This window comes from Sorex fumeus, unplaced genomic scaffold (genome assembly GCF_029834395.1).
Source record: "Sorex fumeus unplaced genomic scaffold, SorFum_2.1 ptg000063l, whole genome shotgun sequence".
Taxonomy (NCBI): Eukaryota; Metazoa; Chordata; class Mammalia; order Eulipotyphla; family Soricidae; genus Sorex; species Sorex fumeus.
In genome coordinates, this window is record NW_026606120.1 from 7,746,845 (window position 1) to 7,810,803 (window position 63,959).

At 44.3% G+C, this 63,959-nt stretch overlaps 1 protein-coding gene across 1 annotated transcript; it reads right to left on the reverse strand.

Moving 5' to 3' along the window:
- Positions 1-6,097: 6,097 nt before the first annotated feature.
- Positions 6,098-52,980, reverse strand: DPP8 (dipeptidyl peptidase 8). The gene is made up of 20 exons (XM_056127950.1): positions 52,815-52,980; positions 49,641-49,910; positions 44,338-44,450; positions 41,423-41,596; positions 38,985-39,153; positions 35,210-35,320; positions 31,065-31,193; positions 30,266-30,327; positions 29,084-29,184; positions 27,990-28,167; positions 26,746-26,905; positions 23,076-23,155; positions 20,048-20,200; positions 18,189-18,324; positions 16,720-16,865; positions 15,050-15,196; positions 13,645-13,797; positions 10,509-10,651; positions 8,835-8,946; positions 6,098-7,039 (listed from the first exon to the last, which is right to left on the reverse strand). Exons 1-20 carry the CDS (start codon positions 52,828-52,830, stop codon positions 6,917-6,919), a joined length of 2,676 nt encoding a protein of 891 aa, XP_055983925.1. The 5' UTR covers positions 52,831-52,980; the 3' UTR covers positions 6,098-6,916.
- Between the last annotated feature and the right edge of the window lie 10,979 nt (positions 52,981-63,959).

Genomic DNA, 63,959 nt, shown 5'->3' on the forward strand with positions numbered 1-63,959 from the left:
AGGAGGGAGCCTACTGCGGGCAGAGGCTGTGGCCTTCATCTGTTTCCTCGCTAACAGTTTTGCTTTTTATTTATTTTTTATTTTTTTTTTTTTTGCTTTTTGGGTCACACCCGGAAATGCACAGGGGTTGCTCCTGGCTCTGCACTCAAGAGTTACTCCTGGCAGTGCTCAGGGGACCACATGGGATGCTGGGAATCAAACCTGAGTTGGCTGCGTGCAAGGCAAACGCCCTACCCGCTACGCTATCTCTCCAGCTCCAGCTTTTTATTTTTTAATTTTATATAAAAAATTGACTTCCTAAATTAATGATGCCAGTTTACAGTGTCCATATACAAATTACTGCATCCATTGAAGTACATGAACGCTTCACCACAGCATCTAGTCTGGTCTTCTCCAACCCTTCAATCCCCACCCCACTAAAATCTGGTAACTGTTTTTGTATTTCAGTGCTGATTGTCAGTGTTTCAACCTGCTATTCTCATTTTGACATAATTGTTACTTTAAATGTTTGGGAATTGGGGCTGGAGTGATAGTACAGCAGGTAGGGTGTTTGCCTTGCACGCAGTCGACCCGGGTTCAATTCCCAGCACCCCATATGGTCCCCTGAGCACCGCCAGGACTAATTCCTGAGTGCAGAGCCAGAAGTAACCCCTGTACACCGCCAGGTGTGACCCAAAAAGTAAAAAAAAAAGTTTGGGAATGGAATTTGATAACCCCTTTTTTGAAGTCACTTTGGAGCTTCACCTGAACCTCCTTCCCTAGGTTAGAAAGCTGCAAGACTAGGGTGGAGCCATCCTACAGTAAGGAGGGCACTTGCCTTGCACATAGCTGACCCGGGTTTGATCCCCAACACCCCTTATGATCCCCTGAGCCTCGCCAGGACTGATCCTTGAGCGCAGAGTCAGGAGTCAGTGCTGGGCATCACCAGGTGTTTCCTCCAAACCAACAACTAAGCAGCAGGAAGCGGCCATGTGCTAGTTCCCCTGCTCAACAGCACAGGCCTCAACTGCAGTGAGAAAGGGACAGCTGAGACGATTCAGAACAATCAGGCAGCACATCTCCAAGTGCCCAAAAGTGGAGCTGCAGGCAGCAGTGATCACACAGTGCTGGGGGCACAGTTGTCCATCATTGTGCCCAGAAGCTGAGCCAAAAGAGAGAGTTCCTTTCAGAGAAGAGCAGGGTGGCAGTGTGACTTCTAGAACCTACCTAGCTAGTGGATTTTTCTGCAGAGAAAGGTCACCTTTGAGTAGGATGGTAGAATAAATCAGACGCCGCTTCCGCAGGTATATGGGAGGGAATACCTAGAACAGGGTAACGGCAACTGTTTCCTCAAACTTCCCCTTCAATAACTCATCTGAAGGCTGGAGCGACAGTACAACGGGTAGGTGCTTACCTAGATTCAATCCCAGCACCTGAGTCCCCCGGGAGGAAACAAGAATGATCTGAGTGCAGAGTCAGGAGTAGCCCTGAGCACTGTCAGGTGTGACCCCCAGACGAAGACAAAACTCAAGTCTGGGAGCTGAAAACTTTCAGAAAGGAGCACACAGCCACCCAGCTGTCTCCAAACCTGTGTCAAGTCCCATATAAGCCACTTCAATGGAGACAAATGTCCTCCAGTGTGGCAGGGGCACGGTGACAGGTCAATGGACAGAACTGGGCTGATGGACCTTGAAGTCCGGGAGACTCCAAAAGTTACAAGCTGATGACTCTCATACAGCAACTGTTTTCATGCTCACTCTCCACGAGGCAGCAAAGGACTAGCACCCCCGGCACCCCACGGCAGGGACCATAGGGTTCCCTGCATATCTCCTCTTGTGGCACTCATGGGTCACTCCTTGGGGTGTTCAGAAAACTATGTATGGTTCTAGGGAACTAGGATCAGTCATGCACAAAGCAAGTGCCTAACCCTCAGCATCATCTTTTTAGCCCTTTCCTCTGGGTTCAGATGCATTTTTCTTTTTGAGTCACACCTGGAGATGCTCAGGGGTTACTTCTGGCTCTGCACTCAAGAATTACTCCTGGCAGTATTCGGGAGACCATATGGAATGCCAGGTAGGCCATGTGCAAGGCAAACCCTCTCCTTGCTGTATTCTTGCTCCAGCCCCTTGGATGCGTTTTCTGGTGTTTATACTAGAAACTCCACATAATCACCTCTTGCCTCCCTATACTGTAAGCTCCCAACCCTTTTTGTTTGGTGCCAAAACTAGTGATGCTCACAGGTTACTCCTGGCTCTACAGTCAAGAATTACTCTGGTGGTGCTCGAGGATGGGGGTCATATGGGATTCCAAGGACTGAACCACGGCCAGCCATGTGCAAAGCAAACAGCCTCCCACTGTACCCTGGACCCAACAAGTACACAACCTTGTTCATATGTACTGATCACTCCAGTTGACACTAATCAAGGCAAGATTGCATAAATGGGGAGTGGAGGAAAAAGAAACATTTACGTCAACTAATTTTAGCAGCATCTTTATTGAAACAAAGAACTTGTAATAAAATGCAACAAAACTAATGTTCCACTTTACATGATTAAAAGCCATGTAACTGAAAATGAGAAACCCATAAACTTACTGGAGTGAGACATGCAATTCTCTTTTTTTATACAAGTCAGTGCTTCAAACAGCAGGCACTTTATGTTCTAAAATTAAAGACCTGAACTCCAATTGCGCTGAATACAACATAAATTTGCATTTAGGTTATTTAAAAACAAACATACAAACACTACTTCACTCTCTCTGTGAGGGACTTCTGAAATGATTACCTAGAGCCGTCTCTCCACAAAATAAGAAAAGTCAGAGCGAGCACTTGGCACTAACACGTCTCCACATTTCGGCCGCCATTGGACAGGTGAGGCTAGATGGGGTTGAGGAGGAGTGAGAAAAGGGTCCTTGATTCTGTTAGGTAGCTGGGACTGGACACTCAGTCTAGAGTCATGGGTCTTTTCTTTCTTCAAATAGCTTTACGCTGGGATTCCAGACTTCAGCACTCAATACCCCAACCCCCAAATCTCTCACCTCACCAGGGAAGACATACTTAGTGTAATAATTAACTTCAGAATGTCATATACTAATTAGAAGTTCTGCTTCATTCATAAGCATGCTTAGCATTTACTTTAGAATGGAAAAATTAACCATTTTGTTATCTTTAAAATGTTTTATAGGAATATATTAATAAATACTTCTTAAAAATTTGCCTTTTCTACATTAACATTTAACTACCAAGAGTTAGAACATCTGGATGGAGTTTCGTACCCAATGAACGCCCAACTGGCTATGTGGCCATAGATATATTTTTTGTTCTCTATACACAGGTTCCCCCTCTAATAAAAGTGAACATTAGGTTATATCAGATACAATAACTTGAATTGTTATGATGCTATAATAATGAAATCTTGCAGGACTCATTCCACCTAAAGAGAGAACAATGTGATGTGAGATGGGATACACCTTCTATACAAACAGAACAGGCAGTCAAGAAAACTAAGCCTTGACACCTAAGTTGGAGTCTCTCAGAAGGTCATAAACGCACCATGACTTCATCCTCATGGATGAGGCATTCCATTCCCATACACAAACCAGGAAGAGCACGGAGTGGGGAAAAAGTTCTCCAAAGCCAAGCTCCAGCAACAGGGACACACAGAGGAGATTCCTCTCTTGAAGGAGCAGCAGACAGAGGTTGGAGATGAGCAGCTTACCTGACGTTGGTTTAGCTTCTTATAAATCAGTTCAACGTTAAAACAAAATAAAAATCATTTATGATCTTCTTAAACCAAGTCATTCCCCACAGAAGTTTCAAGTCTACAAGGACTTGCTTTAGAAACTCCAGGAAGGCCAGTTAGAAATGCAGATTTCTGGTGTCCAACCGAATCAATCAAATGCAAATTTCCAAAAGTGAGGATCTGACTGTGTTTGAGTTAGCAGACTGAATGCCAGGTCAACTGCCTGCAAGATAACCGTGTTATCTCTCCAGCCCGGTGTTGACAATGAATTTTAAAAGAGTTTTGGACCCCTTGTTCAAGACACAAGCAGCTCTTGGGGATGCTGGTGTCCACGCGCACTTGTCTCTCAGGCTTGCACAAAATTCATCTGATGTTTAAACTGGCACTTTCTCGCATTTCATTCATCAAAACTGGTGCTAATTTTAAATATTCTTTACTTTAAAAATATTGCTACCCTCAGACAAGGTATACACAGTCTGGGTGATATTTCTACCAATTATTTGAATTGATGATTTTTTTCACCTTGGTTTTAAAACTTCCATTCGGTGAAATCTTTCTGCAAGTGAATCTGGTCAAGTGCCTTGGGAGGGCGTCACTGAAGGGATAGGTGTGTGTGGGGGTGGGGAGACGACAAGCTTTCCTCGGGAGGGGCAAGGAGAAAGCAAGATTCAGAAGGAAAACTACCTGTGGATTCAAGAGCACATGAGGTTCCTTAAGGTTGTTTTGGTAAAATAAGAAATGCCATTTGGAAGAGACAGTCTTCCTGGATAAGAGGTTTCAAGTGTGCAGCTGAAAGCCACTGCATACCATTTCTACAACTTTAAGATAGGTCCTTGGAGGCCAACTCTAGTTCACAAAAAAAAAAAAAAACAACAACCCACCTTCAATAAGAAAGATAAACACTTAAGTCATGGGAGAAAACACCTTCCTGGGGAAGGAAAACTACTCAAATGAATTGCAAAAACAAAAAAACAAAAAAAAAACCAAAAAAAACAAACCCCACAAAACAAACAAACAAACCCAAACAAACAAAACCAAAAATCTAAACCAAACCAAAACAAAACCCCAAACCTTCCCCACCACTCCCCCACAGTAAATGAGTCTCTGCTGGGGCAAATGCCACAAACAAGAAAATCAATACACACACAGCCAATAAAGAGTGAGGTACTCATACAGTATCAATGTTCAGACACTGACATTCCATTCCCGCCCCAGGACCGAGAGCCGGTCACTCTGCCATTTCTGGACTTTGCCCACTTCTGTCTGGCCCCAAGGATGAAGCTCCCCTCAGATGCAGTCACAGCCTCACTAATGGAAGCTACTTGTTCTATGGGACAATTTATGCCCCTGAGGTGGTGGGAAAGAAAAAGAATACTTTTGAAAACACTTTTTAAAGGCGACGGCAGCTTTTCCAAAGAGGCCTGAGAGCTCCTAGTGCTGTCTGCCACTGTCTCCGCCATGCTCCTCTTGCACCCCAAGGTTGCAGACGACAGTAAACCACAGCCTAGGAGCTGCCTTGTAGGAGACTAACGTGAGGACGGGGAGTCAAAAAACTCCTGACGGTCTGAGCACCAAGAGTCATGACTTGCCAGAGACCAGCTCACGGTGAAACCTTTTTCTTTTAAACTCATAATACCTAAAATTATGCCCATATTGTTTATTTTATTATTTTGCTTTTTGGGTCACACCCAGTGATGCTTAGGGGTTACTCCTGGCTCTACACTCAGGAATGACTCCTGGAGGTGCTGGGGGGACCGTATGGGATGCTGGGGATTGAACCTGGGTGGTCGCATGCAAGGCAAACGCCCTACCCGCTGTACTATCTCCGGCTCCACCTATATTGTTTTAAAAGGATGTAAAAAGCTTAAATTAAGATTTTCAGCTTGAGAAAAAAATTTAAAAAAATAAAGAAGAAAATAGCATATACATTAGAATGAAAATTACAAAATCAACTCTAAGGAATACTCCCCTGAAAAAGTTTGTAACTGTGATGGTAAGAATTCTTAATTCTGGTTTTATTAGTCTAGATTTTTTTTTTTTTGCCACACCCAGCGGTGCTCAGGACTTACTCCCGGGTCTACTCGAGGATCACTCCTGGCAGGGCTGGGGTGGGGACCATATAGAGTGCTGGGGATTGAATTTAGGTCCAACTGTGTGCAAGGAAAGCATCTCCCCTGCTGTATTCTCTCTCCAGCCCCATACTCTAGAAACTTAAAGTTTCAATTTTATTTCCAAACTTTTTGGTAACATTAGATCTATTTCTGCTTAGGTCTGTACAGCCTCTCAATTTCTCCCCATTTTTCTCCATGCCCTGGTCTCCCCACTTCACAATTTTCTTCCAGCGCTCTCAAATTCTGTCTGCAACATTTCATTATGGAAATACCCAATGAAACTGGAACCACTATTTTCTGAAAAATACAAGTGAATTTTATCCTTTTCCTAAGGAAAATAAATTGCCTGCAAATATTTAAGCTCTAGTCATTTGATTAAAAAGTTTCTGCCTGTAATTATCGATAGTATAAGACTAATTAAATCCATGCTACTCATACAGTTACTCGCTTTTATGCAGAAAGGTAAAACCCAATCATCAAAGAGAACTATTTATACTAGATACAGTTTAAACTGGCTAAAAACTGGCCAGAGCTTGAATGAAACAAAGTAAGTCTTTAGGAGGCCACTATGTTATTCTTAAAAAATCATGAATGACTGGTTAAATCATAGATGGAATAGTGATTAGTTCAGAACATGCTGGATACACCCCAAAAAGAAGCATAAGTTATTCAATTACATTTAAGTGCTCTCAAATCCATAACTAGTCATAAATTCTGGAATCGAACCAAACCAATCAATAATTTCATATATGAACAAACTTATAACTGTAAAAATACACTAATGAAGTTCATGAGGTTTATAATGCTCTAAGAAGTGAAACAAGGTAGTACGGGCGCATGGTGCTGCTGTCCTCCTGCCAGTGTCCGCACGGCACTGCATCCAACACAAGCGTGTCACTCGCTTTCGTGCGCTCTGGTGAAGGTGTCAGATTACTGCCCACAAGCTGTAGAGAGCTGCATGGCACCAAATGGATCTTTAGAAGTTATGTGCCAGATACCAAAAGGCGATGATCTCTATGTCCTTTATTAAGAGTCCTCATTTGGTTAAAAAGCCAGTGTACAACCAGAGTTCTACACGGGTCAAAATTATATCACTTTCAGAGCAGCAATACGTGACCCCAGGTTCTCTTGAAGGTAGTGCAAAAGATGCAGTTCATAATGTTCTCCAGACTCAGGGACTCTTATGCTGTGTCTCTCCTGAGGGTAGATCTTGACAAACAAACAAATCAAAAAGCAAAAGCAAACATGAATTTCATGACACATCTTGTTCCTACGCTTTTCAGAGTTTCAACAGAATGAATAATATGGAATATAACCTCTCAAAAATATCACACACACATTTACACACACACACACACACACACATATAACCTCTCAAAGATATCTCACACACACACACACACACACACACACACACACACACACACACAGTCTAAAGGTCTTCTAAAATATAATTCCTGATACTACACTAAACTTAAAAGATTTTAGGGATAGGCCACAGGATCTCCGAGTCAGGTCTGGTCTATAGACTTCTGGGGTCCTCAGAAAAACTTTTAAGTTACACCCAAGGTCAAAACTACTTTAAGGACCAGTATAGGGCTCAAGGCTCTTTTTGTGCATGTGGCCAACCACTGTTCTATCCCAGCTCTGAGCTGGGAGTGACAGCAGAACACTGCCAGGTGTGGCCCAAACCCACTCTCCACCACCCAAAACAGTTCCCTCAAACTACAAACCAACCAACCAAAACCAAAATCAAAATCAAAGAAAAACAAAACCAACTTTGATAAGAGCAAAGCAGGCCATAGTGAGGAGTGTGGCCCAAAGACAAAATAAAAACTTTTCTTAGGGTTGGAGTGATAATATACTAGGTAGGGCGTTTGCCTTGCACTTAGCCTTCCCGAGTTCAATCCCCGACATCCCACATGGTCCCCTGAGCACCGTCAGGACTTATTCTGAGAACAGAGCCAGGAGTAACCCCTGAGCATTTCTGGGTGTGAGCCAAAAAAGCGAAAATCAAAAAAACACAAAACACAACAACAAAAACCTTTTCTTAGTGTGAGGCAAGTGCCTTACCCACTGTACTAAATCTCTGGTGCGAGGAACAGTTTTTTGCAAACATTTTTTGTATGAAGTTTTGTGCCACATCTGACGGTGCTCGGGTTTACTTCTGCTTCTGCACTCAAGGACTACTCCTGGTAGACTTGATAGGCAAGATGGGGTGCTGGAGAATGAACCTGGGTTGGTGCATGCAAGATAAGCATTCCAGCCTCTGTAAATCTCTCTGGCCTTAAAAAATCTTTTTCTATTATGATGCAAAGGAGTAACTTGTTGGTTTCTGTTTCAATATTAAAAGAAACTGTCCTCCCGTTGTTCATCGATTTGCTCATTTGCTCGAGCGGGCCAAGTAACATCTCCATTGGAGACTTTGTTGTTACTGTGTTTGGCATATCAAATACATCACGAGCAGCTTGCCAGGAAAAAAAAATTAAAAGATCACATAATCAGGTTTGAAGAATACTCTTACAAGAGGAAATCAAGCAGCATACTCCAACTTTCCAAGGAGAATAAGAAAAGCAAAAAGAGAGGTGGGAGTGATAGTATAGTGGTGGGCCTCTGAGCAATGCCAGGAGTTATGCCTAACTAAAGAGCCAGGAGTAAGCCCTGAGCACCTCTGGATGTGGTCCAAAATCAAAACAAACAAACCCCAACAACAACAATTAAAAGCCCATCATCTTTTCTATGCTTACAAACTGGTCTCATACTGAGATGGCAAATACAGATACAGGAGTCACATACTCAAGTCAGCTTCCAGCCCGACTTTAGCAGAGTCTGAATTTTTATCCAACTACAGGTATTACTACCTGTGTTTATTACTTAAGTTTTCTTAAGCAGAGAGCCGCCACAGCTAAAAATTTATTTGTCTTCGCTCCATAGTCTATCAGATTTCAAACTAATCAAACCCTGATCACTACTTAATTTGATTAGAAAAGATAGAATAACTCACCTGCAAATCATATGGCTTTCCAGCCCTCACTAAAAAACTCAGTAATATACTGGTGTGTGCAAAATGGACATTCTCATCCAAAAACCCATGTAAGAGTAGTAAACGATTTGGTCTGGTGGAGAAATCAGAGAATTAGTCAAGACAGTAGAACACTTGGGGGAGTCACCCAACTCCTCTAAACAAATGACAACAATGTTAACTTCCTAAAACTATAGCATTAAAATAAGGATATAAAACAGTACAGCATCTTCATATTAAGTTTATATAAACCATGATACTACATGATATGAAAGATTAAACAAAAAGTTCATATGTTCCTATCAAAATATTCCTATAAAAGGTCCAGAATCATAGTACAGTGGGTAGGTAGGGAGCTTGCCTTGCACAGAGCTGACCCAGGTTCAATCCCCAGCATCCTATATGGTCCCCAGAGTCCTGGAAGGAGTCATCCCTAAGTGCAGAGGCAGGAGTAAGCCTTGAGCACTGCGGTAGGCCCGAAAACATAAATAAAAAAATAAATAAAATATTTCTGATTAAGAAGGTCAGAGCAATAGTACAGCAGGTAAGGCATTTGCTCTGCACATGGTCTCTCTGGGTTTGATCCCTGGCACCCTATATGGTCCCTAAGCTTGCCAAGAGTGACCCTTGAGCGTAGAGCCAGGAGTAAGCCATGAGCACAGTTGGGTGTATCATGGGGGTAGGGTAGAGTGCAGGGGTAGTAAGGGCCCTACACACACACACACACACACACACACACACACACACACACACAAGACACAGGGGCCCGGAGAGATAGTATAGTATAGTATAGTATAGTGGGTAGGACACACATGCGTGTGTGCACGCACACACAGACACACACACACATGGGCCTGGAAACATAGTATAGTGGGTAGGGCACTTGCCTTGGTGGGTAGCACACACATGGCCACACACACACACACACACACACACACACACACACACACACACGGGCCCGGAGACATAGTATAGTGGGTAGGGCACTTGCCTTGTTCCCTGAGCTTGCCAGGAGTGATCCTTGAGTACAGAACCAGGACTAACTAAGCCCTGAACACCGCTGGGCATGGCCCAAAAACCAACTAAATAGACAAATAACATACTTAAAAAATTAGTGAAATCACATAATCACGTATGTACTTAAGGGGCTGTGATGTGGGCTCAGTAGTACCGCATATGCTCCTCATGGCCTTGGCTCTATCTCCTGCAGCACAAAAAAAACTAGAAAAAAAATCTACTTACACATAAATATGTGTATAGAAGTTTTTTTTCTACTTAAAAATAATTGTATTTTTCAGTACAAAGAAAAATTTCAAATACTACTTGTAAATATAACCCAATTATTTGAAGTTGCCTGTAATTCAGCTTTGAGAAATAGTCACTCCAGTATTCTATAAAATACTTGGGTCGGAATGACAGTACGATGGCCAGGGCATTTGCTTTGCACATGGCCGACCCAGATTCTACCCCTGGTACCCCATATGGTTTCTAAGCCCCACCAGTGGTTAACCCTGAGCACCACTGGGTGAGGCCCCCAGAACAAAACAACCAAACATCAGTCCTGGTTGTCACAGTATATACAACTTTCATTATTAGTAAAGACAATTTAAAAATACAATTATACATTTATAACCTTAATTTGAAGGTCGAACTTACTCAGAGGGAAACTTTTCTGCTTGCATGGCCACTGATCCTAAGTAATAGCCCTGTTCATTCTGGTCAGGGTGGCCCATATAACGTTCAGTGTAGCCTGTGTCATAGAAGATCCACAGCGTGACCGGGGCTCCAGCAATAGCCACCTGCAGCAGACGGCAATGACAATCAAGTGTAGCTCAGAACGACAATGGCGAGCAGTGACGATCTAACTGCACATTTACAGGCTAAAATTATTATTTCTATAACTGGGGCATTTGCTGTCTCAGACAATGCTGGAAACGACAGTGGTAAAGGTCAAGAATTTGATACAAATGCTGGAGCCATAGTACAGTGGGTAGGGTGTTTGCCTTGCACACGGCTGGCCCGGGTTCGATTCCCGGCATCCCTGAGTACTGCCAGGAGTAATTCCTGAGTGCAGAGACAGGAATAACTTCTGAGCATCTCCAGGTGTAACCCAAAAGCCAAAAAAACTCCCAAAGACCCCAAAACAGAATTTGATGCTGAGGGTGGGGATATAATTGAGTGTGTAGGACACCTGCCTTGCATACAGCTGGCCAACCCAGGTTTGATCCCCAACACCTTATACAGTCCCCTCAGCACAGATCCAGGAGTAAGTCCTGAGCATTGTCCAATGTAGGATTGTCCAAAGACCAAGAACTGAAAAAGTAAAAGAATCTGACCCGAGTTTGATTCCTCCGCCCCTCTTGGAGAGCCCGGCAAGCTACCGAGAGTATCTCACCCTCATGGCAAAGCCTGGCAAGCTCCCTGTGATGTATTCGATATGCCAAACACAGTTACAAGTCTCATAATGTTACTGGGCCTGCTCAAGCAAATCGATGAACAATGGGAGGATAGTGACAATAACAGTGTGACATTGTGAGTTAGTTTCCTGCCTCACAGACATGTCAAAACTCAACCTTCATTTGGTAGAGCACAAATATAAACATGGATCTTTTGTTAAAGGGGAAGAAAAACGGGTCAGACCGATAGTACAGCAGGGAGAGCGCTTGCCTTGCACACAGCCAACTGGCGTTCAATCCCTAGCATCCCATATGGTCCTCCAAGTTCACCAGAGTGATTCCTGAGTGCAGAGCTAGGAGTAAGCCCTGAGTACCACCTGACGTGGCCACACAAACAAAATAAAAGGGAAGAGAGATCTAGAACACAGAATGCCTCAATGTAAACTCATTATTGCTGAGGAAAAAAATATATATGAGAAATATCAGCTTTACTTATATGTAATCTTTCTTAGTAAGCCTCTATTGGTTGTAAAAGGTAAAGGTAAAGGCCCTCCCGTTGATCATCGATTTGCTTGAGCGGGCCCAGTAACGTCTCCATTGGAGACTTTTGTTGTTACTGTGTCTGGCATATCGAATATGTCACGGGGAGCTTGCCAGGCTCTGCCGTGCGGGCGAGATACTCTCGGTAGCTTGCCGGGCTCTCCGAGAGGGGTAGAGGAATCGAACTCGGGTCTGTCATGTTGGCTGCGTGCAAGGCAAATGCCCTACCGCTATGCTATCGCTACAGAATTTAAAATAATGGGGCCGGAGAGATAACTACAGCAAATAGGGAGCTTGCCTTGCATGTGGCTGACCTGGGTTTAATCCCCAGCATCCCACACTTACCTGAGCATCTCCAGGAATAATTCTTGAGTAGAGAGCCAGGACTAACCCCAAGCAACTCCAGGTGTGAGCCAAAAACCAAACTCCCCACATTTTATTATTTTTTTTTTTTGCTTTTGGGGTCACACCTGGCAATGCACAGGGGTTACTCCTGGCTCTGCACTCAGGAGTTACTCCTGGCAGTGCTCAGGGGACCATATGGGATGCTGGGAATCGAACCCGGGTCGGCCGTGTGCAAGGCAAATGCCCTACCCGCTGTGCTATCTCTCCAGCCCCCTAAACTCCCCACATTAAAAAAAGAAAAACCCTAAAAATATTGAATAACATACATTCAAGACTACTTTTCTCACTGAAAGGTTTCCATACACTGTTTCATATTTAAATACTTTAATTACTTTCCTCACAATTATGAACCTGGAAAATTTATGTCAGTTTTCAGAGTTACGATTATTTTTGCTTGTTTTGGGTGATACCTGGTGATGCTCTGGGCTTATTCCTGGCAGGGTTAGGGGACGGGATGGGATGCCCAGAATAGAACCTGTATCAGCTGTGTGCAAGGCACTCTTCTTTCTCTGGCCACCGCACCCCTCATTTTATGGTTATTATATATACATAAAGATCATCTGGATATATATGCAAGATTAAAATTCGATCATCTTTACTTTTAACTATAAAATATTTTTCATTGTAAAATAAAATTTTGTTATTGTGATGAAGTAAATCAGTTCCAATCCCTCAACAACTATCAGCACCTATTTATGTATTATTTTGTCTTTTATATATGCCATGCCAGGGCTTAAACCCAGGGTGACACACACATGCGAGGGAAGTGCTCTACTGCTGAGCTACATCCCTAGCCCGTCATCCATCCATCATCCGTCACCCATCCATCCATCCATCCATCCACCATCCATCCACAGCAATCAAAGACTCACAATCCACTAAGTGGGTCTCCAGCATGTGTTCTAATCATAGTCTTTGGCATATGTTCAAAATAGCCAGTAGTAGGGCCGGAGCAATAGTATGAGCAAATGAGTTTAAAGATGATAAAATGTTTTTAGTATGAATACCTGTAGTTTTATTTTTTGGTTTGGGCCACACCCGGCGATGCTCAGGTAGACCACTTGCCTTGCACATAGCCGACCAGGGTTCAATCCCTGGTACTACATATGGTCCCCCGAGCACTGCCAGGAGTAATTCCTGAGTGCAGAGCCAGGAATAACCCCTGAGGTTTGCCAAGTGTGGCATAAAAACTTAAAAAAAAAAAAAAGAAAAGAAAAGAAAAGAAAAAAGCCAGTAGCTGGTCACTCAGCTGACAAATGTTTTCTACAGATCTACAAATGCAGACACATACACATCTCACCTGGCTATCACAAGCAAAACACGTGCATCTATTATATCACACACCTCCGTAATAGTGGCTCTGTGATTCTCAGAAAGATCTTCTCATTCACTCAATTTACATCAAGTTTTTACCCTTATTACAAAAATGAATACCTTGGGAAGTCACATACCCTGAAGATATCTGACCTCTGCATCAATGCCATGAGGGAGAGGTACCCTCCATAGGACCAGCCATGGATGCCCACACGGTCTAAGTCAATAAAATCATACTGAGAAGCCAGATACTGGAGGCCTTCCACCTGATCTTCAATTTCTATTTGACCCTGTCAACAAAAGGAAAGACAGTTCACTGAATTTGATAAAGATCTCATTGTAAGAGTGCGTTTAAAGATGATAAAATGTCTTTAGTATGAATACCTGTAGTTTTATTTTTTGGTTTGGGTCACACCCGGCGATGTTTAGGGATTACTCCTGGCTCTGCACTCAAATCACTCTTGGAGATGCTTGGGTACCATATGAGGTGCTGGGGACTAAACCTGGGTGGGTCGCGTGCAAGGCAAACACCCTACCCACTGTACTATCTCTCTGGCCCTGTAGTTTTATTTTAGATTAGAATTTATTATCAGTTGAGAATCTGTTGCCCAAAAACAATTTTGAACTTGGGGCCTATCATTTCTATTGCTAGCGATCCTAATTTAGTTACTCCTCAAGTCACAGAGTTATTATTCTTGACCCCCCCAACTGTTCCTTAATATGTCGGTACTTCCTCTTTCCATTTGTTCTGTTCTCTGCTAAGAGGTCAGCATCTTCCTTGTAATAAGCCTTCCTATACAACCAAAGAATAAATTAAAAAAAAAAATCAACTCTCATAAATGGTTTTACTTCTTTTTAAAAGTATAGTACTGCAGAAGAAAGCTTGCTTGATCCTCACCTAGCTCTAGGAGTGGAACATACGATTTTAAAGTTTGACTGTGTCCTGATTTCTACCACCTCCTGTCTGTTACTAGGCCTGCCAGTGCACTCAATTGCATTTCACTGAGCTAAAAACAAAAATTAAAGCAAAAAAACTTACATGAGAATACAACATAAGGTCAAAGAACTGGCTGTGGGAGAAACTCCCCATGTCTTACTCAGCATGTCCAAAACACTGGCAAAGAGTGGCTGCCTTACTGTGCAAAAGGAACATCGGATTCTCATCATTTCCCAAGGCAGCAGAAAGGACATGGGGCATCTCTAAAAGGTAGCACTTAAAGCTTCCTGCAGAGAGAAAGAGGCTTGTCACAAGGAAGGCACTAACCAGTTGGTTTCTCTCTTCCCAGAGGACAGAACAAACCTCCATTATTCCTCTCCATAGGATACGGGAGACAAAAAGCTAAATGGAGCTGCCTGCTGGCTAAGCTGGACACAGCAAACAAAAAGAGAGGCTCGTTCTCCTAAGAAGTGGCTCTGGACACACCTGAGCGAAGATGGCCCTGCACTTTCCCTGCCACCCCCTCCCTGCTGCTTCTCCTTGGGAGACGGCACGCCGGAAAATGTGAACGGCCTTAAGAGAGAATCACGTGCATGCTCACACACCATCTTATATTTAAAGGCGCCTTCGAATTTCAGCCCGCGGTGACAGGACCCCCGGTTGTCTATCACCACGACCACGTAGCCCAGAGAGGCCAGGGTGTTCAGGCGGAAGTACTTGACCCCTTTAAACCGGTTATTCACCAGCTGCACCTAAGAAGAAATACAAGTTCAGCAAAGCTTAATGCACAGCAGTGTATAAATGCAAAAAACAAACAACAAAACCTCCCAAACAAAAACAGGACTTTGGAGCCGGAATGATAGTGTAGTAGGCAGGGCAACTGCTTTACATGCAGCTGAGTCTCCGGCATCCCAAAGGGTCCCCTGAACCACCCCCCCCCCCCGAAGTGATTTCTGAGCACAGAACCAGGAGTGAGCCCTGAGCATCCCTGGGTGTGACCCAAAACATTCCCCACCAAAAAAATGAAAAAAAAAAAAAAAAAAGATTTCCAAGAAAAGTAGAAAGCCTAAATTTTTTGTTATTCGCCTTTACAGTGAAATTTTATTTACTTGTGGTAAAAACACAGCATTAGATCTCTCATGTTCCCAAAATAGTAAGGGTGTGATACAGAATCACTAACCACAGGACAACGCCATACTGCACATCTTCACTATTCATTCACTGAGCATAACTGAGAAATAATTGATGCCCAATGATTAAGAACTCCCCATTTCTCCCCTACCCCTTTTTGTTTTTATTTTTAGTGTTTGGATTTTGGGCTACACCTGGCAATGCTTAGGGGTTACTCCTGGCTCTGCACTCAGGAATTACTCCTGGTGGTGCTCAAGGGACCATATGGGATACCAGGGATTGAACCTGGGTCGGCTGTGTGAAAGGCATGCACTTTACCAACTGAACTGTTGCTGTTTTTTGTTTGTTTTTGGGTCACACTGGTGGTGCTCAGGGGTTACTCCTGCCTCTGCACTCAGGAATCATTCCTGATAGTGCTCGAGAGACCATATGGAATGCCAGGGACCAAATCTATATAGCTCACTATGCATAAATGTAAACCATGCTTGTGTGTAAAACGCAATTAAGTAGAATCAAGTGATTTAACTTTTCTTCCTGTTTTTGGTGATGCTCAGGGCTTACGCTCAGGGATTATTCCTGGAGGTGCTTTGGGGATCATATGGGATGCTGGGTCGGCCATGTGCAAGGCTGTACTATTTCTCCAGCACCAGTAACTTAACTTCTCAACATTCCCTCTGAGATTTCATGGATTATCAGGTTATTTTACTTAGAAAATTTTTTTGTGGGGAGTCGTGTTGGACCACATCTGCAGTACTCAGGACTTATTCTCTCTGGCCTGCAAAATAATTTTTTAATTGGAAAACAAACTAAAGCGGCCTCTTGAGCTTCATCAGGTGTGGCCCCAAACCAAAATCAGAGCCAGAGAGATACTGCAGTGGGTAAGGCGTTTGCCTTGCACACAGCCAAACTCGATTCAATTCCCAGTACTGCAGAGGGCTATCTAAACACTGCCAGGAGTGATCTCTAAGTGAGGAGCAAGGAGTAAGCCCTGAGCACAGCTGGGTATGGCACAAAAACCTAAATAAATTAATAAAAGTAAGAACAGAAACTCAACAAGGTTCCAATCTCAAAGGCCTAACATTTAAAAAACAGATCACTGAAAACATATACATTCACATGTCTCTCTGTATTTAAACAGGCCTACCTGAGGACCACCATATATGAATAGCACAGTGGGATACTTCTTTCCAGGTTGTAAATCATGAGGTTTGTAGAGCATCCCATATAATGTGAATCCAGTGGTACTTTCAAAAGAAAAAATTTCTGGAGGGGTATAGTCAGGAAGAGGACCTGGAAGGAGACAACAGTATTGAGAGGGGCCTGCTCAGGGCTGGTTCCCTGTTCTGTACTCAGGGGACCATAGGTGGTATGGTTTCTGAAGTGGGGTCAACCTTGTGCAAGGCTACGCTCTATACTATCATTCCGGCCAAAGAAACTAATGAAACTGAAAGCTATTTCACATTTAATATTATGCAAATATTTGTGCCCAGGTCTGGGTATTTTTTTTTTGAGAAGAAATGATTTTTTTTTCATTTTTTATGATTTTATTTATTGAATCACCATGAGAGCAGTTACAAAGCCTTTGGGTCTAAGTCTCTGTCATACAATGAAACACCCATACCTTCACCAGTGCCCATTCTCCACTCCCAACAACCCCAGTATAATCCCATCCCACACCCTCCCCCTAGCTGTGGGGCAGATGATTTCCACATTACTCTCTCTACGGCTCAGCTATGTAATTGGAGGCATGGCCTCTCTGGTCCCTGATGGAACTGCTTAATGGCCATGATCCCAGAGACTCAAAAACAAATCTCGAAATGCAGCAGCTTTTGGCAGAAATGCATCCGGTCCCTGCAGTAGGTTACCGGTGCTGGGCCAACCCAGTGGGAATAGGTTTTGTCCTGTTCTCCCCACCCCAACGAGACCCCCAAATCATCGCCCACAAATGGCCTCTCTGTCTCATGATCAAGCTGCTTAACGGCCATGATCCAGAGACTCAGAAACAAATCTCGAAACCCAGTGGCTTTTGGCAGAAATGTGTCTGGACCACGCAGTAGGTTACTGTAACCAGGCCACCCCAGGGGGGAATGGGTATTTTTATTTACTTGTAGTGCCAGGCATCCCATCTTGGTCCCATGGACACAGGACAGGAGCTTTACCACTGAACCACACATACCCAGTCCCTTGGTGTACTTTAATGACTTTTTTAGACATTTATCTAATTAGAAACAGGAAGCACAAAATTTAACTTAATTTAACTTGCTCCTGGCAGGTGGTAAATAAACAATTACTGCTGATCATCAGAGAATAAGCTTAACCAGAACCACAGAAAAGGGACATCAGCATCAGTGTGTGATTGATCATAGCTGATAGTCTCTCCATAAGCACCTGTGTGTATGGCACAATTGAAGCAGAGAACATGGTGACATTCTAAATTTGGCTTGGGGACGATGAACAAACTGAAAAATGAGCTTGAGGATAAGGTGGATCAAAGATAATACCACTAATCCATCCTTAGGCTGGAGAGAACTCCTACCAGGAAATGTGGATCCTATAGAGGTTCATACACTGATGTGTGAATTCTGCTGAAGATCAGCTTCAGGGAATAAGTACCTGCAGAATCCAAAAGGGTGGCCCAAAACTCCTTTGTTTTGCAAGATGGGTCATCTTCAGGACTTGAGAGCTTGTAAAGGGACACACAGTGTGGATTCTTCTGGTTACTGTACTTACTTATAAAGAAGTCACAGTGCTACAGAAAGGAGACACAACGACACATTCATGAGAGGAAAGTTAAGTTTCTCCCACTACCCCTGCACTAAAGCTACAGCAGGATTGTTGAGAGTTGGACCACTGCTATAATTAAAGCATATTACTGGGGGGTGGCGGGGGCGAGGGGTGCGCAGAGGGGAGTAGCCGTTCAGCCACATCTTAAACCTGGTACTATTTTTTAAAAAAATTTTAAAATTTATTTAATTTATTTATTTTTTTGCTTTCTGGATTACACCTGGCGATGCTCAGGGGTTACTCCTGGCTCTACACTCAGAAATCACTTCTGGCGCTGCTCAGACAACCATGGGATGCCAGGGATTGAAATCAGGGCAGCCAAACGCCCTACCTGCTTTACTATCACTCCAGCCTCAACCCTGGTACTATTTGTTCATTTCTGGACCACACCTGGACATGCTCAGGGCTTACTCCTGGCTCTGAACCAAGGATCATTTCTGGTGGGGCTCAAAGGACCATATAAGAGGCCAAGGGTTGAAGCTGGGTTGGATGTGTGTGCAAGGCAAGCGCCCTACCTGCTGTATTATTCCACCCCTAACCCTGGTACTATTGCTTTGGACCATAAGAAGCAAAGCCTTTTTAAAGCCGTTTAAGAATATATATATATATATATATATATATATATACACACACATATATATATGTATATGGGCTGGAGCGATAGCACAGCGGTAGGGCGTTTGCCTTGCATGCAGCCAACATGTCCGACCCGAGTTCGATTCCTCTGCCCCTCTCGGAGAGCCCAGCAAACTACCGAGAGTATCTTGTCCCCGCGGCAGAGCCTGGCAAGCTCCCCATGACGTATTCGATATGCCAAACACAGTAACAACAAAGTCTCCAATGGAGACGTTACTGGGCCCGCTCGAGCAAATCGATGAACAACGGGAGGGCAGTGACAGGACAGTGATATATATAGTGTGTATTTATGCCTCCTGCCTCCCCCAACTGATATATATGTTCTCCCAGACTCCCAAACCAAAAAAAATGTTATTACACATACACACACACATACACACACACACACACACACACACACACACACACACTCTTAAAAGATTTGTATTTCTCTTAAAATATATATTTTTTTGGTTTGAAAGCAGGGCCATTCCTGGCAGTGCTCTAGGCTGACTCCTGGCTCTACCCTCAAGGATCATTCCTTCCTGTCACTTCCTGTCAATGCTTGGGGGACCATCTGGGGCTCTGGGGATGAAACCTGTGTAGGCCATATGCAAGGCCTTTACTCGTTGTACTCTCTCTCTGGACCCAAGAATCAGACTTGTGTGGGCCAATTTCACCATTTTTCACATTAGTCAAAAGGAGCATTACACAAGCACGGTCATGGTCACGGTCACGGTCCTCCCGTTGTTCATCGATTTGCTTGAGCGGTCCCAGTAACGTCTCCATCGTGAGACTTGTTGTTACTGTGTCTGGCATATCGAATACGTCACGGGGGGCTTGCCAGGCTCTGCTGTGCGGGCGAGATGCTCTCGGTAGCTTGCCAGGCTCTCCAAGAGGGATGGAGGAATCGAACTCGGGTCGGCCATATTGGCTGCGTGCAAGGCAAACGCCCTACCGCTGTGCTATCACTCCAACCCTACACAAGCACATACTTTTTATATCTAAGCATATCTAAAATCTCTCTCTGAAACTACGGTAAGAAACCCTCGTGAGCAGCAGCAGCACTTTACCTGGCTGATGCAGCAGGAGTGGGAGTAGCCCCGGTCGGTCAGTCTTGTCACCTCTCCAGGGTTCACATAACTGACCACATACAGATGATGTTCCAAAGGGGAGTCTTTGGTGCCTTCAAAATAGACTAGCTTTCTGACTTCATCAACTTGGATCTGCAAAAACAACAATAAGCCAGTGTTAGCCTGATCTTGGCAAGGCCAGTAGTAATTTCACAAACAATCCTTAATAAAATTAAAAAACATCGACCTCATCCTTGGTCGGCCGTGTGCAAGGCAAACCTGCTGTGCTATAGCTCCAGCCCCTAGTCCAGTACTTTTGAACAAATTTGAGGAAGTGTTTTCCTTAATGGATTGGGGAATTATTGAACCCAATTGGTTTCAAAACTGTTGTAGTTTGTAAATGAGAATGCATTTTTAGTCTTTCATTTAGAGTTCAAAGAAACTCCAAGTGAACTCACAGCTGAATTCACTTAATATTCTTCCCAAATTAGAGTAAGACTCTAAACAAATAGCTTTCTTGTTCTAAAAGATCTACCATCCGATTCACACACTAATACAATTAAAAATATTTTATATAGCAAAGGAAACTTTTTGTAAAAGCAAGGTTTTTTTGGTGTGGTTTGGTTCTGAGGCTGCATCTTGTGCTACTCAGGAGTTTCTGCCGGCCCTCTGGAGGGTAACACTTGCAGAGATACTCAGGAGACTCTTGGTGCCAGGCACTGAGGCTGGTGCTCCTGCATGAGAAAAATACACCAGGCCCTTTGTGCTCTCCCCAGCCCTGTTTTGTTTTCTGCTCTTGCTTTTGTGCTCAGGGACCACTGCCAGCAAAGTTCAGAGAACTTTGGGGTGGGGCCAGGAATTAACCCTGTGGTTCCCACATGAAAAGCATCCAATTTTTTTTGGGGGGGGGGAGGAGGGGAAGAACAGGGTTGGGCAACACCCAGAGATTACTCTTGACAAGAATTCAAGGGCGCATATATAGTGTCAGGAATCAAGCCTGGGATAATTATGTGCAAGACAAGTGTCCTATTTCCTGTATTATCTCTCCAACTCCTAAAAGCGAGTATTTTTTTTTCTTCTTTTGGTCACACCCGGTGATGCACAGGGATTACTCCTGGCTCTGCACTCAGGAATCACCCCTCGCGGTGTTCAGGGGACCATATGGGATGCTGGGAATCGAACCCAGGTTGGCCGTGTGCAAGGCAAATGCCCTACCCGCTGTGCTATTGCTCCAGCCCCAAGCAAGTATTTTTATTGTATTTTATTTACTTGATTTGTGGGCCACACCCAGTTGTGCTCAGGGTTTACTCCTGGCTCTGCACTACAGGAATCACTCCTAGCATACTTGGGGGATCATACGTTGTCACAGGGATCAAACCTAGATCAGCGTGTATAAGTCAAGTGCCTTACCCCTGGGCTATCTCACTGAATCTAACAGGAAGCATTGTTTTGTTTTGTTTTTGATTTTGTTTTGTAATGCCTGGCAATGCTCAGGGATTACACTCCTGGCTCTGCACTCAAGAATCACTTCTGGCAGTGCTCTGGGGACCATGTGGGGTCCCAGAGACAGAACATGGGTAGGAGATGTGTGAGACAAGTGCCTTCCCCACTGCTCAGGCCCCACAAATATTTTTGATGCAATGTTTTCTCCAGAAAACTGCTTCAGAATGAAAAATATTTTTTGTTCTTGGGGTTAAACCCACAGTGCTCAGGGATCACTCCTGGCAGGGCACAGAGGACCATATGGGGTGCCAGATATCAAACCTGGATCAGTGGTGCGCAAGGCAAGTACCCTGCCTGCTGTGCTATTGCTCCGGCCCCCATCATTAGATAATTTTTAGCATACATGACTACAAAAATAAACAGAGTCGTGATCAAGTGGCTCATGTGACAAATACAGGGAGGATCCAAGTGGCAGGAAACTTTCTTGAAGCTTCTGAAGTATGACGTTTTGGGTGAGGACCACTCTTGGATCTGGAAACACTCCTGGTAAGAGACTATTTGGGATCTCAGGGAATACAACCTAGGTCAGCCCAAAGCAAATGCTGCTGCACTACTGCTCTGACCCCACGTTTTAAATGACAAAGAGTCAGGACTCTTTCCGTTTTTTTGTTTTGGTGTTTTTTTTTTTCTTTTGACTTTTGGGCCACACTCAGTAATGTTCATGGGTTACTCCTGGTTCTGCAGTCAGGAATCACTTCTGGCGGTGCTCAGGGGACCAAATCCAGGTTGACCATGTGTAAGAATCCCTGCCTGCTCAACTGTTTCTCTAGTCCTCTGCTATGGACTTCCCAGCTGAGAGTCAGGCCTTTCCAAACTGAAAACATGACCAGTTAGTCCTGTGCCCAGTCTGTAATGTTTTTCACTTTCTTTCAAATAATTAATTCAACAGGAGTGTCTAATAATGAGCTTCAGAGCCTGCAGTTCACAATGTCTGGAGTGGGGCTGAGAATTTTCGTTTCTAAAAAACTCCTGTGGGGCAGAAGAGATGGTACAGCCTTGTGTGCCTCGCACGTGGCTGACCCCGGGTCCATCCCTGGCACCCCATAAGGTCCCTGCACCCTGCCAGGCGTAATTCCTGAGCACAGAACCAGGAGTAAGTCCTGTGTTCCGTGGATAGGGCACCAAAACAGAAACAAACCTAAAGAAATTAATAAGTGAGGGGCTGGAGCAATAGCGCAGCGGGTAGGGCATTTGCCCTGCATGTGGCCGACCCGGGTTCGATTCCTAGCGTCCTATATGGTCCCCTGAGCACCATCAGGAGTAATTCCTGAGTGCATTAGCCAGGAGTAGCCCCTGGGCATTGCTGGGTGTGACCCAAAAACCAAAAAAAAAAAAAAATTAACAAGTGAGATTTAGTAAACTAAAAGCATTTTCTTTTCTAACAACTTGGATTCTTTTAGGCTCTCACTTAGTACTTTCCAAACAATGGAGTCATGCAGAGTGTGACTGCTGATTTCCAGTACTTTCCAGCATTTTTCGTAAAGCAGGCATTGACCAAAGGTAACCGTAGAATAAAGGAACATACGTTAGATCCATGCCGGCCAAGCACTTCCCATTCACCACTGGTAATTGCTATTTCCTCTTTGACAGGGCACTTGAAATCACCTAAAGATAAATATAGTTATATTTTAGCACTTTATACCAGGCTGTGAGCAAATGAAACAATGAAGAATGGAAAAACTAAATTCCTCTCCTTTCCTAGATGGTAGCACTGCACTGTAGCACTATCCTCGCGTTGTTCATCAATTTGCTCGAGCGGGCACCAGTAACATCTCCACTGTGAGACTTGTTGTTACTGTTTTTGGCATATCGAATATGTCACGGGGAGTTTGCCAGATTCTGCCATGCAGGTGGGATACTCTTGGTAGCTAGCCCGGGCTCTCTGAGGGATGGAGGAACCTAACCCGGGTCTGTCACGTGTAAGGCAGACACTCTTCCTGCTGTGCTATCACTCCCAGTACATTAAAAATTTCAAGTTTGGGGCTGGAGAGAGTACAGTGGGGAGGGCCCTTGCCTTGCACATGGCCGACCCTGGTCTGATCTCCAGAACCACATATGGCCCTCTGAGCACCACCAGGAATGATTCCTGAGTGCAGAGCCAGGAGTAACTGATCCCTGAGCATTTCTTGGGGTGAAACAAACAAACATTGAAGTTATTATCTAGAGGGCCGGAGCAATAGCACAGCATTTGCCTTGCACACAGCCAAACTGGGTTCGATCCCTGGCATCCCACATGGTCCCCTAAGCACCACCCCTAAGCACCACCAGGAATGATTCCTGAATGCAGAGCCAGGAGTAACTCCTGAGTATCACCAGTTGTGACCCAAAATGCCAAAACAAAAAACAAACAACCACTACCCCCCTCCCCCTGGCCCAAAGTTATTATCTAGAGTATTTAAAAGGTTTTGGAACTAAAGGTGATCCATTTTGTGAATATTTATTGCCACTGAACTGCTCAATTGAAAAAATGCTCGAGGCCAGAGAGCTAGTACAGGGCAGGGTGCTGTGCTACAACCATTGCAGGTTCAAACTCTGGCACCATATACGGTCCCATGCAGAGCCAGGAGCAAGCATTTCTGGGCGTGTCCATCTGGCCCCCACAAAAAGGTTTCATGTTTTATGTCTTAAACGTTCTGGATTAATAATGGAATGATGTGTGCAAATAACTGAAAAGAGCAAAACACAATTCTGGTTTTTGTTTCTGAGTCATAGCCAGCTCAGTGCTCTGAGGTCACTCCTCGCAGTACGTGGGAGACCATGCACTCCCAAGGGCTGAACTGGGCCTACTGCATGCAGAGCATGAGCTCCATCCCATTGAGCTTTTGCCCCAGCGCAAGAGATTCTAGTTTTTGTTTTTTGAGCCACACCCAGCTGTGTTCAGGGCTTACTCCTGGCTCTGCACTCAGGAATCATATCTGGTGTTGCTCAGGGGACCCTATGGAATGCTGGGGCTAGAACTCAGGCTGGCTGTATGCAAGGCAAATGCCCTCCCCACTGTACTATAGCTCCGGCCCCAGGAAAAAGACTCTTAAGGCAAAGTCAGGAATAAATCAAAGCATTTCTACACGATGGGGTTGACGAGACGTCTAATGGATTTCAGAAATGCAAAAAAATACTTTAAAAGCCACTGGGGGAAATGTTAGAGTTAATAAACTGTTCTTCACTTGTCAAAAGTAATTCAGGCATTGTCAGAGTAGGAGCCAACGCCCCTCTCTTTTTTGGGGGACTGGGTTGAGTGGGGGGCACCTCCCAACAATACTCAGTACTCAGGTAACTGAGCTGGAGAGTTCAGGTAGCATTTATTCTGATAGTCCTAAGGTGTAGTTCAGGGGCCAGAGCGATAGTACAGAGGGAAGGGCACTTGCTTTGCATATGGCTGACCCAGGTTTGAACCCCAGCACCCCATAAGGTCCTTCAAGCCCTGCCAGGTTTGGTTCCTGAGTGCAAAGTCAGGAGTACATCCTGAGCACCACTAGGTGTGGCCTAAAAACAAAAATAGAAGAAAAAAACCCCATAAAATGTCTATAGCTTAAAAAAAAAAAAAGATATAGTTCACTATTTCCCAGATAGGAGAGTGCTGGGGAAATAGCAGAGGAACTTGCCATGCATTCAGTCAACCCCAGTTTGATCCCTGGCACCTCGTACGGTTCCTGGACACTGCCAGGAATGATTCCTTAGCTCAGAGACAGGAGTTACCCCTGAACACCCTGGGTGCGACTCCAAAACAGACAAAAAAACTGAAAAACTAGAAAATGACAAGTGTTTGCAATGATGAATAGAAATTGGAACCCTTAAGTACCACACATGGGAATGTTAAAAAGGTATCATCACTCTGGAAAAGAGCATGAGAATTCCTCAAGAATTAAAAACGTAGGCCAGGGCAATAAAACAGCAGGAAGGATGTTTGCCTTGCATGTGAGCAATCGGGGTTTGACTCCTGGTGTCCCATATGTCCTCCAAACACCACCAGGAGTAATTCCTGAATATAGAGCCAGGAGTAACCCCTGAGAATCAGAGTGTGACCTAAAAATAAAGTTAAAAAAAATGGAATCACCATATAATTATTTCATTTCTGGACTGATGTCCAAGGTACTGATCACAGGCTCTCAAATATTTGCACAGCCATGCTCAGACCAGCATTATTTTTTATACTGGTCCTATTTTGCTTGTTTTTTTTCGACCATACCCGGGAATGCTCAGGGGTTACTCAGGGCTCTGCATTCATGGATCACTCCTAATGGTGCTCGGGGGACCATATGAAATGCTGGGGATTGAACCTGGGTCAGCCATATGCAAGGCAAGTGCCCTTCCTGCTGTGCTGTCTCTCTGGTCCCGAGGAACAGCATATAATCATAGTAGCCAAAATAGCAAAAATAACCCATGTGTTGTGGAGAGATGAATGGTAAAAACGTGGTACAGATACACAATGGAGTATTATTCAGCCTTAAAACAGAAGGATGTTCTGACACATGTTCTGACATCTGAAGGATGTTTTAGTGGATAAAGCCTGAGGATATTATGCTAAATGAGACACACCACACTGGTCATGAAGGGAAACATGCCATATCATTCTTTACACGTGGTATCTAAAGTAGACAAAATCATAGAGAGAAAGTAAATGTCAAAAGAGACGGAGGAATGAGTAGCTATTTACTGGGTTCTTACAGTTCTGGAAGTCGAGAGGGTTCTGGAGACAGAAGGTGTTAAGTTGCATAACAATAATTTTTGCTATGTTCTACCAATTTCAAGAAACAGAACTGAAGTATGTAATATAAAGTAATTCAAGGAATAGCGAGGTAGTGTAAGAGATTAAGGCACTTGAACTTGACGACAGTACAGTGGGGAAAGCATTTGCTTGATTGTGGCTGATCCAGGTTTGATCCCCAGCACCTAATATGGTCCGGCGAGCCCCACCAGGAGTGATCTCTGAGCACATCCAGGTGTGGCCCCAAAACTAAATACAAATTTTAAAAAGAATGTGGGAAGGCTAATAGGAGGATCAAGCCTGGCTGGCCTTAGGGAATCAAACCCAGCTCTGTCATTCGCAAGACAAATGTACCCACTATACTATTTCTCTGGCCCTTTCACTTTTATATTAAGTTTAATGTCCTGATGCTTATAAAGTATACAAAAGAAACATTTCCATGTCCCTCCTCCCCTCCCAACTTCTATTCAGGTTAAAAAAGTTTTCTCACTTGGTGCAGGCAGTCCACCACTGGATCGTTTATATCTGCTTTCCTTTAAAATTGATGTGATTTTATATAAATGACGAAAGCCTGTCTTGCATTCAGAGGCAAAAATAAACTCAATTTCATCTTCATGACTTTGGGGAAAAACATGAAAGATGTCATGGATCTGTAAAATAAATAGTTTAACTCACCATACACATTCATAAAGCACTGTACAAAGTATTTAATCATGGTAGGGAATGGAGAATCATTTGACTTACATACTGTGAAACGTAAACCACTAACAGTGCCAGAGGGTGTGGTGTATTTACAATGATCTACTTTGCCTGGGCCTTTCTGATTTACTTATTTTAGTCAAAGCCTTTGTCCATTGAGAAACAAATGTTTTCAAATGGAGAAAATAGAAAAATATAACCAAAAGCTTTTTCTTATTAGCCATCTCTAATAATCCTTTATTACAACCATGTAATCCTTTGAAACATGACACAGGGATTACTTAATGACATAAATCTTATGACAGAAATGATGAAAAAAGTTTTTAAACTTTTCTTTTCCAAAAAGAAATATTCTTGCAGTTGAAGGGAAAACAGATGTTCATATGTTCTAGGTGACTTGTATGAACCCTATATGCAGCCAGGGAGTGAGCTGGCTTTATTTATTTTGTACCTTAAATTTTTCCTGCTTCATTGGAAAATGCAAAATTCAATTCAAACCTGATGTGTTCCCATACATACCTAATTTTGTTTCCTCCTGCAAAAGTCCTATAGGTTATTTGGTTCACTGCTAGAGAAGCTGACAACGAAAAGTGGGGAGACCTCAGGCCAAGTAGCGAGGCAACTCAAAGGCCACTGGGATTTCTGGGGCTTTGGGGCATGTCTGAGGGGGTTCTTTCAGAGACATACTTGCTCAGCGCCCAGGCTGGGTGACCTTCAGTCAGAGGAGCTCAGTCAGGTTGAAACCAGAGCAAGAATTTTCTAGATCTGACTCAGAGGCACTGATGAAGCTGTGTATTCACTACCTCGAGTGTCCAGAAACAAGGGCAAGCTGACAGACACTACAGTGACCTCTACTTTTCCCTCTACAAACCACTCCTTTCTGGAATCATCATTCCAATTTGAAATGTTCAAGCTAAACAAATAACATTCATCATTACTTTGAACTAAAATAACTCATTCTGATAGTTTGCTATAAAACTTCATTTGCTTTAGCACTGAGGAAATATTTAACCAAGTCCAGGGGAAACTGCATACATTGATCCAGATGTCTGTTGTTTCTTCATAGATGATTAACGGCGTGACAGAGTCAGGGACTGACTCAATGAGTCTCTGTCTTTCCATGGCATCATCTTCTACTGGGATAAATAATTCAGGGGAGATCAACACTATCTGCAGGCGTGTTTGGGAGCGATCGAGTAGGATGGACCATGCGCTATATAAACAAAGGAAAAACAAAATATAAAGCAAATTCTCAGTAAATATTCTCTTTTCTTTATCTGGGCACCCATATACTAACTTCTTCATTAAAAAAGTCATTTCTCATGGTGGTCTTGGTTTTGTAAATTTCAAAAAGAGAAATTGTTCTCTTTCTTCAAAATCAATCAACTCCAGCCTTCTGAAATTCATGTTGTCTACAGAAGACACAGTAAAAACTATACGGAATCATTTTCACCTATTTCTGCTTAAATTACACAATGAAAAAGAATATACTTATATATGAGTGTTGTTAATGTTAATTACAAATTATACTCTAAACCACAACTGGTAAGAGAATTAAAATGCAAAGTTCTGAGGGCGGAGAAATAGTACAGTGAGTAGGCATTTGCCTTGTACATGGCCAACCCAGGTTCAATCCCTGGTATCCCACACAGTGCCCCAGGTACTTCTAGGAGTAATTCCTGAGTGCAGAGCCAGGAATAACTCCTGAGTATCACCAGGTATGGTCCAAAGAGAAAAGAAGGAAAAAAAAAAAAAAGAAGAAAAGAAAAGAAAAGAAAAAGTTCCTTATACATAAATAAATCTGTAAGTCCACTCAGTTCTAGAAAAACTCTTTGAGCACAAGTGACCACAGTGAAGAGTCACTTGGGAAGGCTTTCCCAACAGTTGCACAAATATAACAGTCACTTACATTTCTGGTGGGAAAGGAGGTATTTATCTTATAGTGTTCAGGGCCTACTCTTGGTAGTGTGAGGGGGACCATATGGGAAGAACCCTGGCTAAGCACATGAAGGCTGAAGGCAAGTGCTTTAATCCTTGTAATATCTCTCTGGCCCACAGATTTCTAAAGTTTCAGATGCTAATATATAAAGAATGTAAGGTGTAAAGAAGTGACAACTGAACATACGCACTATTTTCCCTCTGGAGTCCATCCGGCTCTGGCAATATATTCAACACCTTCAAATAGAATCTCAAAAGGCTGGATTAATTCCTTATCTATGACATCTATAACCTATTAAAAAAGAAAAAGGGAATCTAGGTATAGATGATTCAGATAAATAGTTTATCTACTTAAATCATTATCTTTAGCAACATGACACTCAGGTATTTAAAAAGATATTTGAAAAGATACATAGGCTATCGAAAACTAACAGAAAGCTCAGGGCTATACACTGGAATCCTAAGTTTATGCTCAAAAAATGTTCTACAGGGCCGGAGCGACAGTACAGCAGGGAGGATGCTTGCCTTTCACACAGCTGACCCATGTTCAATCCCCAGCAACCCATATGGTCTTGGAGCACCACCAGGAGTGATTCCTAAATGCGAAGCCAGGAGTAAGCTCTGGCCAATGCCTGGTGTGCCCCTTACAGCCCACCCAAAAATGTTCTACAAGAGCATGGGATGGAACAGATGTCTTGGGCACTTCAGGGATGGTGAGGAAACTGTGTACCAAGACCATCTATGTCAACATAACTGCAAGCACGTTACCTTAACTATAACAAATTAGCACCAATAATGACAGAAGTTCTGCTGGGGGCCATGGGCCACTCTTGGAGTTAACCAGCCAACCAGGCAGTGGGTTTGATGCGAGGGTCCAGAAATGCTGGACACCACAAGGGCAACACCAAGTGGTGCTCAGCGTCTCCAGAGTCACACCTGGAGCTGTCCGGGAGTCACATGTCCTGGGGATGGGACCCTGCCCCAAAAGTCATCTCCCTGGCTCAAACCAAATTATTTGTAACAAGCTCTTGTATGTCTGTGTCTTGTACCAGTTTGTCCAAATGGAATGCAGCAGAACAAGCAGTCCAAGAGGAATGTGGGCTATTTCATTTCCCAGGGATATCTATCCAACACAGAGGTCAACCGACCAATCACTTTACTCAGGACTTACTACTTTAAGAGAAAACCTGGAGAACTAAATACAAGAAGAAAAATTATGGGGAGAGATAAACATGCATCTACCCTGGAAACTAAGAAATGGTTGGAAGTAGAAAATGATGAAATTAAGATCTATCATAGCATACTCAGTAAGTCCAAAAAGTAAGTATCAGTCAAATGACACACAAAACGTCAACTTGACATTCTACACTTACCCTTCCTTCAGCATCAACTGTTATTTCTGACATCTTGAAAGTGACTTTAGGATTTGCTGTTCCTTTAGAGAGAAAGAAAGAAAGAGAGAGAGAGAGAGAGAGAGAGAGAGAGAGAGAGAGAGAGAAAAGGAATGCAGATCCCAAATTAGTAAGACTGATTTTGTCAGATCAAATCCTTTCTACACTTAAGTCAGAATTACTATAGAACCAGAACTTTACTGCTTCTCTCAGAACCTATTTCTAATTTATATTTGTTAATGGGTATTTCCTCCCCGCAAAAATGGCTGAAAAATATTGAGTCTATGTAATAAAGATAATTCTGTGCTCTTTGTTACAATTAAACTGGCAAAAATTTAAGGTCAAAATTAAATGAAGATCAAAATTCCTTAAAAAGCTTTATTTCCTAGCAGACACCTTTAAATTCATTCCCTGAAGCAACTAGCTTTGTGCATATTCACAAAATAACAATTTTGGAAACATAATTAAAAACAATAACTGGTGTCAGAGAGAGTATACTTGCCTTGCAAGTGGCTAACCAGGTCTGATCCCTGGAACCCCATAAGGCCCCCAGAACTTCTGCCAGGCTTTGACCCACACCTGAGCACAGAACTAGGAGTGGCCCAAGAACAGAAAAACAAAAAACAGCCTTCAATTTATAAAAGTATTTCAATAACACTTATATAAACCATGCACACTGAGGTTTAAATGATCAACACTGATTCTACTGCTGGACAATAGCAAATAGAATGCTGTATGAAAAACATAAATGACTGTATATTAATGTTAATGAAAATATTACCAGTTTTCGGATAGCGGAATGAATCTGCTCTTCTTGTTTCCAACATAGGAGATGTAACATGAATAATCTCCACCTCAGACTCATCATTTTCTTCATACAAAATTCTAAGAATTTTGTTACCACTAGGAGCTAGATTTAAAAAATACATACATATATATATATTAGAAAATAATAAAAACCCGCCATTCCCTCACAAATTTCCAAGAGAAAAATAACATGCTTAAAATATACTCCCTTGGGCCAAAGTGATAGCACAGTGGGTAGGGCATTTGCCTTGCATGTAGCCAATCAGCCAATCCGGGTTCAATCCCTGGCATCCCATATGGTTCTCCCAGGTACCGTCAGGAGTAATTCCTGAGTGCAGAACTAGGAGTAACTCCTGAGCATCATCGGGCATGACACCTCCCCAAATAAGTAGCACTGCACTGTAGCACTGTCCTCCCGTTATTCATCAATTTGTTCAAGCAGGCCCAGTAAGGTCTCCATCGTGAGACTTGCTGTTACTGTGTTTGGCATATTGAATACATCACGGGTAGCTTGCCAGGCTTTGCTGTGCGGGCGAGATAGTCTTGGTAGCTTGCCAGGCTGTCCAAGTGGGGCGGAGGAATCGAACCCGGCTCAGCCAGGCTGGCTGCGTGCAAAGTAAATGCCCTACCGCTGTGCTATAGCGCCAGACCACCCAAATAAGTAAATAAATAAAATTAAATATGCTCCCTTGTATGTATGAAAATATCACAAAATACACATTGCAAAAGTCTTAGTAAAGACAACGCAGTTTATAAAATCAAACTTAAAACGGTAATTAAAACGTTCATTTTCTGTGGCAAAAATGAAATGTAATATGCATCCATACATTTAAATAATGGGAAACGCACTTTTGAAGAAGCTGTATCCTCATGTACTGTGACAACCATTCTTTGGGGGCTGGATAATGGCTCAGAGGCCCAAATGCTGGCGTTGCATGAGGAAGCCTTGGTCTGATCACCAGCATGGCCAAGTCTGCCAAACATCCTAGCAACTGAGTCAGGAGTAGCCACTCAGCACTGCTGATATGGCCCCAAATCAAAATCAAACACAAAAACCATTCTTTGCAAAAAAAAAGTTACGGGGCTGAGGGCTGGAATGATAGCACAGCAGGGAGGGCGTTTGCCCTGCACGCGGCCGACCCAGGTTCGATTCCCAGCATCCCATATGGTCCCCTGAGCACCGCCAGGGGTAATTCCGAGTGCAGAGCCAGGAGTAACCCCTGTGCATCTCTAGGTGTGACCCAAAAAGCAAAAAAAAAAAAAAAAAAAGTTACGGGGCTGAAGCGATAGTACAACAGGGATGGTGCTTGCCTTGCACATGGCTGACCTGGGTTTGATCCCTGGCATCCCATATGGTACCCAAACACTACCAAGAGTGATTCCTAGTGCAGAGCCAGGAATAAATCTTAAGTATCGCTGGGTGAAGGGTCCCCCAAAATGAAGTCATCCTTGAGCACAGAGTCAAGGGTGAAACCTGAGTACCACTGAATATGGGCCCAGAAGATTACAGCAGAAATCTTGGTTTGAATCTAGCACTAAGGATGGCCCCTGAGCACCGCCAGGTGCGGTCCCAAAACAAATTTAATCGGTGCTCATGAAATTTGTTTTCAGGTGTTTTTGAGTGAGTTATGGGGGCCACACTTGTCTGTGTTAGGGGCCCCAGGTAATTTCAGGGGTACTGACGAGGGAGACTTTGAGGTGCCAGGGATGGGACCCAGGGTCTCACACAGGCAAGGTGCACATTCTGAACCTGGGCCATATCACGATCCCTTCTCATCCCTTTCCAGTCTTCAGCTGTTTTTGAGCTACTCCCAGTGGTGCTCTGCGGGTAGCCCCAGCATGCACAGCAGCCTGTCAGCCCTGAGCACTGTCCCTGGCCCTGTTTTTGCAACTGTACTTGTGCAGTATAGGTGCAATAATCTAGGGCACTATGGAAGGCAAATTTCTTTTGTGGTTTTTGGGCCAAACCCAGTGGTGCTCAGAGCTTACTCCTAGTTCTGTGCTCAGGGATCACTCCTTGAAGTGCTCAAGGGATCATAAGGGATGCTGGAGATCAAACCTGGTTGGCCACCCGTGTAAGGTTAAGTGCCCTGTCCCCGCTACTATTGTTTGGGCCCAGTAAAGCAACTAGAGCTGGGCCAGAAAGTTTGAAAGCCATTACTTTAGAGAGATGATATTTTTGTTTGTTTGACTTTGTTTTTTTCTCCTTCCTGTCGTTTTCTTTCCTTTTTTTCAGTTTTTTATTTTATTTTATTTTTTTCAACAGCAACAATTTTAATATTGATTAAATATTAAAAGGCCCGGAAGTGACAAGGACAAGGAGAGGCGATGAAAGGGGCATTTCTCTATTTTATTTTTTTATTAGTGAAACACCATGAGGTACAGTTGTAGACTTACAAACTTTGGTGCCTGGGTTTCAGTTATACAATGATCACGTACCCATCCCTCCACCAGTGCCCTTTCTTCACCACCAATGAACCAGTGGCCCTCCCACCCTGTTTGACTTTTTTTGGCCACACGTGCCAGTGCTCATGAGTTTCTCCTGGCAGTGCTTGGGGAACCATATGAGATGCTGGGGATTGAATCTGGGTTGGCCACATGCAAGGCAGTGCCCTATCCACTGTATGATCTTGCTCTGGTCCCTAGAGAGCTGTTTTTTTCTTTTTTTTTTTAAGAAGCCAATTTATTTAATTTTTTAATTTTTTATTTTTTGGGTCACACCCAGCAACGCTCAGGGGTTACTCCTGGCTTTGCACTCAGGAATTATACCTGGCGGTGCCTGGAGGACCATTTCGGACGACAGGGATCAAACCCGGGTCGGCTGTGTGCAAGGCAAATGCCCTACCCGCTGTGCTATCGCTCTGGCCCCAGAGAGCTGTTTCTAAGACGATTCTTAGGCAGTAATTACTTTCAAATTCACAAGGAAAATGAAGTAACTCTTGTCCTTTTAATTCATTCATATGCTAACTAAGCATCTGTTTATGCAAATTTTGTACCCACTCATACACTTTTATAGCAACTCATTAAGGGTGTGGATATATATTTTTTGTTTTTGGTCTATACCTGGTGGTGCTCATGAATCAGTCCTAATGGGCTCCAGGGACCATATGGGATGTCAGGGATCAAACACAGTTTGGCTATGTGCAAGGCAAACACCCTACCTGCTGTGATATCTCTCTGGCCTATGGGCGTAGTATAATTTATTTTGCCACCAACATTACCAAGACCAAATTCTAAATAAGAAATTGGCAAAAGGAGTTGAAAAACATGAGGATCCATGATATAATTACTTTTAATTCATTGTGGTGAGATAAACCCTGAATATTCTCAATAACTACTGGTGGGATCCAATCTTTATCACTTTAAACATCTACTATTTAACATTCAGAATTGGGGCTAGAGCGACAGCACAGCAGGTAGGGCGTTTGCCTTGCATGCGGTCGAGTCGGGTTCAATTTTCAGCATCCCATATGGTCCCCCGAGCACTGCCAGGAGTAATTTCTGTGTGCATGAGCCAGGAGTAATTCCTGTGCATCGCCAGGTGTGACCCCCACCCCCCCAAATAAATAAACGTTTAAAAGAAAAAAAAAAAGATTCAGAATTGGTGCCCTTAATCAGTGGTGGTGGTTGTTGTTGTTTTTTAATACTTTGATGTATTTTAAATCTCTTATGTGAGATGCCGGAGAGATAGTACAGCAGCCTTGCATAGGACCAACCCTGGGATCAATCTCTAGCATGGGCACTGCATTGTGGTCCCCTGAGCCCTGCCAGATGTGATCCTTGAGCACAGAGTAAAGAGTAAGCCCTAAGCACCACCAGATGTGGCCCCAAACACTTAAAAACTAAAGGGGACTGTACAGTGAGTTGGGCATTTGCCTAGCATGTGGCTAATCTGGGTTCAAGCCCCAGCATCCCATAGGGTCCCTGAGCCCTGTCAGGAGTAATTCCTGAATGCAAAGTCTTGCGTACTGCTGGGTATGGCCCCAAACCCAAAACCAAAAAACTAAAAAAATAAATAATGGTTCAAAAAGACTGATTCCTGAGGGCCAGAACCAGGAGCAAACCCTGAGCACGGGCAGGTATGGCTCCCAAAACAAAATAAATAAATAAATCTCTTACTTATTTCAGCTTCTGGACACCACCAATAGCCAGAGTATCTGTCAAACTCTTCTTGAAGAACAAAGGTGGCCACTCCTGCTGACCTGGGGTCCTCTTCCATGTTGGCTAGCTCTAGGAAGACATAGATGGAAAATGATCACGGGAAGATTCTTTATTCCTGAATTTTGTTTTGATTTTGACACAGCCCGCTATGCTCAGGGCTTACTCCTGGTGGTGTGGGGGACCACATGGGATGAAATTGAAACTGAACCTGAACTTAGGTTGCCTGTAGGCAAAGCAAGCGCCCACCCTGCTGTATGATCTCTCCAGTCCCTATTCTTCATCTTTCCCAATTACAAAATAGAATGCATTTATTTTGAAGGCAGCTGTAGCAGAGTGGTGAAACCAGGAGCCAGTGGATTCCCTGGGCCGTGGTGTGGTACCTCAGACACGAGGTCATCCTGCAGTGCATGGCCTCCAGGGCCAAACCTGGCAGGGCTTGGAGGGCCAAGGGGCATGTGGTACCAGAACAAAGCACCAACCACTGTGCTACCTCTGGCTCTACACCATTTCTAACTACTACATTAAAGTCTGAAATGATACACCACTTAACACATACAGACAAAACAAAAGAAGAATGATACATTGTTCAGGGTAAGTTATTAGACTTTAAATCTTACCAATTTAGTCATACTTTAAATCTTGCCATTTTAGTCATAAGACTTTACATCTTGCCAATCTTTACAACGATCTTGTGAGATAAACAGGTCTACAGAAGAAAAGACAGATAATGCTCCCTGCCCCTTTTTACCAGTCAGAACAATTTTACTGATGAATAAATTGTACTATAGTATTGTTGAGGGTGACAAATTGTTCCTCAGTCCTTTCAGGTTCATTGTGAATTAAACTGGCAAACTACAGACTAGCAAGGAAAGAGAGAGCGCGAGAGAGAGAGAGAGAGAGAGAGAGAGAGAGAGAGAGAGAGAGAGAGAGTTCACTGGGGGCTTGTGAATTAAACCAACAAACTAAGGAGCCCCACCAGGAGTGATCTCTGAGTGCAGAACCAGGAGCAACACTGGCCACTGCTGAGTGTGACCCCCAAAACAAAACAACAACATTCTTATCATTCTATCTTATATTTAATATAGCTTATTCAATGCCACGCCGGCTACGGCGTCGCCTACGTAGCAACATGCTGCAAGGGGGCTCAGGCAAGGGCCTGGGTCCCTGGGAATGGGAGGTTCGCGGCCCACGGGTCTATGCCTCCGGCAGCCCCCTTTTTCTGTTTTCTAGGCGCCTCTGACATGCAGTCTTCACTTGCCATTCTGTGGGAATAGGAGCCTGCTTGTTAGATATTTTGATTTAACTTTTGGCCTTGGAAAGATGCTTGCTAGTAGAGTTAATATTAGTTTTTGTAAAGTCCTGATTTTTATATGCTTGCTAGTAGAGTTAATATTAGCTTTTGTAAAGTCCTGATATTTTTTTTTAGTTTATGGGTAGGCGTCTTTAGGGGAATAAAAACTTAAATGTCAGTAAAAGTAGACAATAAAGGAATTATAAGGAACATAATATTTCACTCAGATATTTTATTGGAACAAGCGGATCTTCTGCCCTAATCTTAAAGCAGAACGTGTACGTGCCCCTTGATGTTTTGGGAACATGACCCATGGTCTGATGTAATGTGTACTTTGCCACGTTGTTTCTGTAACTGTATAAAAAGAACAACTCTGGATGCAATAAACCGCAGCAGCACTCAGCCTCTCTTGTGTTGGTGTCTGTCTGTCCAACGCGCCGAATCTCCTGCTTTCCTGTGCACCTTCGCCTGGTCTCCCCTCAGCCTGGTGGTCTTCGACCGAGCCAGTCTGCGGCAATTCAAGATCCAGGAATTTGTCTTATTTCATTCTCTAATTTTAGCTCCTACCATATTTCTGCAGTAATTTAATGCATTTTTATTAACTGGCTATAACAAATTTTTATCTATCTTATATTTAATATAGCTTATTCAAGATCCAGAACTTTGTCTTATTTCATTCTCTAATCTTAGCTCCTACCATATTTCTGCAGCAATTTAACGCATTTTTATTAACTGGTTGTAACAGATTTTTAAACTCCTAATGAAATACACACACACGAAGGTACCGGCAGAGGAACAAAGGCATGCGGGTCCCGGGGTTGAGCTCTCCAAGCCGGCTCGGATCGGGGCTGAGCATCCTCCATCTTCCAGTAGGCAGGGGTCACACCCACCAACTGACTCCCCCCTACCCGGTGCCGTGAAATCCCATCAACGGCCAGGACCCAGAGACTATAAAACCCAGCTCTTGGAAGCGCACGGCCGCGAATCTTATTCCTACTTTGGACAACCTGGCAGGCTACCGAATGTAACCTGCCCACATGGCAGAGTCTGGCAAACTCCCCGTGGCGTACCCAATATGCCAAATACCAGTAACAATGATGGGTCTCATTCTACTAACCCTGAAAGGGCCTTGAATATGGCACTTTAAAATCTCAGGGCTAGGACGAAGGAGACGTTACTGGTGTCTGCTCCAGGCAATCGACGAACAACAGGATGATTGTGATCGTGGATCGTGAATGAAATACTCTATTAATGTAAACTGTTTAAACTGTTTTACAACACTGATTATCTTAATGAAGAAAAAAACGTTTGCTATCGATACTAATATTGACCCAAAAAGTTTGCTGTCAATACTGATATTCTAAATATATTTTTCTAAATTCTAAAATAATCCGAAAATAGTTGATTAATGACGATGTTCAGCAAAACAGTTTTGTAGGTATCAGAGTTAACAAAAGTTAGAGAAAGGAGCTTTTAGTGTCACCAACCTTGGTTGTGGAGGTTATTATTTTTTCTATGCTTTTTAATTGAACTAGTTTAGAAGAGTATAAATATTTACATGTTTTAGCATGGGGGGGGAGGATCTTAAGCTCTGATTCACCTGTCCAGTGAACAACAACATACCCCATTTCTCATCTTTCATTTGTATGAAAGGTCTAGAGAAAAAGATTGATTCTGTTCTTTTTTCCATTGTTCTTAATCCACATTTCTGTGTTTAAAGTACTACTTAGAATTAGTATAACCACTTCAATGAAGTCTAAGGAAATATTTCTACAAGAAATATAAATAGGATTCTACAAATCCTATTTTGTTTCCCTATGACAAAATAACAAACAGGCTCTACAAAGAGAGAAGACACAGTTTCAAGTAGTTCTCTGGGCTGGACAGAGAATACAAAGGTTACATTACACAAAGCAAAACTGCTTTGATCTCTGGCATCCCAAGGGCCCCTGAGCACAGAGCTGGGAGGTGCTACTAAGCACTGCCAGGTGTGGCCCAAAACTCAAAACATTTAAAAAGGAGAGCTAAAAGATAGTATAGCCAGTAGGTTGCTTGTCTTCCCTGTGGCTAATCTGGGTTAAGTCCCCAGCGTCCCACACAGTCCCCTGAGCATCGCCAGGAGTTATCCTGAACACAGAGCCAGGAGTATCCTCTGTGTACCAAAGTGGCCCCAAAATTTAAAAAGTAGATTAAAAAAATATATTTATATGTAACTGATTTCATGTCAAAGATGCTACTGCTGTGTAGTCTGAAAAGGGCCATTAGTACAAGGGCAGCATTATTTAATAAACATACCAGTTATCATCTGTATTTTTCTTTTGTAACTATAAAAGTTTTAATTCAGAACAAAGATTACCCAACCTGCTTTTCCAAAATGTAAGCAAATGTAAAAGATAGGAAAGCAGCCTTTCAGGAGAGCAGGTCTGAAGGGCTCTGGATTACCGCTGTGCACGTAGGTGAGTCTCCGCTCCTCTCTCGTTACAATGTTGGATATCCAAATGTCATTACTGTGTATGAAAGCAATCCAGTCTGGGTCAGCAGGGCATAATTTTGGGTCCATCCGAATGTTGGGACAACTAGTTTCCACTAAATTGGGCCGTAAGGGTTGTTGCTGAAAAGCAAACATCATTTCAGGCAAGTATCAGACATATACATACAAGTTCATCTGCCAGCACCCTTTCTGCGTCTAGGTAAGATAGCAAATACAGTAACTGCACCCCAGAAAAATAAATTTCTTGTTTTAGTACACCCAACTGTGCTCAGGACTTAGTCCTGGATCTGTACACGGGGATCACTCGTAGCAGAGCTCTGGGGAACAGGCATGAAACTGGGGAAAACGGGGCCAGCCAGAGGCTGGGTAAGCACCTTAGTTCCCTACTATCTCTCCTGCCCTCTCAAATGTTCTTCTACATGCCTGAAATTGTAAGAGCTCCCCATATCTCTCCTCCCCCACCACATACATACACAATCTTAGGTTTTTGGGTCACACGCAGCTCTACTCTGGCTTACTTTTGGCTCTGTGCTCAAGGATCTTTCCTGATGGGGCTGACGGGACCACATGCAGTGCCAGGGTCAAACTGGGGCCAGTGCTATAATCCCTAATTGGTCTTTCAGGTTGCATCTTTTTGCTTTTCATTCATTTTTGGGTTTGAGGCCATAATTAGAAGTGCTAAGGACTGATTTCAAACTTTGTGCTCAGGAATTCCTCCTGTCTGTGCTCAGGGGACCATATGCATTCCAAGAATAAACCAGGCCAGCCAAGTGCAAGGAAGTGTCTTAATCCCTGGACAGTCTCTCTTGCCCCAATAGAACTTTTTTAAGGCTTTTGTGCCACATCTAGTGGTGCCTGGGGTTACTCCTGGCTCTCTGCTCAGGAATTACTCCTGGCGAGTTCAGGGGACCATATGGAATACTGGGAATCCAACCCAGGTCAGTCACATGCAAGGCAAGTGCCCTACCAGTTGTACTATCCTCCAGCCCCAGTAACTCTTTTTAACAAAACAAATAAACTGTGATTTAAAAATTAAGAGTAATGGGGCAAGAGAGGTGGTTCAGAGGCTGGAGCATAAACCTTGCATGAAGGAGTCTTCACCATGAGCCCTAGCTGTGATCTCTGGCACTGCGCGATCCCAAGCACCGGGAGGCACCAACACGGCTGGGTGGGACCCAAATACAAAACAAAATTTAAGGGTAATGGAAAATAGGAGATAAAATACACTACTGTCATAGCCCTTCACAAACGTTGCCTGGGGCGGGAGAGATGGTCGGGAGTCAGGTGCTCGCTCGCCTTGCCATCTACAGAACTCAGGCTGAATCCTCAGCACACATATGGTGCCCCAGGACTGCCAGGATAACTCTTGAGCACGGAGCCAGAAACAGCCAGCCACCAAGCACTGGTGACTGAGGCCCCCAAAGCAAAAATTAAAATAGAATAAAAAAAAAAGATGAATTTTGTTGACCAAATCTATTTTAATGGTTATTAAAGTTTGTTACGTAATTCTATTTTTGTCAGTATCCATTTGTTCATAAAAATCTCATGATAGCGGAGGCCAGAGAGAAGGCGCAAAGGTCTGAGGCGCATGCCCTGTGCATGGGCCATTACTGCACAGTTCTCTTGGCATTCTCCAGCAGAGACACCACAACTGGGTGTGGCTGAAAACAACTCTGGAAATATCAGTGCTATTAGCACTGAAAACTAACACCAAATTCAAACCACCTAGTAAGATAAAATAAGCTTTCAAGGGAACCAAAAGTAGATTGTCTTGTGATAACATTATCTTCAAAAATCCGTTAGCAGTTCATCAGAAAATGGACACCAATGGTTTTTTTAGGGGGATCATACCCGGGTGACGCCCATGGGTTACTCTTGGCTCTGCACTCAGGAATTAGCCCTGGTGGTGCTCAGGGGACCATATGGGATGCTGGGGATCAAATTCGGGTCAGCCGTGTGCAAGGCAAACATCCTATTGGCTGTACTTTACTCTGGTCCCTGGACTCTGAAGTTCTTGATTATTTCTTTACATAGTGTTTTTAGCATTTTTAAAACAGAATGTTTAGGGGGCCGGAGTGACAGTAGAGCGGGGCACAGTGGACCTGGGTTTGATCTCCAGCATCCCATATATACCATGAGCACCTCCAGGAGAGCTTCCTGAGCACAGACCCAGTAGTCAACCCTAAGCACTGCCAGGTGTGGCCCAAAATAGAAAAAAAAAAGTTTACATAACTACAATAACTCAAATTGGAAATTAATATTCACGTTTCTTGTTTACTACCACCTTTTTAAGTTGGTGGGTAATTTTTTGGTTTTGTTAATTGTCCTCCTGATTTTGTTACAAGTAACTTTAGAGCCAAAGACAGAAAAAGTGGTGATAACAACTTACAGTGAACCCTTGAGGCCCTCCGTCTTTGACGTGGTAGATCCCACTACCAGCCTGAAACAAGAATGTCCCACTTCCTTGGTGATAGTCGTAAGAAGCAATACCAACTGTCCCGATGCGTTTTCTTTCCCTTAACAGCTCTTCTTCTCGAGAATACATTCCATAGTCCAGTGTTGCCTGATGCAAATGAGAAAAGTCACCCATTTCAGTCTTCCCAAAGCAGCTTCCTGCACTGAATCTCAGTGCTAGAGGTGTTACTCAGTCTACGTTTTGCACAATCCCAAAATTTGCCAGCAATTTTTTTCCCTGTGGCCACACCCAACAGTGAAGGGAACATATGCCTTGGTGTCTAGGGGACCATTTGTACTCCCCAGATAGAAACCAGGTCACCCTCAAGCAATACAAGCACCCTACCCACTGTCCCTCATTTTGTTTTTCTACTTAAAAGTATCTATTACAGTATCTTTAAGAGATTATTTGTAACTAAAAATGATAGAGGATTTTCCCAAGCTAGAACAGTGATACACGCATAAAATTTTAAATGGGAAAAAAATCAATTAAGTGCTAACTTAAAAAAAAAAATCAGGGCTGGAGTGATAGCACAGTGGGTAGGGCGTTTGCCTTGCACACGGCCGACCTGGGTTCGATTCTCGGCATCCTATACGGTCCCCCGGGCACCACTAGGGGTAATTCCTGAGTGCATGAGCCAGGAGTAACCCCTGTGCATTGCCGGGTGTGACCCAAAAAGCAAAAAAAAAAAAAAAAAAAAAATCATACCCCCTTTTCTTCCCTCATTAAAAAGCTCTTTACACTTCTGGATACGGTAAATAAGGGGAAAAGGCTTAAAATGTTTCTACTACTGGGAATGATAATTTTAAAAGTAGCCTTACATTGGGCCAAAGCAATAGCACAGCAGGTAGGGCGTTTGCCTTGCACGTGGCCGACCTGGGTTCGATCCCTGGCATCCCATATGGTTCCCCAAGCACCTCCAGGGGTAATTCCTGAGTGCAGAGCCAGGAATAACCCGAGCATTGTTGGGTGTGACCCAAAAAGTAAAAAAAAGAAAAAATAGCTTTAAATCTAAAGGACCTTACTAAATTTGGATATCCCAAATTAAATCTGCATAGATTTCTTATATTGTATTATATTGTATTATTGATTTTCTATTGTAAATAACTATTTTTAATTTTTATTTATTCTCTTTTTGGGTCATAACCGGCAATGCACAGGGGTTACTCCTGGCTCTGCACTCAGGAATTACTCCTGGTGGTGCTTAGGGGACCATATGGGATGCTGGGAATCAAACCCAGGTTGGCCACATGCAAGGCAAACGCCCAAACTGATGTGCTATCGCTGCAGCCGCTATTGTAAATCATTATTGTGTAAAATATATATTCCTTCAAAAAAAAAGGGTAGACTTAGGCTGGGGATAGAGCAACAGAACAGCAGGTAGGGCACTTGCCCTGCATACAGATGACCCAGGTACTATCCTCAGAACCCCTTATATCCCTCAACCTACCAGGAGTAACCCTTGAGCACCCTTGGGTGCGACCGAAAACAAACAAAAATTAGCCTTTGGGAGCCAAGAGATAGAACAGTGGGAAAGGTGACTGCCTTGCAAACAACCAACTTGGGTTTGATCCCAAGCACCCCACATATTTCCCAAAGCCAAGAGTAATCTCTGAGGATAGATAGATAGAGGATTTCCCCAAGCTAGAACAGTGATACACACATAAAATTTTAAATGGGAAAAATGGTCCCCCAGGCACCGCCAGGGGTAATTGGTCAGGAGTCAGCATGACCACAGGCAGGTGTGGCTACCAAACAAAAAAATTCTTTTTTGCTTTTCGGGTCAGACCGGCGATGCACAGGGCTTACTCCTGGCTCATGCACTCAGGAATTACCCCTGGCGGTGCCCAGGGGACCATATGGGAAGCTGAGAATCGAACCCGGGTTGGTCACGTGCAAGGCAAATGCCCTACCTGCTGTGCTATCACTCCACCCCCCCAAATTTTTTAAATAAAAGAAAATAGAGATCTGGAGAGAGAATTCAAGAGGTAAGGTACTTGTTTTGCATGTGGCTGTTTCTGTAATCCTAGTTCAATCCCAGCACTGTACTTGGTACCCTGCCTGCCAGGGGTCACTCAAGAGCATAGAGCCAGGAATAGCCCATGAGCACTGCTGCTTGCGGCGCACACACACACACACACACAAAACAAAAACAGAGGCCAGAATGATAGAACAGCAGGTAGGACACTTGCCTTGTAAGTGACTAAGTCAGGTTCAATCCCTCGCAACCCATAGGTTCCTGAGCTGCCAGGATGGATCTCTGGGTGCAGAGCCAGGAGTCATCCCTGAGCACCACAGGGTGTGGCCCCAAAATGGGGCTGGGTGCAGAGCTCAGTGGTCAGGGTACATATGCTTTCATGTGTCAGGACCCAAATTCAAAAGCTCAGCATTGCTCCAAGCTCCAAGCACCAATGGGGTGGGCCTGGTAAACCACAACACGACAGGCTCACAGGCCTGCTGCAGCTCTGCTTCCTTAGCCCCTAATACTAGCTGGGAAAGTACTGCACTGGGCTTCCTGAGCACTGCCTGGGAGGTCCTCTACCCGCAAAGTTTCCTACTCTATTTACATACACTTCAAATATAAAATCCCAATCAAACTTCTGATTCTAGGGCCAGAGAGACAGTAGTAGGGAGTATGTTTCAGTTGCACACATCTGACCTGGGTTTGATCCCGAGCATCTAAGATGGTGCTCCAAGCACTGCCAGGAATAATTCCTGAGTGCAGAGCCAGGAGTAACCCTTGAGCACCACCGGAAGTGGCCCAAAACAAAAATAAATAAAAAATAAACTGCCTGTAAGTAAATACAAACATACACCAGAACCACAGGAATACTAATGTTCACTCGCACCTGAAAAAGATCCAGAAGAGGTTTCCAAGACAGCATCAGGACTGCAGCTTTGTTGACGGTTTTGGGAACTTCAGAATAAAACAGTGTATTTTCTCTATTCTCACCAGACATAGCTAAAGAAAAAAGCCAATTAATTTTTATTTTTTAAGAATTCTGTAACCACCACAGCAGTAAAGATATATTTTCTGTATACTGCAAAGATTTACACCTCATGAGATCTATGAAGGCTGCTAATTAGTAAACTGTTCAGGGGCCAGAGACATAGTATGTATAACAAATAAGTATTGCTTTGAATAGGGCCAACCAATCTCATCACCAGAACCATGTATATGTCCCCAAGGACTGCCATGTTAGTGCCTGAGTATTACCACGTGTGACCCTTAACTCCATTCCCCAAAGAAGAAGGAAAAAAGCATGCTGCACATGTCATAAAATTTTCTTCAATAGAACAGGCTTTGGGCTGAGAATATAGCTCAGTAGTAAAGCACCCGCCTTGAAAATGCGAGGCCCACGGTTTAAGAGACACACACACACACACACACACACACACACACCACTGAAAATTAAATACAGGCTCGGCCCAGCAAGACAGTACAAAGGTGAAGGTGCTTGCCAAGCAGGGGCTGTGGTTGCAGTCCTGGTACCCCAGCATTGCCTGGGGAGCGCTTGAGGACAGAGTTGTACTACCAAGTGTAGCTCCAAGACAAAATGAAACAAAACACACAGATGGAACAGAAATACACTTGGGCTTTATTTTCAAATTCTGATCATAGTATCCAACAAAAATAAAAGCATGTAAGATAATGTAAAGACTGCCATTTTTAGCCGTTTTGAAAATTGCAAATTCGCAATAGATTCATGGAGGTTCCAAATTCCTGTGGTATTTTGGGACAATATTAGATGAGCTACTTTCTCACTCGAAATTTGAATGCAGCTAAGAAAACTTGAGTTCATCCCCAGGATTCCTAAGGTTAATTTCTAGGTCGATGCACAGACTACCTTCTGCTAATATCAGAGCACTATGCTGGGAATCTGCCTCACATGATCAAGCAGCAGAAACTCTCTTCTGTGCTGCTACTCCTTCCTTCACTTCCCCTGCGCTCTGTGGGAGCGAGACCTTTCACTGGAGAATTTTTGTTTTGGGGGCATGCTCAGCAATGTTCAGGGGTTTCTCTTGGATCTGCACTCAGGAATTACTCCTGGTGATGCTCAGGGAACCACAGGTGATGCTGGGGATAGATCCAGGTTGGCTGTATACAAGCAAATGCCCTACCTGCTATCCTATATCTCCAGCCCCATTAAAAAGAAATTAATAAGATTTTTTTGGGGAGGGCCATACCTGGCAGTGCTAGAGCTTACTCCTGGCTCTGCACTCAGGTATTACTCCTACAGGCTCAGAGGGCCATATGGGGTGTCAGAAATCAACAGATCAGCAAAGCAAGCACCCTACCTGCTGTACTGTTTCTTAGTCTACCGTATTAAAAATTTTAAAACAATGTTTTTACCCAAAGAAAGCTTCGATTTGGATGCATAAGCAAGATCTGAACAAATGAAAAGGTTTGTGATTTTCTTTAAAAACCTAAATTTAAAAAATATTAATTTTTTCCTAAATTCATTGAGTATTTTATCAAAAATAGAAAATGAGTAATCAGATTTTGTTTTTCTGTTTTTGGCCACACCCAGGGACTGTTTCTGGCTCTGCTTAGGAGTGACCTCTGTTGTTGCATTTGTGGCATTTTGGGGTTTGGGGTTTTTTTTTCTTTTCTTTTTGGGTGACACCCAGCAATGCAAGTCAAGCACCTTGCAAGCACAAGAAGCAGCCTGACTTTGGAAGGATAATGCTAAACAAGTTAATTTTATGTGCTCCTAGGAAAAACAAGCAAACAAAGCATGGGGAAAAAAGTGACATGGGTGAGGTAGCTCTAGGGCTTGGAATGCTCCTCACACAGGATCCATAGCCAAGCAGGCATCAAAACCACGGTTCTGGAGAACGTCTAGGAGAAACCCAGAGCACTGAGTCAGGAGTAGCCTCTGAGAACCAGAAGACTTGGTTTGAGCCTTCTACCCCCACCTAAGAGCCCTAAACCCAAAGTGAAAGAGAGCTAAAACAGGGGGTAAGCAGCTTGACCTGCACCCAGTTAACCCTGGTTCGAACCCAAGAACCACATATGGTCCCCTGAGCACTCCCTGGGGTCCACTTCTGAGCTCAAGGCCAATAGTCCCTGAGCACCTCCAGGTATGACCCCAAACCCCAAAATGCCACAAATGCAACAACAGAGATCACTCCTAAGCAGAGCCAGAAACAGTCCCTGGGTGTGGCCAAAAACAGAAAAACAAAATCTGATTACTCACTATTGGCATAGGTGTGGAAAAATAAATACTTTGAAACAATAACTGACAGAAATTTATATTCTATAAGCCTAATGGAGGGACAGTGTGGCAATATCAATAACAATTTACGGAATATGTAATAACCTGCTGAAAATTTGGGTATGTGGGTTTTGTGACTGAAATCTCCAAGCTTTCTCACTCAGGATGGGCTACCTTCCCCCACCTCCCTGTACTTCTGGAAGCCCCACTAGTCATGTCCACACCCCAAAGCTGCCATTCAGTTAAAAAAAATCTACTCCAGCTGTACCTTCCCAATAATACTGCATACCCAGAACAAATACAATGGCCTCTTAGCACCTGTATTGCAAGCCATAATGCAGAAAAGGAGAGAGAGAGAAAGAAAAATGTCTGCCATAAGGACAGGTGAGGTGGGGTGGGGAGGGAGGAAAACTGGGAACTGATGGTGGGAAATGTACACTGGTGAAGGGTGTTGTAACACTATGACTGAAACTCAGTCGTGAAGAGCTTTGTAATGGTCTATCTCATGGCAATTAAAAAAAATTTAGGATACATTATTTATCCCAGTAATTCAACTTTTTTTTTCTTTTCTTTTTGGGTGACACCCAGCAATGCACAGGGGTTACTCGTGAAGGTGCTTGGGGGACCATATGGGATACTGGGAATCGAACCTGGGTCGGCCATGTGCAAGGCAAATGCCCTACCCACTGTACTATCATTCCAGACCCAGTAATTCAACTCTTAAGGATTAGTCTACACACACACACACACACACACACACACACACACACACACACGTTTAATGATGTGTGACAGCTACTGTATTGTATTTTCTTTTTTTCTTTTTTTTGCTCTTTAGGTCACACCTGGCAATGCACAGGGGTTACTCCTGGCTCTGCACTCAGGAATTACCCTTTGGCAGCGCTCAGGGGACCATATAGGATGCTGGGAATCGATGCTGGGATGGTCGTGTACAGAGCAAATGCCCTACCTGCTGTGCTATTGCTCCAGCCCTGTATTGTATTTTCTAATAGCAGACTAGAAAAGCCCAAATGCCCACATTTAGACAATGGCATACTCTGGAGCCATTAAAAAAGAAGCAATCTTGGGCCGGTCTTATAGTACAGCAGGTAGGGTGCTTGACTTGCAAGTAGCCAACCCAACTCAATCCTGGCACCTCATTCGGGACTCATAGGACTAATCCTCGTGTACAGAGCCAGAAGTAAGCCCTGAGCACTAAGGATGAAACAAATCTCAGGCCAGGATAGTTACAAGGGCTAAATGCATACTTTGCCTGCAGGAAGCCTGGGCTTGATCCTGGTCCTCAGCCCCACACTGTCCCTAGTAGTCCCTTCTAAAACAACAGAGCCAGGATGGAACCTCTGAACCTGCTGGGTGTGGCCTCCAAACAAAAATAAACAGCAGATGCTCTAATAACTAATTGGATTTCTACAGGAACTCTTAATACGTTTGTAACAGCTCTAGAGGAGAAAAGGAAACCGATTTTTACTTAATAAACAATAAAACTAATGACATCATGTAATTAGATGAACCTTAAATCTGGAGTAAATGAAAGCAGGGTTGGGAGTGTAGCTCAGACATGAATAGCTGTCTGCATGTAAAGATGGGGACTGGTCCCCAGGTCAGTAATATAACCTCAAGTCACACAAGCAGCACAAAGAGACATAGAAAGAAAAAGGAAAAAGGAAATGAAAGCAGCAGCTGTTGAATGAGAATGAATAGTCGTCCTATTTGTGGTGCTCTGACCATCCTGAAGGAAAGGTATTTACTAGCAGCAATTACTAGAAGCAAATTCTGATATTGGTAATTTGGACTCTGAAAAATTATAATTCATTCTGAATTTGTTACCTTTAAGTAAAAATAAATAGGATAAACCAAAATTAAAACAGCACCAGTGGGAACTTAGTCCTATACTAATTTCCTACCTGGCTGTAAGGTATTATTATTATTATTTGCTTTTTGGGTCACATCCGACAATGCTCAGGGGTTACTTCAGGCTCTACACTCAGGAATTACTCCTGGCGGTGCTCAGGGGACCATATGGGCTGCTGGGAATCGAACCCGGGTCGGTCCGTGCAAGGCAAACACCCTCCCCATTGTGCTATCACTCCGGCCCCAAGTTTCTCTTCCTTTCCCTTCTACTTTCCAATAACCCTTTCTATTTCCAAAAACTAAAAATAAAATAGCACCAGGGGTTAGAAATATGGCTCAGTTGTAGAACATATGCCTTGAATGTGTAGTACCCAGTGTTTGTCCCGTATGAATTAAAAAAAAAAGTGTAAAAAGCACCAAAACTCTTTGAATTATTTTTATCCTTTAATATAACGGGTCATGGTTAAAGCCACTTTGGTAGTGAGTGCAGAGACTGGGCAGGTGGGGCAGTTAAAAAAAATCATAAATTTAACTATTAATTTATTTACCAAAATAGGAAATATCCATTTAACCTAGCCATTAAATTCTGAATTAAAATGTTTTTCTGGGGTCGGAGAGATAGTACAGTGAGTAGGGCTCTTGCCTTCCACAAGCTGACCCAAGCTTGATATCCAGCATCCCACAGAACCCACCAGGAGTGATACCTGAGTGCAGAACCAAAAGTAACCCCTGAGCATCACAGGGTATGGCCCCAAAACAAAAAGACACACAAAAAAAATGTTTCCCTGGGCTGGAGATGTAGTTCAGGGGTAGAAAGACTTGCTTTGCTGTGTGAAGTCTTAGAGATCAATCCTCAGCACCAAAATACAAAACAAAACAACAGGGGGGAAAAAAACCCACGTTTAAAAAAAAAAAAGCGAGATCTTTGTGGGTCAAAGAGTTCCCTCTAATGACTAAGCATGTGCTCTGTACTCTGGAGGACAGGGTACAATCCCCGGCACTGCGTGCTCCCTGCGTACCATGGCTACCTTTCCTCCTGAAAGCTGGGATCTCACACTCACCAAGGTAATAGATCCTGTCCGAATGAGGCCCGTCAGGATCGTTCCGCTTCACAAACATGAAATCGTGAGGTGCCTTGGCCATCATGTACCCATGATATTTTCTGGTGTCAGCAAGCAGCTTCTTCAGCTGACTCCAGGAATACCGCTCAACATAGAACGGCTCCAGTTTAGGCCGATCCTGGGACTCAATATTCTCCTCACACTCCGCAGTCTCAAAGATCTCAACACCCAGCTGCTCTGTTTCCATTGCTGCTGCCATGGTGCATTTTCCTAGAAAAATAAGAGTATCAAGTTGTCCACAGGTCCATCTTAATCAGAATGACAGTCTAATAGCTCCCCACCCCCATCCCCATTCACCCTGGGGGGGCGATAACCAAGAAAGGGAGGAAAAAGGTTTTTCAGCAGTTTCAAGGTAACCTAGCCAGGAAAGTAACAGCTTCGTTTAGAAATGAGATTTTAAAATTGAGGTCATGTCCATTTCACAACAACTATAAATCCCTTCGGGGACTTTTGTAAAAGGCCTTTCTTGGGTGTCTTTTGCCAAAATTCCGTTTTCTTTCCCACACTGGAAGGAAACCGGCCATATGCCAGCTGGCGACTTTGCTCTACCCTAGAGCATGTCAGTAGTGAAGTCTCATGTGCCAGGGGATTTAAGTGTTTTTACACTTACAAATGTAACACACTGAATAAATGTGGACTTCTTCAGCTATCAGGAACAATCTAACTATGTACTGGTAATGACCTTCCTATAGCACTTTCCCAAGATAATATAGTTTCCTTTAAAATTGAACTCCAGACAAGTGGAGTACAACTGGCTGGCATTTTGTGTGTGTCTTGTCTAAACATAACTATTTTTTAAGATCACTTATGGTGACTGACTCTATACAATAATGAATTCATGAGAATGTTTTTAGAGGTTATGTAACTTTTCCGTCATGATAAAAAAGATTTAAGAGGCTTTAGTTGTCACTGATTAAATAAAACATTTATCAACATTTTGTTATGACTGAGCCAACTCTACAAGTTCACCACTGAAACAAAACAACATTGATATTTCAACTATCTTTTCTTTTCTTTTCTTTTTTTTTTTTATCTTTTTTTTTTCTTTATCTTTTTTTTTTTCTCTTTATCTTTTCTTATTACAAATTCAGGCGAACGCATTTTTCAAAAAAATCCCTTTCAGTATTTAAACCTAAGAGAAGGCAAGTCACTGTCACTGTCCTCCCGTTGTTCATCGATTTGCTCGAGCGGGCCCAGTAACGTCTCCATTGGAGACTTTGTTGTTACTGTGTTTAGCATATCGAATACATCAGGGGTAGCTGTGTGGGCGAGATACTCTTGGTAGCTTGCCGGGCTCTCCCAGAGGGGCGGAGGAATAGAACTCGGGTCGGCCATTTTGGCTGCATGCAAGGCAAACGCCCTACCGCTGTGCTATTGCTCCAGCCCATAAGAGAAGCCAAGTGTTAGCCAAATTAACAAAAAGCATGATCACAAGATACACTGTAATACATGTATGAATTTACTGTCAAAATGTACTTTCTGACAAAAAGGCAACATAAAAATTCTAGGTCTACCTGTTCTTTTAGCTGGAAAGAGGGTTTGGGAGATTGCATTTAATATAATCAATTTCACATTAATTATTAATTACTTCTAGAACAATCATTCCAGTCATATATTTAATGTCCTTTTTAAAATTCCATTCACTCCAGTGCTGGAGAACGACAGGCATTCAAAGCTAGATTACTAACCAGAGGAAAACATTACTAGCAGTGTTGGTTGTGAACAGGCATGCATTAAGGTGTGCAAAATGAACTGAACTAGTATGGTCAAGATAATGTCTTTTTTCCATGCCATAGGAACCTACACTCAAGGTAATAGTACAAAACTGATCAAGAAACTCTTTAGTCATTGCCAGTATGCAACTTACAAATACTATCACAGCTGGGTTTTTATCTTCCAGGATTAAAACAGCTCAGCAGATTGGTATTTGGAATAGGGAGGCACTGAATAGTTCTCCTGCCATCTACGTTCCAGTGGAATCTTACTCCCTGCCCAGTGTCAACAGACCTAGTTTATCTCTAACAGAGATTAAGGAAGCAAAGAAGTTGCACAAACTGGTTTTATTCTCAATTTTCCCATGTTATGCTAGCAACTTCCTCTCCAGGCCACTACTCACAAGCATGGGGCCAGGGACAACTGCAGACACTCAGCAAACGTTTCTCTAAGCTCTACTGCCCAGCTTCTGAGTCATTATTAACTTGACATGCCACGCCCTCCAGCTGTTTCTCCTGGGGGGGGGGGGGGGGGGGGGGAAGAGTGTGCAACACTTGCAGCAGTAGCAAGATCTAACCCTGGGCTTCCTGCACCCTACATGCAAAGCACATGCTCTAGACTTTGAGCCCGTTTTTCCCATTCAAAAATGGTATTAGGGGATAAAGAGACAGAACAGGTGGTAGGGAAGGAAGCTTGCCTTGAACAAGACTGACCCAGGTTCCATCCAAAACACGTCATATGGCCTCTGAACTAAGAAGGAGTAACCCCTCAGCACCACCAACTATAGCCCCAAAACAAAGTTAAAAAGTTACATTACGTCTGGCCTATGAGACAATGCTGTGGAAAAGATGCTTGCCTTGTACCAGCTTGGCCTGGGTTTGATTCCTGGCACCACATATGGCTCCCCCACAGCCGTGCCAGGAGTGATCCCCCAGCATAGCCAGGTGTGGCCCAAGCACTCCCTCACCCCTGCTAAACCTCCCCCCCCCCCCAAAAAAAACACAACAAACCCAAAACAAAACCCAATAATCACTAGGTGTTACTTAATTGTACTCGGTCCCCAGACCAGTGGTTTTCCCTGCTGGTCTGTATTTCAATGTAGATATGCAGGTGTAAAAAAGTTGAAAACACAATACCCAAAACTATTTTTGTATCTTTACACACACACGCTTGAAATGACACTCTATTACTCCTTATGGGGAACGTACATTCCACACTTCTGAGACCTGCTCGTTAGAAGTTGAGTCACTTACACAGACGTGTCATTTCCAGATTTGCAAACATCATCCAAACATGCCAACCCCAGTTTCCTGACTTCAAAAATTAGATACAGGATTAGCCTAAATTCTCAGCAGTCAAGATCTTCCACTGCCCCACCACCTCTGTACTTAAGGTGCCTACCTGATTGTATTTTCATCAGCTCAGATCTCTTTCACATTCAAAGAGATCTTTCTCAAGGGACTCAAACTTCAAGCACAGATCCCTCCGCTCATCCTGCTTGCTTCTCACAGGAGTCTTTCCTTTGCTCACCATCCAACCCTGCTCACCAGGATAATAAATAAGATATAAGGCTGGCGATCGTGAGTAAAATGGATCATTTTGGCCAAAAAGATTAAATGCCTTAAAGAGTACTTAAATTGATATAGAAATGTTCCTTTGGGCATGATATACAACGCCCGGGTTATGTTCCATCTGCATTTTAAATTAAAAATCTAAAACGTTTATGAGGAAGTTCAATGTACTCAAAAGATATCCTAGCAAAAGCATCAATCATAGAGCGAGTTTCAGAAGAATCCAAAGCTCCCTGATGTGGCTCTAGTACGTGGCACAACTTGGTGGTCACGGCAAGACCTCAGGAATCACAGATGAAGAACATCATGCTCCATCTGGTTCCTTTTTCACAGAGGAATATGTGTATTACTGTCTTTAACATTTATCGAATGGCTTGGAGACAAAATACACTCAGTCGCAATATCAAGAACTCTAGAATAGGCCATCCTGAGAGGGAAAGGGAACTAAGTTGCTATTAATAATTCAAGTTTCCACAGAATCCAAGAGTGCCTTTTAAGCACATCCCCTCTTTCCTTTCCACGCACACCCTGAAAACAACGGAAATATCTAAATTTTCTGGAAAGCAAGTGTTGCGTTGAAATGCTGACTTAATTTTAACAAAGGGAGGTGGGGGGGGAGAGACACACGTCTGTGATTCCTGTGAGTTACTGAGTTTTGCTTCTGAACGCTCAGATCCAAGCAGGTGATGCAGGGTGTGATGAGAAGAGCTGAGAGGCTAACAGAGGAGCCACAGTGGGGGGTGGGTCAGCATTCGGACAACGGACCACTCTGTCCAAGCGCCTTCCCATGCATGAAGCCCCCCCTCCCGCCCCCGGACCACCCCCCACACCCCGCCCCCACCCCCTTGAAGGTATCACGGGGTTAGGACTTTTCAGGATCGGTCCAGATACCACCATTCGTTCTCAACCCCGGGGGCCCCAAAAAGTCATGCACTTTAAAACATCGCGGGCTTGGTTGGGAGCCTCCCTATTCCGTTTTTTTTTTTTTTCCAGGATGCTCGGTCAAATCCTCACAGGCTCACTGTCACGGAGAAGGTGAAATTCTTCCAAGGCGGGGGGTGAGCCAGAGGAGTAGAGAACACGAGAAAGGGCTGGGGTAGGGGAATGCCAAATCCTGGGAGAAAATTGGGGGGGTGGGTAGGGGGATGAGGAGGGAGGCTTGCAAAAAAAAAAAAAAAAAAGGTCAGTGGCTCTTCTGCCCGGTAAGGGCATCAGCCGGGAGGAAAGCACGGGGAAGGGTAGCAAGGGGACCCGACCACCCCGGGCTGCACGCGGGCCGGCCCCGCATCCGCAGGGGAGCGGGGCGGCGCCCGCGCGGCCGCCCCCGGCGCGTAACGGCCCCGGGGGGAACGTTGGTGGCTTCGGAATCTCGGGCCTCCGCTTCCTCTTCCGGCCGGGGCCGCGGCGGCCCGCGCGGGGCCGGCCGGCCGGGGAGCGCGGCGCGGGGCGTCCGGCGGGAACCGCGGCGGGGCCCTCCCAGCCCCGCGGATGCAAGGGGAAGGGGAGCGGCGGGGAGCGCACCTTCCCCCGGGCCCGCCCGGACTGTCCCGTCCCGAGGCGCGCTACGGAGCGGGCCCGCGCCGCCTCATGCCGCGCCGCCTCCACTCCCGACCCGGCCGCGGCTGCTCCCTGGGCGGCGGCGCCAGCAGCGATCCCGGCGGCGAACGCGGCACTGAGAGGCGGCGGCAGCGGCGGCGGCTGTGGTGGCGGCGGCGCTGGCTGCAGCTGCTGCGGCGGCGGCGGCGGCGGCGGAGGCGATTCCGGCACTTCCGGTTCCCCGCGCCCCGCCCTCGGAGCGGCGGGGGCGCCGCGGGGCCAAGCAGGACGCCGCGCCTCGCCGGGAGGGCTCCGGCCGGACGCCGCCATCTAGTGGCCGGAGGAACGCAGGCAGCGCGCGCTGGGCCGTGGCTCAACGGTGGATGGCTTGCCCTGCCCGTGGGAGACTCTGGGTTCCATCCCTCACACCGAAAATAGAAGTTAGATGCGGGTCGGAGCGAATAGGACAGTGGGAAGGGCGCTTGCTCTGCACGGGTCCGAGCCAGGTGGGACCTCCAAAACCCCGTTATTGTCCTCTCACCGACCGACCGGACTGGTCCCTGAGCTCAGACAGCACTGAGCACTGGTGGGTGTGGCCCCAAACCCACCCTCAAAAGGTAACACGTTCTTATTTCATAGAATGCAGTTTTCCAGCTAACCTTTTTGAATGTGCGCCCCATTCCCATTTAATTTTTTATTTATTTATTTTTTTGCTTTTTGGGTCACACCCGGCAATGCACAGGGTTTACTCCTGGCTCTGCACTCAGGAATCATATGCTCGGGGAACCATATGGGATGCTGGGAATCGGACCTGGGTCTGCCCTGTGCAAGGCAAACGCCTTACCTGCTGAGCTACCGCTCCAGCACAATTCCCATTGGATTCTATCTTATTGTATAGATCAAAGGTTTATGCAATAAACCTTTGCATAAGTGATCTGCGCTCAGGGATCATTTTTGAGGGGCATGGGGACTATAAAGCATGTCAGAGATAGAGTCCCAGGTAAGCCTAGGTCATAGCAAGCACCCTACCTGCTGTACTCTCTCTCTCTCTCTCTCTCTCTCTCTCTCTCTCTCTCTCTCTCTCTCTCGCCCTCTACTGATAAAATTTCTGAGAGCACAAAGATAATATGAAACTATTATTATAATCTTTATTGCCAACATAAAGATGGCAAGACACTTTTGTTTTGGGCCAACCATAATGGCTGTACTATCACTGGGAGCCCCAGTTAATTTTAATTTTAAGTTAACTTTGTTGCAACTAAAGAAAGCTTGTATGTCATCCAAAACCTAAAAAATCATCCCCTTGCCTGAGAACTGGAGACAGGTCCTGTTCCTTTCTCCAAAGCAAACTCAGAGAGAGGAGAAAGGGAGAGAGAGGGAGAAAGCTGGAGAAATGATCACAGACATTTCTCTATTTGAACACCTCTATTTTCTATTAGTCCCACAAAGCTTGTATCAAAGGTCTGTGTCATTTAGGATTTATTATAATAGCACTATTAAAAGATTTATTTGGGCACCAGGTTCCACTTAGTCTATAATGTGCATTCTGAGGTTAATGAGCCTTCACTCAGGCTTACTGGTTTTGGGGACCACACCTGTGTTACTGAAGGACTCGGTGCTCTGGGGTTGCCCTGACATGTTCAGGATCAGACCGAATGTGCTGGGGATGGAACCAAGGGTTCCTGCACTAAGCATCCCTTTAGCCCTTTGAGCCAGCTTCTCACCCTCCACTGCCTTTTTAAAGCTTTTTAAAGCTGTAATGAAATCAATCAATTTCTCTGTCGCTTCTCCTCTGTGTTTTCTGCAAATGACCTGAGGGTTTATTTCAAAAGACCTGGGAGGAAGTAATTTCCCCTTGAACACCCAGCCCTGAATAGACCCTACTCACCCACTGTGTGGTCCACACCCTCCCCCTAATGCAATGAAATATTTTGTTTCATTTCTCCAACAAAGTGATAAATCACAAATACATACACCTGTTCTTAGTGTTCTAAGCACTCTAGTAGTGAACAAAGTAGACAAAAATCTCTGTCTTTGTGCTGTTAAAAAAGAAAATGAGAGACCAGACACACACTTTAGGGTTTAAGGCACTTGCTTTGTAAATGGCTGACCTGGCTTTGATCCCCAGTACTGTACAGGTCCCCCAAGACCCTCCAGGAGTGATCCCTAAGTGCAGAGCAAGGAATAGGTTTAAAAGGCTAGGGTAAATGATTTGCCTATGTGGGGCCTAGGTCTGATGGTCAGCCTGGCATGGTCCCCCAAGCAGCCCCTGAACACTACCCTGCTGGGTATGCCATCCCACCTCAAAATAAGAATCTTTTTGATGCCATCATCCCAGAGAGATGTCATGCACTTCTATGCTGCATCTATGTAAAGATTGTGGGGCCTGAGAGATAAGTACAAAGGTTAAGGCAGCTGCATTGGTGGCAGTGACTGGCATCCTGCCGCCCCATATTGTCTCCTTGAGCACAGAGCTAGGTGTGGCCCCTGGCCGTAAAGCCATGTGTGGCACCTCACTCCAAGGAGGATCACTGACGTGTTTTTCCAAACGTGTGTGTTTCAGTAACACAATACATACCGTCTTCAATGCAGTGACGGTGCGCAATGAAGGGGCACCATCGGTCACGGGCACTAGGTGGCGCTGCTTGAAAGAAAAAGCAGTCGCTTCTGCCCAGGGGCCATCTGTCGCCAGGGAGATTTAAAATCTAATTGGGGAAACGGATTCTAAGCCTCACTCAGGGCTGCTGATTAAGCGATTTTTGTGGCCTCACGTTTTTTTCTTTTCCATTTCCTCCATATTTTATTTCTTTTCAAGGGCATAGTATAATCCAAGGTTCAAAAACATAAGAGGACTTTTCCCGACAAGCTTTTCACTCTAAAGGTTTTCAATCTAATTTTTGATTTTTTTAATATTAAGTCACCGTGAAAAACACGTACTAAAAGTTTCGAATAGGTGATGCTATCACATGAGTAAAAATACTTTTTGAAGTATATAGGGATAGAGAGATCGCTTAGGGGTACAGTGCTTGCCTTTCATGTAATTGATCCCCAGCACCTCATGTGGTCCCCTGAGCACCATCAGGAGTGATCTTTGAGCTCAGAGCCAGAAGTAAGCCCTGAGTACTGTCAGGTACGGCCCCCCCAACCATTTATATATATGTATATATGTGTGTGTATACACACAAGTGAAAAATATATGCACACATGTGCACACACATACACACTAGAGTTGGGCCCGTGGCTCAGTGGTAGAGCACATACCTTCAAAATGTGAGGTCCTGGGTTTGATCTTGGCTACCTCCCCTGATATTTTTTGGGGGAGGGGGCATACACCCAGCAGTCTTCAGGGGTTAGGTTACTCCTGACTCTGCACTCAGGAATTACTCCTGGCAGTGCTTGAGGGACCATATGGGATGCTGGGATCAAAACTGGTCAGCCACATGCAAAGCAAGCACCTTACCCACTAAACTATCTCTCTGAGTCCCTTAACCAGTGATTTAATGATACACAAACCCCGGCATATCTTGGAGTTATGTTATTTCTCTCACAGGACTGCACTATTTTTACACAAATGCCGCAGAATTATCAACTGTCTGCCCCTGGAAACCATATAAATAGTCCCAAGAACCAGGACTCAGCAGGTGGGTCATATTGATCACTTGACATCTCGTTACTCATTGATTTGCTCGAGCGGGCACCAGTAATGTCTCCGTTCGTCCCTGTCGCGTGCTAGTGTAGCCCAATGGCGTCTGCTCATTCTTGAAACATGAAGAGCCTCAAACTGATCATTCAAGGTCTTGACGAAGAAGTCTGACCATCTTGTAGGTGGGTGGCCATGCAATCTTTTGACATCCAGTGGAATCCATTTGGTAACGGCTCTAGTCCAGCGGTCGTCTCCAAATCTCATTACATCAATTCAGCCCATCTGATTTTTGATGCCTGGGTCATATTGAATAGTACAGAAATATCATTTTTCTTTTCTTAAAATTTTTTATTGGATCACTGTGAGATACAATTAAAAATCTTTCATATTTGAGTTTCAGTCATACAATGATCAAACACCATCCCTCCACCAGTCTACATTTTCCACCACCAATGTTCCCCCTATCCCCCCATCTCACTCCTCCCACTGCCTCTATGGCAGACAATTTCCCCCATACTCTCTCTCTCTCTCTTGCTCTCTCTCTCTTAACACCATTTTTCGTAGCCATGATGGCTGAGCCTGCAGGGGACAACATCTGTTCAGTTACCAGGACTGTGGATGATGGGCTTTCCCAGCAATCATTGCTGGACATGCTCTTGGCATAGTTCAAAAGGCAAGGAGCTGGGCACACACAATTCCCAGTAGGTGTCAAGGTGGAGATTGGAGGTTTGGGTGTCGCCATGGGGTTGGGGACCTCATGCTGACTTTGATTGTGGATATCTGCCTGGGTGATCCTAGGCAAGGCACAGAACTGCAGAATTCTAAAGTTAATTTTTATTTTTTTTGGGGGGGCTTTTTGGGTCACACCCTGTGACACTCAGTGGTTACTCCTGGCTCTGCACTCAGGAATCACACTCCAGGAGGTGCTCAGGGGACCATATGACCACTGAAATGTTGGGGACTGAACCCTGGTTGGCTGTGTGCAAGGAAAATGCCCTATCACTCCGTGTGCAAGGAAAACGTACTATCACTCCAGCCCCCTAAATTTTTCTTTCTTTAGAGTTTTGGGTGACATCAAATTGTGCTCAGGGGTTACTCAGGCCTCTGCACTCAGGAATGCCTCCAGCAGGCTCAGGGGCCATATGGGATGCTGATTGTTAAGCCTGGGTTAGCCACATGCAAGGCAAGTGCCCTACCCATTGTACTGTCACTGCAGACTCACTTTTATTTGTTTACTTTTTGTTTTGGGGTCACACCCAGCACTGCTCAGGACTTAATCCTGACTGGGTACTCAGGGATCACTACTGGTGGTACTGGGGACAATATCAGATGCTGAGGATCAAATCCAGGTCACCAATGTGCAAGGCAAATGCCCTACCCACTGTACTATTGTTCTGGCCCCTACAGCTCATTTTAATATTTTTGGTTTTGGTTTTTGGGCCAGACCCAGCTGTGATCAGGGCTTACCCCTATTTCTTTGTTTAGGGATCACTCCTGGCAGGACTAGGTGAACTGGGGATCGAACCCGGGTCAGCCTGTGCAAAGCAAATGCCTTCCCCTCTGTACTGCTCTGGCCCCTACAGCTCATTTTTAAAACCATTTCCAGGAATATGAAATGTTTGGAAAGTTAAACCACAAGAAGTACGGGCTCTCTTGCTAATGGCAACTGAATAGCCCGAAGTACTGAGCACCTGCTTTTATAGCAAACACTCAGGAAGGACCTCTAGTGACCTGGGCAGGGAGAAACTACCCCCAGCCTAAAAGGGCCCAGGAGGCTGTATCTAGAAAGTAGGGCACAGAGACCAGCGGTTATTTGTATTTTCATTGAGCTAACTTTATCACAAAAGCCTCAGTAGATTGGCAGTACTACTCCTTAGCCACTGTCCCCTTCTGTCATTTTTCAGTTTTGTTTTGGGGTCACACCCAGAGGTGCTCAGGACTTACTCCTGGCTCTGCACTCAGGAATTACTCTTGGCAAGCTTGAGGAACCATATAGATTGTCAGGGATTGAATCCGGGTTGGCTGCATGCAAGGCAAAGCCCTACCCATTCTACTATTGCTCCAACCCCATCTTTCAGTTTTATACTCCACCGGATTACTTTCCTTATCTCTATCTCTGAATTTCCCTTGGAGAGAGGGAGGATTCCCAGAGCTGATCTCTGCAGGAAAATTCAGAAACAGTGGAAAGCCTGCCAAGGGGGACAATGTCTCAATCTGCCATTTGATGGACCCAGAAACCAAGAGTCCAGAGGTCGCCCCATTCTTAGCAGATGAGGAAACTGCTGGACAACATGCCACTCCCATGAGTGGAACTTAATTATGGAACATCTAAGGGAAAATATCAATCAATCAATCTTCTGATTTTCACCTTGGAGAGAGGTCAGTTGATAAGCCTCAGGCTGCGTATGTGGGGATGAAATTTGCTTTTTGTTTTATACATCTACTAGAATGGCTATAATTGAAGACTGAAAATACCACCTATCTAGACTAATTGGAGTTTTGCGACATTGCTTGTAGAAGTGGTTTTTTTTTGCTTTTTGGGTCACACCCAGTGATGCTCAGAGGTTATTCCTGGCTCTACACTCTGGAATTACTCCTGGCAGTGCTTGGGGGACCATATGGGATGCCAGGAATTGAACCCAGGATGGCCACATGCAAGGCAAATGCCCTACCCACTGTATTATCGCTCCTGCCCCAAGAGTGTAGATTTTTTTACATGTAGCTGTCCAGTTTTGCCAGCACAATTTTTTAAAGAGGTTTTCCTTGTTCCACTTCACATCTTGCTCCTTTATCAAAGATTAGATGATAATATGTTTGGGGAATTTTTTTAAAAATTGTAAATTGCGGGGCTGGAGAGATAGCACAACGGGTAGGGCGTTTGCCTTGCACGCGGCCGACCCGGGTTCAATTCCCAGCATCCCATATGGTCCCCTGAGCACCGCCAGGAGTAACCCCTTGGATCGCCAGGGGTTACATCGCCGGGGTAACCCCCTGCCTTACTCCGCCAGGGGTAACCCCTTGCATCGCCAGGTGTGACCCCCCCCCCAAAAAAAAGGAAAAAAAATTGTAAAATGCTTGGCCTTATTCATTAAAGCTCACCATATACCTACCCTATAACCTAGCAATTATCCTCCTTTGAGAAAACTAAGTACAAACACTCAACAAATGGCAGTTATATAAATATTCCTTGTGGCCTGGGCTGGAGTGATAGTCGAACGAGGGAGGTACTCGCTTTGCATGCGCTCACCCAGGTTCAATCCCCAGCACCACATATGGTCCCCTGAACCCTACCAGATGTGCTCCCTGAGCACAGAGCCAAGAAGACATGAGCACCACCAAAACAAACAAGAAATTTGTTTTGGCTCACAAACAGACAAGCAAACAAATAATAAATCATTGCAGCTTTATTTATAATTGCTAAAAACTGGAGACAGTGCAAATGTCTACAGTTAGATAGATGAATAAATTTGTGTGTGGGGTATTTGGGCCACACCTGGCATGCTTGGGTTAATTACTGACTCTATGCTCAGGGATTACTTCTGAATGTGGTGGCCAGGATTCAACTGGGATCAGCTGAATGCAAGGTAAAGATAAAGGCCTTAATCCCTGTATTATCTCTTTAACTCTGGATAAATAATTTGTGGTAAATGAATTCAGTGAAGTATCAGACACATTACAAAAACAAATAGAAAACCTTCTATAAGAATTGTTAATTGGGAAAAAAATAGCAGTACTCCTCCTACATTATTTAAAAAAAAAAAAGAATTGTTGATTGGGGCTGGAGCGATAGCACAGTGGGTAGGGTGTTTGCCTTGTATGTGGCCAACCCAGGTTTGATCCCCGGCATCCCATATGGTCCCCGAGCACCGCCAGGAGTAATTCCTGAGTGCATGAGCCAGGAGTAACCTCTGTGCATCACTGGGTGTGACCCAAAAAGGAAAAAAAAAAAAAGAACTGTTGATCTCAGGGCCAGAGTGATAGTATAATGAGGACGGTGTTTGTCTGGCACACGGCCGACCTGGGTTTGATCCCCAGCATCCCATATGGTCCCCTGAGGATCGTCAGTAGTAATTCCTGAATGCAGAGCCAGGGGTAGCCCATAAGCATAGCTGGGTATGACCTCCCCAAAAAAGCCAAATAAAATAAAAATTTTGAAAAAGAATTGTTGATCTCACAACAGTAGAGATGAATCTTAAATATGTTATATTGAATGAAAGAAGTCAGACACAAAACTGTACAGACAGTAGATGTTATTTATATGAAGCTGAAGAATCACTGGATCACTTGACATCCCGTTACCCATCAATTTGCTCGAGTGGGCACCAGTAACGTCTCCATTCGTCCCTATCATGTGCTAGCTAGTGTAGCCCAAAGGTGTCTGTCTGCTTGCTCCAGGAACACGAAGAGCCTCAAACTGATTGTCTGTTCATCTCGTAGGTGGGTGGCCACGCATTCTTTTGACATCCCGTGGAATCCAGTCGGTAATGGCTTTAGTCCAGCAGTCATCTCCAAATCTCATTAGGTGTCCAGCCCATCTGATTTTTGACGCCTTGGCAAACGAGACAGCATTCCTGATTCTTGACCGTTGATGGAGGTCGGAACTTCGAATTCTTTTTCTCACTTGCGTGAAGCATGATACTCCAAGCATAGCTCTTCGGATTCCTCTTTGGGAGACCCAAAAAGCTGAAGAATCGACCAAAACTATTCTCTGGTATTAGCAGTCAGAATAGCAATTACTGGAAAGAGGAATGGGAAGCATGGGTGTACGGGTATAGGGAACAACAGGTGTAGATATATAGGAAGAATAAACTCTTGATCTAGAGGCTGGAGCAGGAAGGGAGTAAGTGTTGGATGCAGCGGACTTGGGTTTGATCCCCCAGCATCCCGTATGGCCCCTTGAGCCTGCTAGGAGTGATCCCTGAGAGCGAAGCTGGGAATAATTCCTGAGCACTGTCAGTTATTGCCCCAAACCAAAAACAAATAAAAAATGCGAAACCTCTCCCCCTCAGAAAGAAAGAAAGTTCCAGATCTTGAGCTGGGTAATTACACAGGTATAGCACTGTAGCACTGTTCTCCCTTTGTTCATCGATTTGCTTGAGCGGCCCAGTAATGTCTCCATCGTGAGACTTGTTGTTACTGTGTTTGGCATATCGAACACGTCATAGGTAGCTTGCCAGGCTTTGCCGTGCGGGTGAGATATTCTTGGTAGCTTGCCGGGTTCTCCAAGAGGGGCAGAGGAATCAAATCTGGGTCGGCCCGGTTGGCCGCGTGCAAGGCAAATGCCCTACCTGCTGTGCTATCGCTCCAGCCCACACAGGTGTAAGTATGTAAAAATTCAGCTTAAGCTGAATGTTTAAAATTACTTATTTCCTAATATCTATATCTCTATCTATCTATCTATCTATCTGTCTATCTATCTATATATATTACTGTCTGGAGCGATAGCACAGCGGTAGAGCATTCACCTTACAAGCGGCCAACATGACCGACCCGAGTTCGATTCCTCCGCCCCTCTCGGAGAGCCCGGCAAGCTACCGAGAGTATTCGATATGCCAGACACAGTAACAACAAAGTCTCCAATGGAGACGTTACTGGGCCCGCTTGAGCAAATCGATGATCAACGGGAGGGCCTTTACCTTATCTTACCTTACTGTCTTCCCATTGTTCATCGATTTGCTCGAGCGGGTCCAGTAATGTCTCCATCATGAAACTTGTTGTTACTGTGTTTGGCATATCAAATACATCACGGGTAGCTTGCGAGGCTCTGCCATGCGGGCGAGATACTCTCGGTAGCTT

Excerpts from the sequence above, each read along its gene's own strand:
- DPP8 (XM_056127950.1), bottom strand. Across the intron at positions 44,451-49,640 it reads GGACAGGATCTATTACCTTG|CTATGTCTGGTGAGAATAGA; the intron begins GTGAGTGTGAGA and ends TTTTTTCTTTAG. Across the intron at positions 41,597-44,337 it reads CTCTTCTGGATCTTTTTCAG|GCAACACTGGACTATGGAAT; the intron begins GTGCGAGTGAAC and ends CATTTGCATCAG.